Source organism: Lutra lutra, chromosome 2, assembly GCF_902655055.1.
Source record: "Lutra lutra chromosome 2, mLutLut1.2, whole genome shotgun sequence".
NCBI classification, from domain to species: domain Eukaryota; kingdom Metazoa; phylum Chordata; class Mammalia; order Carnivora; family Mustelidae; genus Lutra; species Lutra lutra.
Window position 1 is genome coordinate 203,241,436 of NC_062279.1, and position 61,570 is coordinate 203,303,005.

At 37.9% G+C, this 61,570-nt stretch overlaps 2 protein-coding genes across 7 annotated transcripts; one reads left to right on the top strand and one right to left on the bottom strand.

Moving 5' to 3' along the window:
- Positions 1 to 19,276: 19,276 nt before the first annotated feature.
- Positions 19,277 to 38,924, bottom strand: RCHY1 (ring finger and CHY zinc finger domain containing 1). 2 transcript variants are annotated; one of them, XM_047719539.1, is made up of 9 exons: positions 38,688 to 38,924; positions 33,191 to 33,310; positions 32,843 to 32,958; positions 25,831 to 25,909; positions 23,798 to 23,842; positions 22,936 to 22,994; positions 22,820 to 22,846; positions 21,639 to 21,759; positions 19,277 to 19,955 (listed from the first exon to the last, which is right to left on the bottom strand). In XM_047719539.1, exons 1-9 carry the CDS (start codon positions 38,775 to 38,777, stop codon positions 19,827 to 19,829), a joined length of 786 nt encoding a protein of 261 aa, XP_047575495.1. In that variant the 5' UTR covers positions 38,778 to 38,924; the 3' UTR covers positions 19,277 to 19,826. The 2 variants fall into 2 exon arrangements, with proteins under 2 accessions (XP_047575495.1, XP_047575496.1); XM_047719540.1 differs by lacking the exon at positions 33,191 to 33,310.
- THAP6 (THAP domain containing 6) lies at positions 38,904 to 55,818 on the top strand. Of its 5 annotated transcripts, none has more exons than XM_047719541.1 (5): positions 38,904 to 39,013; positions 39,889 to 39,991; positions 41,182 to 41,389; positions 47,702 to 47,827; positions 54,535 to 55,818. In XM_047719541.1, exons 2-5 carry the CDS (start codon positions 39,912 to 39,914, stop codon positions 54,787 to 54,789), a joined length of 669 nt encoding a protein of 222 aa, XP_047575497.1. In that variant the 5' UTR covers positions 38,904 to 39,013; positions 39,889 to 39,911; the 3' UTR covers positions 54,790 to 55,818. The 5 variants fall into 5 exon arrangements, with proteins under 5 accessions (XP_047575497.1, XP_047575501.1, XP_047575498.1 ...); XM_047719542.1 differs by lacking the exon at positions 38,904 to 39,013 and adding an exon at positions 39,156 to 39,607; XM_047719545.1 differs by lacking the exon at positions 47,702 to 47,827.
- Positions 55,819 to 61,570: the final 5,752 nt, after the last annotated feature.

Genomic DNA, 61,570 nt, shown 5'->3' on the forward strand with positions numbered 1-61,570 from the left:
TGTTCTCCTCTAGGATTCTGATGGATTCCTGTCTGACGTTGAGGTCTTTTATCCATTTTGAGTTTATCTTTGTGTACGGTGTAAGAGAATGGTCGAGTTTCATTCTTCTACATATAGCTGCCCAGTTTTCCCAGCACCATTTATTGAAGAGACTGTCTTTTTTCCACTGTATATTTTTTCCTGTTTTGTCGAAGATTAACTGACCATAGAGTTGAGGGTCCATATCTGGGCTCTCTACTCTGTTCCACTGGTCTATGTGTCTGTTTTTATGCCAGTACCATGCTGTCTTGGTGATCACAGCTTTGTAGTAAAGCTTGAAATCAGGTAACGTGATGCCCCCAGTTTTATTTTTGTTTTTCAACATTTTCTTAGCGATTCGGGGTCTCTTCTGGTTCCATACAAATTTTTGGATTATTTGCTCCAGCTCTTTGAAGAATACCGGTGGAATTTTGATTGGAATGGCATTAAAAGTATAGATGGCTCTAGGCAGTATAGACATTTTAACAATGACAGTACAGACAAAAGATTGATATCCAGGATCTATAAAGAACTCCTCAAACTCAACACACACAAAACAGATAATCATATCAAAAAATGGGCAGAAGATATGAACAGACACTTCTCCAATGAAGACATACAAATGGCTATCAGACACATGAAAAAATGTTCATCATCACTAGCCATCAGGGAGATTCAAATTAAAACCACATTGAGATATCACTTTACACCAGTTAGAATGGCCAAAATTAGCAAGACAGGAAACAACATGTGTTGGAGGGGATGTGGAGAAAGGGGAACCCTCTTACACTGTTGGTGGGAATGCAAGTTGGTGCAGCCACTTTGGAAAACAGTGTGGAGATTCCTCAAGAAATTAAAAACAGAACTTCCCTATGACCCTGCCATTGCACTACTGGGTATTTATCCCAAAGATACAGATGTAGTGAAAAGAAGGGCCATCTGTACCCCAATGTTTATAGCAGCAATGGCCACGGTCGCCAAACTGTGGAAAGAACCAAGATGCCCTTCAACGGACGAATGGATAAGGAAGATGTGGTTCATATACACTATGGAGTATGATGCCTCCATCAGAAAAGATGAATCCCCAACTTTTGTAGCAACATGGACGGGACTGGAAGAGATTATGCTGAGTGAAATAAGTCAAGCAGAGAGAGTCAATTATCATATGGTTTCACTTATTTGTGGAACATAACAAATAGCATGGAGGACATGGGGAGTTAGGAGAAGGGAGTTGGGGGAAATTGGAAGGGGAGGTGAACGATGAGAGACTATGGACTCTGAAAAACAATCTGAAGGGTTTGAAGAGGTGGCGGGGTGGGAGGTTGGGGGAACCAGGTGGTGGGTATTAGAGAGGGCACGGATTGCATGGAGCACTGGGTGTGGTACAAAAACAATGAATACTGTTATGTTGAAAATAAATTTAAAAAATGATTATAAAAAACAAACAAACAAACAAAAAATAGGCAGAGTACTTGAATAGACATTTTCCAAAGAAGACATACAGACTGGCAATAGACACATGAAAAGAGGTTCAACATCAGGAAATGCGAATCAAAACCACAATGCGAAGCCACCTCACACTGGTCAGATTGACTATTATCAAAATGACCAAAAATAACAAGCGCTGGCAAAGATGTGGAGAAAAAGGAACTCTTGTGTACTGTTAGTGAGAATACAAACTGGTGTAGCCACTACTACACTAGAGGTGTAGTCCACTGGTATAGACTGTGGAAAACAGTATGGAGGTTTCTCAAAAAATTAAAAACAGAACTATCATATAATCCAGCAATTTTCCTTCTGGGTGTAAGAAAACAAAAACACCAATTTGAAGACATACATGCACCCCTATGTTTATTGCAGCATTATTCACAATAGCCAAGATACAGAAGCAACGTGTTTGTCAATAGATGAATGGATAAAGAAAATGTGACATAGATATAGATATAAATATAGATATATAGATATATATATATATAGATATATATATATGAAATACTGCTTAGCCACAAAAAAAGAATGAAATTTTGCCATTTGGGACAATATGGATGGACCTAGAGGCTATTATGGTAAGTGAAATAAGTCAGAAAGAGAAAGACAAATCCCATATGATTTCATTTATATGTGGAGTCTAAAAAAACAAAACACCGATTCAGATACAGGAAACCAACTGTTGGTTACTAGAACAGAGAGGACTTAGGGAAATGGGCAAAACAGATGAAAGGGCATTATGAAGTACAAACTTTCAGTTATAAAATAAGTAAGTCATGAGGATGGGGCATCTGGATGATTCAGTCGGTTAAGCATCTGCCTTCTGCTCAGGTCATGATCCCAGGGTCCTGGGATAGAGCCCCACATCAGGCTCCTTGCTTAGTGGGAAGCCTGCTTCTCCCTCTCCCTCTGCTTGCGTTCCCTCTCTCGCAGTGTTTCTATCAAATAAATAAATAAAATATTTAAAAAATAATAACAAAATAAATCATGAGAATATTAATTTATAGCATATGGAATATAGTCAATAATATTGTAATGACTGTGTGGTAACAAATGGTAACTATGAGGATCATCAAATATCATAATAATATAAAAATATCAAATCACTATGTACACCTGAAACTAATAGGATATTACATGTCAATTATACTTCAACAACAAAAAATTGAAGTGTGTAAGACACATGCCAGATTTCAGATACTTAATGTGAAAAGAATGTATAATATCCGATTAAAATATTTTATACTGATAAACATTAAATGATAATGATGATATTTTTGGCAGATTAAGTAAGATATTTCATTTCTTTTACTTCTTAAATTATCATTAGAAATTCATATATCAATTGCATTATATTTCTAAGATAGTCTAGCATTATTGATATTATGCAGATTCTGACTTAAACATGAAAGTTGTTATATAAATATATAATTGTTCATTTGGTCATTGCTTTAGGTGTGATAATACTATTGTGGTTATGGTTTTGGTTTTTTTTTTTAATAGTCCTTTTCTGGTAGAGCTAGATCTGAAATATGTAGGGACCTTATTATATTATGACTGAGATTTGCTTCAAAGCAATGTGAAGGGGGGAAGTGAGTAAGGGTATAGAAATATAAGGCTGACCGTGAGTTGATCATGTTGAAACTAGGCAGTGAATATGGAGTTCAGCGCATTAGTCTCACCACTTTTGCATATGTTTGACATTTTCCATGATACAAAAAGTTAGAAGAGGCCAACGTCAGGGTGGAGCTACAACCGTGAGCTTACTTTTAAGAAGAATAAGATAAGGTGGTGGGGGGCAGGGTTACTTGGTGATGGGCATTAAGGAGGGCATGTGCTGTGGGTATTACACACAACTGGGTATTACACACAACTGATGAATCACTGAACACTACATCTAAAAGTAATGATTACTATATGTTCGCTAATTGAATTTTAAACAAACAAATAAATAAATAAAAAGAAGAGCAAGATCGCACGTAGTGTGCCATGTCACAGAAACCCAACCAGTCATGCTTCATTAGAGATTCCCTCAGTGGCACGCTATGCCTGATCTTTTATACTCAAACTCCTTTCTGCTATTTAGCTCTTACTTTGAAAATGTGTCCTTGACTTAACTCTCTTATCCCAGATCCTCTTGATGATGGACCTTAATTTTGTAATTCAGTGACTATTGCTGGGTACTAATCACCCCAAAACTTGTTGGGTTAAAACAACAACAATCATTTTCTCATTATCTCTCATGGATTGAACAGATTGAGCTGGCAAGTTTTCAGTCTATCGCATGGCTACAGTTAGGAGGTGATGGAGCCTGGGGCCATCTGAAATGTTGGCTGTTGGTTGGGATGTCAGCTGAAGCTGTCAGCCAGCACACTGACATGCCACATGTGACCTGGCTTTCCTCAGAGCATGGTGGCAAGGTTCCAAGAGCCAGCAACCTCGTAGTATCCCAGGTAGGAAGTCTATATGCTTTATGACCAAGTTTAGGAAATGACTCCAACCATAGCCAACAGACACCCACATTCAAGGGGAGAAAAATACATCCTACCTCTTGCTGGTAGAAGTGTAAAATATTAGAATATGTGCATGAAAAATGGACATCTTGTTGCAGCCATTTAGAAAATTAAGTCAGCCATACTTCAGATTCCCTTTGGTGTATACATTTTTCCCACTTAGAACTATCATCCATCTGGCCTGCTCAGCTTGCAGATTCCCCATGGCAAATCATTCTAGCACCGGTGCTTCCTGCTCCCAGACTTCTGGTTCTACCCTTTACCCCTCACCATGCCTCCCTCATCTCCAGCCCATTTCAAAATGTATAAGGACAGTGCTCGCTTTGGCAGCACATACACAAAATGTATAAGGACATAACATTAGCATATAATACTGCTCACATGGAACACTGCTCACACATTCTAGAAAATACTTCACCTTTGCAAACCTGATCCAAGAAATACAAACAGGCAGATATGAAATACGGTGGTGATAGGCATGCTTAATTAAGTTTTAAAACTATTCAATGACATGTTTGTGTCATTATTATATAATGGACAATAAAAGTCCTCAATGTCAATAATCCTACAAAAGCTCTTACTTTTAAGTACCAGGTTGAAAAAAAAAAAATCATTCTGCACAGAAGATTCCTTTTACAAGAAACATTGTGGCACCCTCTGCTGTCGGGAAACAAAGTTTAAAGGTAACTGAGGTTCATTTTCCCTGAAGGATTCTCCAGCATCCTTTAACCAAAGGCTGTTAATCATCTTATCCAGATGTAAAAGCATAAATCAGAGGCAGTGGGGAATTATGGGGCTTAATTCAGGCAAGATAGTAAAGAATGAAAATCTAATCAGTGTGTGTAGTTTAATGGTAATAAGTAAGAGAACAGCTAGGTAGAGAATCTCATGAGTAGCAGATATCACAGACATCACAATATAGCTATCTTCGTCTAAACCTTTTACATAAATTAATCTTGACAAATTACCCATGAAAACACAGGTTAAATAAGTTGCCCAAGGTCATGCAGCAAGTGAATGGCGGAGCCAAGATACAAACCCCAGCAATCTGTCTCCAGAGCCTGTGACCTTAACCACTCTTCTCTACTGCCTAATAAACAAGGATGATTATTAATGGGGAGGAACTTCTTTAAATGTATCAAGAATTATTATTAGGTATTACTGCTCTTACCTAAAAGAAAACTGATTGCCAGGAAAATTACTTGCTTCATACTAAGCAGAGAAATTAGGAGGTAATACAAGTCTCCCATTCACAAGCCGTTCTAAAGTTTGCAAGGTTCTTTTCCCTTCTAAGTATACGAACAAATTTGTTCTTTTCTTAAAAGAGCAAATGTATTACCAAAGTTACTCATTCCTGAGAACATTCTCTCAGAAAGGCAAACTGTATAGAAAAGATTAAATGTAATCCCAAAGAAAAAGAAAATCTTGCAATTCTGGACAGAAATGATTTATAAATTCCCAGATGCCTCCACTGGGGAATCAGACAAAGTCGTGACACCCTATAGAACCATCCAGCTGAGTAAGGGGACAGGCTCCCGAGCCGGCTGAGATAATGAAGATAATCTTCCCCCATGCTGAACTTTGAACAAAATGTATTACCATGACCCCCAAGGTAATGTCCCTCATCACGACCTCACGAAAGACTGTCAGCTGCTTTCACAAAGAGAATGGATTCCTCCCACAACAAGCTCACGGCTTACACAACTGGACTGATTTATCCACCACCCAACCAACCAGTCAGCTGAGCAGATAGTCACTCAGATCCAATGCCTGGTTCACTTGCCAAGTGAAACCTGTATGGAGGCAGGAGAGAAAAGGCCTTTCTTCATAAAGGACAGAACAATGGGTTCCTATCCTCCTCCAGGAAAAAGTGAGTCCAACAAATCTGGACCAGGATGAAAAGTATGAATCCAGGGGGTTGGAGAGCTCTGGGCTGCAGGCTGAACAGAACAGGACCAAATTCCTAGTATGGTGCTGGAAGAACCTCACAGCCCAAGGCGCTCTAGACAGACCAAGAAGCAAGGCCATGAGTCCCTGGGCTGACTCCCAAGCCCCCTTCAGTCAGCACCCAGGTGATAATGGTAGAGCCTAGACTCTGTTCCAATCTTGGAGATGGGGACACTGGCACATTTGCTGGGAGCACATGCTGCAGACCACTGAGATGCTGCAGGCATGAAGACAAGGAGCCCAGTATCCACCGAGCACTCAATGTGCACCGGGCACTATCTAGTGCTTTATCTTACTTAAACCTCACAACACTAATCTTACACGATTGTTACTACTACCCTTATTTTAGACAGTAAAAAGTCTGGATAGTTAAGAACTGACCCAAGGTCACAAGACACTATGTGATGTCAGACTGAAAGAATTTGTACTTCTCCCTGCCTCCAAAATCCCAAGCAACTTCTATTATATCAAGCAGTTCATGCAACAAACAATTCATAACATTGAGTAACTCTGAATGGCCCTCTCCTGACATTTTAGACTAGACCAGAATCCCAAATGTTTGGATCTACAAATACCCCTGATTGCAATGCCCAGCTATGACACTGGGGAGTAGGGTTTGGAGGAGATACCTCTTCTATTTACTCCTCCAGGGTTTTCCTCCTTCCCCCATAGTCCTCATGTCTCCCTTCCCCCAACCCAGGTCATCTCTCTGGATCTTTAGGTCTTGGGTATTTGTCAAAAGGGACAACCCTATTTATTTTATCCTCAACATATTTTTGCTGAGCCTCGGGGGAAATAATGGTGCAGAAAATCAAGAGAAAATCTTCCTTTGCAGGCCTTCACAGAAAGCCCGGGCAAGGAAATTTAAGTTTTCTGGGCTTCGGTTTGAACAAGCAAAACCAGTGTGTGTTGGACTATATGGTCTTCTAGCTTCAAAGTCTGTAATTCCATTATTTTAAACAAATCTGTTAATCTTCACGAGGAAATGGCCCTAAAGAAATATATCAACTTACAAAGAAAAAGGTCAAAAGAAAGGGATAGATTAATTCTAACAAATACTGCACTTCGCCTAGGACAACATGATTTAGTTTTAAAAAAAAAAAAAAAAGTACACAGACTTAACACCAGCCAGCACTGCTTCCCTCTCAAAATGACAGAGTGGAAGGTGGGTCCTGCTGGTGCCACAGCTCACACCATCCCTGAAGGTCAGGCCAATTTTACAGACAGAGGTTATTCATCTCATCCTCTACAAATTACATTCAGCCCACAGGGGTTACCTAGATCCAGATTATCTTCTATCCAAAGATTGCCAGGAAGTAGGGTTGCCTCGGGGTCTTTGAAGGGGGATTTCTCTATATTCTTGCAATATTTAGAATTCAGTGCTCCTCTCCCTAGGACAGAGCCTCCCCTATAGAGGGACACCTGTAGCCTGTGACCTAATGGGTAAACTCAACTGAGAACAAGATAGAGCAAGCTCAATTCGACCTGGTTCCAAGCCATAATCCCCTTTCCAGGTTTAGCACCAATATCTGACTCCCATATTTACTTCTCAATTGATTTAAAACTTGATTCAGAACTCAAGGAATATAACCCTTTAAAACTTTAAGAGAAAGCACAGATCATATTAAGTTCAAAGTCAGACATTGTATGAGATGCTCTAAAGGAAATTAGAATTCAACAAGGGACATTAACATGTAAATAACCTAAGCAAGGCAGACTGGAAAGAAAGCCAACCAGAGATTTCAAGCAAATGTTGTTGTGATGCCAAGTGGGAGGTGGGGAGAAGGGAGTGAGGACAACAGCCCAGGGCATTCAGGGTTGGGTTTCTAAAATTCCTTTGATGAATGTTGTAACCAGGTCCTGGGAGAAGCCCCAGAACCATCCCTGTTCTTCAGAGTTCTCCAGGCCCCAGCAGGCAGGCTTAGTTCCTCAGGGTCCCTACACACTTGAGGATGAGTTGCCAATGACCACGCTCTACCTAAATCCACTCTAGTGGCAACGGCTGCAGTTCCAGGAGCCTCTAAACAGGCAAAAGAGCTGTTTACCATACTTAGCTCATTCTGAATTCTGACTCCAGAAAAACAGAACTCATGCACATGAGATGAGGAAAAGGACCAAGAGTAAAAATGGGACAGAAGTTGGAAGCAGGTTGGTGAATAAGAAGTTTGACTCCAATTTGAATATATGTTGTGTCTAGAGGGAAGAAACTGCAACCAGCCTGAAGCTTTGATCTTGATCAGAGGTTTACAAAAATAGACACTTGGCATGCCTAAGCAACATCCTCTGAGCAAGGGCAATCCTTAATGAACTGAGGAATGGCAGGTGCCCCACCAGGGACCCATGGTATCATATATCACAGACTAAGCCTCTGTTAATTGACATCCATACGAACCTAAGTTTAAATGCCTATTCTAAAATAGAAGGCATACAAGTCACAGGCTTACGCACCTCCCAAAGATCCTATTTTTGTGGATCCCTGTGTGGCAGAACCAAGCCAAGAAGCTATCCTGAAACGTCTGATTCTCAAGACTCCCTCCTTATCGAGCCACTTATTAACACTAAGGTTAGAATTCAGCCAAGGCACTCCCGCAGCACATTCTGTCAGTCACACATCCATCTCCCCCAGGCCAGGAACAGTTTGAGGTCATTTACTGTCTTGCTCATTTTTTTAATAACTAGGCTCTACGTACTGTGTCTGGCACATAACCAGCGCAAAATAACTTTTGTTAAATGAGATAAATGAACAAATGGACCTAACAACCAGATTCCAGCATGACTTGATTCTGTCTTCTAGTTTGAGAAAGGTATGATACCATCACACTTCAATCAATATGTCTGGGTGTTAAACACTTGGGATGTGGAGAAGTCTCAACCAATTTATATATATATACGTATACACACACTTCTATCAGATTCTTATGTATGATGAAAACTTAGGAACAAGATTTTAACCTCACCAGAACTTCAACAAATTCTTATGAGCAAGATATGAGAAGAAAACTCCATCACTGTCCTTTCAGAATGTAATACTCTCTCTCACCCTAACCAGTTCATTGCTTCCTGTTTTTTTTTTTTAAAGATTTTTTTTTTTTTTAAATTTGACAGAGATCACAGGTAGGCAGCGAGGCAGGCAGAGAGAGAGAGGAGGAAGCGGGCTCCCTGCCGAGCAGAAAGCCTGATGTGGGGCTTGATCCCAGGACCCTGGGATCATGACCTGAGCTGAAGGCAGAGGCTTTAACCCACTGAGCCACCCAGGCGCCCCTCATTGCTTCCTGTTTTGTCCCGCAGGAGTCAACTGCTAGAAAGCTTTCAGTAGCTTTATTTGTACCCTGACCCAGACCCAGCTTTCTCTACAAGAAGCTTTATAAACTGTTTCATAAACAATGTTGAAATGAGGGGAAAAGCAAAAATTGAACTATAATAAAGGAAATGCTAAGTACTTTAAAACTGGTAAGAGTGCTTATCATTTAGAAGAGAGATTACAAAAGAATTCTGGATATTAATTCGCATTCATGGAAAAGGTAAACTTTGAGCTGGACTATGAAGCAGCAGCAGGCCTTTGACAACTACATTTTTCTAAGAATGACTGTTCCGAGAAGGAACTGTATGCAAAAAGGAGCAAAAATTCAGAGGCCATGTGTTTTAAATATATATATATAAATGAATAATGAAAAATAAAACTGAAAAGATAAAACTGGAACAATATTGTAAAGATCTCAAAGTTAAGAATCTGGGCTTAACCAAATGAATAAAGAAATCTAAGCTTAGAAAAAAATCTGGCAAGATGGATAAATAAGGGGAAACAAAGTGAAATCAGATGTAAGATAACCAGGTACATGTAAGACTATTATGGGAAAGAAAAGGGATGTGTTAGAATAAACAAAAAAAGCAGACCTGCCCAAAGGTGGAATATAATCTAAAGGATTAACTGGACAAATACAAGGGAAAGAATCCACATGAAAATGACAGTAAGAAACAAGTCCACTGAAGGAGCAAGATGGCAGAGTCAAGGAATGTGCTCTCAGCTCGGGATTACCTTAAACCAGGATCCAAGGCATAGTTAGTCCACTGCTCTTTAGGCAGGGACCCCACAAGTGGCAGATCTGGGGAGACTCACCTTCCTCCTATAGGAGGAGGGGTGCAGGAGCACACAGCAGGAACCTACTGGGTTTGGAGCCTCCAAACAGGGCCGTGTGCCAGAGATAGAAACACTCGGTCACAGGACAGGTGAGCATGTAGAGCAGCTGGAGACCAGAGGGACAAGAGGGATTGAGTGCTTTTCTCTGAGGGCACACTGAGGAGTCGGGCCCTGAGCTCTCAGTTCCTACGGGGCCAGAGATTGGGAGGCCACCATTTTCATTCCCGTCCTCCAAAGCTGTACAGAAAGCGTTCAGAAAATAAAAGCTGCTCAAAATTGAGCAGATTACTTTGCCTGACCCCTCGCAAGGGCAGTGCAATTCCGCCTCAGGCAAAGACATTTGAGAATCACTGCAACAGGCCCCTCCCCGCAGAAGATCAGCAAAAACATCCAGCCAAGACCAAGTTCACCAATCAATAAGAACCGCAGAACTCCAGAGCAAGGGAAAAGCAACACATAGAATTCGTGGCTTTTTCCTCAAGATCCTTTAGTCTTTCAAAGTTAAAGTTTTTTCCAAAGACTTTATTTATCTGAGAGAGAGACCATGAGTAGGGGGAGAGGGAGAAGCACTCCTCACTGAGCCAGAAGCCTGATGCGGACTCAATCCCAGGACCCTGGGATCACGACCTGAGCCAAAGGCAGACACTCAACTGACTGAGCCACCCAGGAGCCCCTCAAAGTTAAATTTTTTAAATTTTATTCTTATTCTTTTTTTTTTTATTTTTCCTTTCCTATTTTAACATTTTTAAACTATTTTATCTAATCAATACCTTTTTTAAAATCTTTTTTAAATTTTCATTGTAATAGTCATATTTTATGCCTTCATTGTATTTAACCCTATTTGTATACAATAGGTTTTTTTTTTTCTTTAGAATTTTGGGATACAGTTTCTTCTAATCAAAATATACCCTATATCTAGCACATAGCTTTGTTCTAGACTCCAGCCTGATCACATTCTTTCTTTTCTTTTTTCAACCAACTTCTTATCAATACCTGTTTTAGAATCTTTAATTTTCATCTTTACAGTCATATTCCATCCCTTCATCGTGTTTACCCTTATTTTTGTATATATATGTTTTTCTTTCTTTAAAATTTTGGGAGATAGTTTCTTCTAACAGACCAAAATACACCAAAAATCAAGTGTGTGGCTCTGTTCTATTCGCCAGTTGAATATATATACATATTTTTTTTTCTTTTTTTGCCCCTTTCTTCTCTCCCTGGTTTCAGGTCTCTTCTGATTTGGTTAATGTATATTTTTCTGGGGTCATTGCTACCCTTTTAGTATTTTGTTCTCTCATTCATCTATTCTTACCTGGATAAAATGATAAGGTGGAAAAACTCACCACAAAAAAAAAGAACAAGAGGGAGTACAGACAGCTAAGGACCTAATCAATACGGACATTAGGGAACTAGAGTTCAGAATGACGATAATCAAGGTGCTAGCTGGGCTCAAAAAAGCATAGAGATATTAGAGAATCCCTTTCTGGAGAAATGAAAGAACTAAAATCTAAACAAGTTGAAATAAAAAAACCATTAATGAGGTACAATAAAAAATGGAGGCTCTTACTGCTAGGATAAATGAGGCAGAAGAGAGAAGTAGTGATACAGAAGACCAAATGATAGAGAATAAAGAAGCTGAGCAAAAGAGAGACAAACCACTACTTGACCGTGAGGGGAGAATTCGAGAGATAAGTGATACCATAAGACAAAACAATTATTAGAATAATTGGGATCTCAGAAGAAGAGGAAAGAGTGGGGCAGAGAGTATATTAAATTATAGCAGAGAATTTCCCTAACTTGGCAAAGGGAACAAGCATCAAAATCCAGGAGGCACAGAGAACCCCCTCAAAAATCAATAAAAACAGGTCCACACCCCATCATCTAAGAGTAAAACTTAATAGTCTCAGTGGCAAAGAGAAAATCCTGAAAGCAGCTTGGAACAAGAGGTCTGTAACATACAACAGTAAAAATATGAGATTGGCAACAGACCTATCCACAGAGACCTGGCAGGCCACAAAGGACTGGCATGATATATTCAGAGCAGTAAATGAGAAAAATAAGCAGCCAAGAATACTATATCCAGTTGGCTGTCATTGAAAATAGAAGGTCAGATAAAAAGCTTCAAGGACGGGGCACCTGGGTGGCTCAGTTGTTAGGCGTCTGCCTCAGCTTGGGTCATGATCCTGTGGTCCTGGGATCGAGCCCCACATTTGGCTCTCTGTTCAGCAGGAAGCCTGCTTCTCCCTCTCCCACTCCCCCTGCTTGTGTTCCCTCTCTAGCTCTCTCTCTCTCAAATAAATAAATAATCTTAAAAAAAAAAAAAAAAAAGCTTCAAGGACAAACAAAAATTAAAAGAATCTGCAAACACCAAACCAACCCTACAGGAAATTTTGAAAGGGGTCCTCTAAGCAAAGAGAGAGCCTCAAAGTAACAGACCAGAAAGGAACAGAAAAAATATGCAGCAACAGTCACTTTACAGGCAATATAATGGCACTAAATTCATCTCTCTCAATAGTTACCCTGAATGTAAATGCGCTAAATGCCCCAATCAAAAGACACAGGGTAGCAGAATGGATAAAAAACAAGACCCATAGATAGGCTGTCTACAAGAAACTCATTTTAGACCCAAAGACACCTCCAGATTTAAAGTGAGGGTGTGGAAAACAATTTACCATACTAATGGACATCAAAAGAAAGCTGGGGTGGCAATCCTTATATCAGATAAATTAGATTTTAAGCCAAAGACTATAAGAAGAGATGAGGAAGGACACTATATCATACTTAAAGTGTCTGTCCAACAAGAAGATCTAACAATTTTAATTATCTATGTCCCTAACATGGGAGCAGCCAATTATATAAGCCAAGTAATAACTAAATCAAAGAAACATATCAACAATAACACAATAATAGTAGGGGACTTTGACACCCCCCCTCACTGAAATGGACAGAGCATCTAAGCAAAAGACCAACAAGGAAATAAAGGCTTTAAATGACACACTGGACCAAAGGGACATCACAGATATATTCAGAATATTCCATCCCAAAGCAACAGAATGCACATTCTTCTCTAGTGCACCTGGAACATTCTCAAGAATAGATTACAACCAGGGTAACAAATCAGTTCTCAACTGATACCTAAAGACTGGGATCATTCCCTGCATATTTCTAGACCACAATGCTTTGAAACTAGAACTCAATAACAAGAGGAAAGTTGGAAAGAACTCAAATACATAGAGGCTAAAGAGAATCCTAGTAAAAAATGAATGGGTCAACCATTAAAAAAATTAATGGAAACAAATGAAAATGAAAACACAACAGCTCAAAATAATTGTGACACAGTGAAGGTGGTCCTGAGAGGAACATATATAGTAATACAAACCTTTCTCAAGAAACAAGAAAGGCCTCAAGTACACAACCTAACCCTACACCTAAAGGAGCTGGAGAAAGAACAGAAAGGAAGGCTAAACTCAGCAGGAGAAGAGAAATCATAAAGATCAGAGCAGGAAATCAATGAAACAGAAACCAAAAGAACAGTAAAACAAATCAACAACTAGGAGCTAGTTCTTTGAAAGAATTAATAGATTGATAAAACCCTGGCCAGACTTATCAAAAAGAAAAGAGAAAGGACCCAAATAAATAAAATCATGAATGAAAGAGGAGAAATCACAACCAACACAAAAGATATATAAACAATTATAAGAACATATTATGAACAACTGTATACCAGCAATTTGACAATCTGGAAAAAAATGGATGCATTCCTAGAGACATATAAACTACCAAAACTGAAGGAGGAAGAAATAGAAAACCTGAACAGACCCATAACCAGTAAGGAGATTGAAGCAGTAATTGAAAATCTCCCAACAAACAAGAGCCCAGGCCAGACAGCTTCCCAGGGGAATTACACCAAACTTTTAAAGAAGAATTAATACCGTTCTCCCAAAACTGTTCCAAAAATAGAAATGGAAGGAAAACTTCCAAACTCATTTTATGAGGCCAGCATTACCTTGATCCCAAAACCATACAAAGACCCCATGAAAAAGATGAATTATAGACCAATATCCCTGATGAACACAGATGCAAAAATTCTTACCAAAATACTAGCCAATAGGATCCAACAGTACATTAAAAGGATTATTCACCACAAGCAAGTGGGATTTATTCCTGGGCTGCAAAGTTGGTTCAACACCCGCATATCAATGTGATACAATACATTAATAAAAGAAAGAACAAGAATGATACAATACTCTCAACCGATATTGAAAAAAACATTTGACAAAGTACAGCATCCTTTTTGGATCAAAACTCTTCACAGTGTAGGGATAGAGGGTACATACCTCAATATCATCAAAGCCATCTATGAAAAAACCACAGTGAATATCATTCTCAATGGGGAAAAACAGAGCTTTTCCCCTAAGGTCAGGAACACGGTAGGGATGTCCACTATCACCACTGCTATTCAGCATAGTACTAGAAGTCCTAGCCTTGGCAATTAGACAACAAAAAGAAATAAAAGGCATCCAAATCAGAAAAGAAGTCAAATTCTCACTATTTGCAGATGATATTGATACTTTATGTGGAAAACCCAAAAGACCCCACTCAAAAATGCTAGGAATTCAGTAAAGCGTCGGGATATAAAATCAATGCACAGAAATCAGTTGCATTTCTATATACCAACAGCAAGACAGAAGAATGAGAAATTAAGGAGTCTATCCCATTTACAACTGCACCCAAAACCATAAGATACCTAGGAATAAACCTAACCAAAGAGGCAAAGAATCTATACTCAAAAAACTACAGAATACTCATGAAAGAAATTAAGAAAGAGACAAAGAAATGGAAAAACGTTCTATGTTCATGGATTGGAAGAACAAATATTGTGAAAATGTCTACGCTACCTAAAGCAATCTACATATTTAACGCAATCCCTATCAAAATACCATCAATTTTTTAAAAAGAAATGGAACAAATAATCCTAAAATGTATATGGAACCAGAAAAGACCTAGAATAGCCACAGCAATGTTGAAAAAGATAACCAAAGTTGGTGGCATCACAATTCCAGACTTCAGGCTCTATTACAAAGCTGTCATCAACAAGACAGTATGGTATTGGCACAAAATCAGACACATAGATCAATGGAACAGAATAGAGAGCCCAGAAATGGACCCTTAACTCTACGGTCAACAATTCTTCAACAAAGCAGGAAAGAATGTCCAATGGAAAAAAAGACAGTCTCTTCAACAAATGGTGTTGGGAAAATTGGACAGCCACATGCAGAAGAATGAAACTCCTCATATCACACACAAAAACAGACTCAAAATGGATGAAAGACCTCAAAGTGAGACAGGAATCCATCAAAATCCTTAAGGAGAACACAGGCAGCAACCTCTTTGACCTCAGCCGCAGCAACTTCTTCCTGGGAACATCGCCAAAGGCAATGGAAGCAAGGGCAAAAATGAACTACTGGGACTTCATCAAGATCAAAAGCTTTTGCACAGCAAAGGAAACAGTTAACAAAACCAAAGACAACTGACAGAATGGAAGAAGATATTTGCAAATGACATATCAGATAAAGGGTTAGTACCCAAAATCTATAAAGAACTTATCAAACTCAACACCCAAAGAATAATCCAATCAAGAAATGGGCAGAAGGCATGAAAAGACATTTCTGCAATGAAGACATTCAAATGGCCAATGGACACATGAAAAAGAGCTCAACATCACTCACATCAGGGAAATACAAATCAAAACCACAATGAGATACCATCCCACAACAGTCAGAATGGCTAAAATTAACCAGTCAGGAAACAACAAGGTCTTAGTGAGGATGCAGAGAAAGGGGAACCCTCCTATACTGTTGGTGGGAATGCAAACTGGTGCAGCCACACTGCAAAACAGTACGGAGGTTCCTCAGAAAGTTGAAAATACAGCTGTCTTCGACCCAGGAATCACACTACTGGGTATTTACCCTAAAGATAAAAATGTATTTATCTGATGAGGCACATGCACCTGAATGTTTATAGCAGCAATGTCAAACAAGAGCCAAACTGTGGAAAGAACCTCGATATCCATCAACAGATGAATGGATAAAGAAGATGTGGTAAATATATACAATGGAATACTATGCAGCCATCAAAAATTGAAATCTTGCCATTTGCAACAAGGTGGATGGAACTAAAAGGTATTATGCTAAGCGAAAGTCGGTCAGAGAAAGACAATTACCATATGATCTCTCTGATATGAGGAATTTGAGAGGCAGGGTGGGGAGCTGTGGGGGGTAGGAAGAGAAAAAAATGAAACAAGATGGGACCGAGGAGGGAGACAAACCATAAGAGACTCTTAATCTCACGAAACAAACTGAAGGTTGCTGGGGGGTGCGGGGGGGGGGGGGTTATGGACATTGGGGAGGGTATGTGCTATGGCAAGTGCTGTGAAATGTGTAAGCCTGATGATTCACAGACCTATACACTTGGGGCAAATAATACATTATATGTTAATAAAGAAAAAAGAAGTCCACTTAGTAAGAAATAAATTCAGTGAATATAAGGCAAATAGCAAAAAGTTTTAAGGGAATTTAAGCAGAGATGATTAAAGAAATGGAATAAAGAATGAACAACCAGGCACCTGGGTGGCTTAGCGGGTTAAGCCTCTGCCTTCAGCTCAGGTCGTGATCTCAGGGTCCTGGGATCAAGTCCCACATCGGGCTCTCTGCTTGGCAGAGAGCCTGCTTCCTCCTCTCTCTCTGCCTGCCTCTCTGCCTACTTGTGATCTCTCTCTCTCTGTCAAATAAATAAATAAATAAATAAAATCTTTTAAAAAAAGAATGAACAACCATTATTTTAAATTAATTAATTGATTTCAATTTAATTTATTCACTGTTGACCATCTATTAAGTGCCAGGCACTTAAAAAACAGGATCTTGGCTCCACAGCACTCACATTCATTTTTATTCATGACTAAAACTTGAAAGAAATTAAAAGAAAATTAAACATGTATACATTATAAAAAATGTTTTAGTGGAAAAAAGTTTGGTTTTAAAATCTATGATGCCATAAACATACTTCAAATATGCCCTCATTAGTACCATACCGAGCTCCCTGTACTAGTTAAGAAGACTCTAAAAGCTACAAGAGATAAAAACAACTTCATATACACTCTTGAAAGATAAAAGGAACCAAATGGGTTTCTGTACACCAAGAAATTCATAAACATATTGAATTATGGCTTTTAAAATAAGTACACACTAGATACAAATTCTGTGGCAGGGCAACCTGACTTATTTCAGAGACAAGTCTGCTATACCTTATTTCACGGACAATTCTACCATACTTCAAACCAGAGTAAGGGTTTAACATTTCTCTATGCTTTTTTAAAGTCTCTAAATAGAAAAAGAAAAAACAATGAAGTTAAACGTTAAAATGTTAACAGTATTTACCTCTGGAAGATGAGATTGTGAGTTTTTCACCTTTTTTAACGTATTTCCTACAATAGATATGTTTGAAATCAGAAAAAGCCAAAAAATATTAAGATTACCCATCTGAAAACTGCTTCAAGCGCATGACTGGATGTAAACAAGCAATTACATATAAATTCTCCATTATTTTAGACAAACTTGGATCCTGAGTTGAAGAGCTAAGTAATTAAATTTCAAATTAAAGTATCTAAAAATGGACAGTCTATCAAATCATGAGCTCCTCTATGTAGAGGACTTAGCTATTACACAGGTAGTTGAACAAAATGGTAGTCTGAGTGAAAGGCGGTGTGCTACAGTGTTCAGGGTCACAGACCTAATGTTGATTCCCAGCTCCCAACATTTAATAACTATCATTTACTCAAGCAGGTCATGTAACCTATGAACCTCAGTTTTCTCATCTATAAACTGAAGACAACACTTACCTACAGAATTATCATGATGCTCAATACTAATGCATAAGCCTGGCACACAGTAGATTCTCAAAACATGAAGCTTTGTTACCTTTATACACTCACTCCTACTCAAGATCCAGTGATTCTGTGATTAAAAGTAACAGGATTTAAAATAGTTTAACATGGTGAGATAATGGAAATAAGAAGTCGTACAACTAGAAAATTAGTCTTTCCTTAACTGTATACAGATTGGTACCACCTGGCAAGATAAGAACATTCCTTCCCCAAATCAAGATCAGCACTGCTGCTCTGCTTAGGCTAAGGAAACCAACACAGGGAGAGAACACAAGAAGAGAAGACAGAAGACAGGAAGGCAGAAGAGAATAAACATCTGGGCCCAAAACTGTAAATCAATACTATTGCCTTTATCCAGGTAAAGAGACTTCAAAAGAAGAAATAAATGTACCAGAAATGTTAGGATTTCTAGTTCTAAGACTAACTTTCTTCCTAGCAGGAAAATCAACTAGCTCAAAATTAGAAAAATGGTGTTCAGTAAATACCCATTGACTGGTATCTACACATTTTACTTCCTTACCTAAAGCTCTTTATAAAACAGGCTAAGTTGGATACTGGATTACTACTGTAAAAGCTGTAGCACCATCAAAGTATTTTTGTGTATTTTGTTCCTGAATTAAGAGGTGTATTTAACTCCATTACATGAACCTAAAAAAAGTATTATAAAATCAGAAATCTTACCAGGAATATTCCATGCCCCTTCCACTCACCCATGCCTACTCCCAAGCACTTTGGGGAAAAAGAATCCACCCACTTACACCAAAGACAACCACTTAGTGCATAAAAAAGGCAAGGAAAAGGCTAGTCATGAGGCATATGAGGAATGAGGCAAGACCATGAGGGTCTTGCCACGAGTCTCATATAGACTTTTATCTATATTGTTCACTGTTGTCTCCACAGCTATCTAGAACCTTACCCAGCACATAGTAGTTACTCACTAAATACTTGCTGACCGAATGAATTATTCCTTCAAGGAATAATTTGGGAAACCAAAACAAAATTATTTTCAGTGTTGATGGTTTTTCCTAAGGCTTGGAAAAGTTCTATTATTTTATTTCCCAACTACTCTAATGGAAGAATACCTCAAAAGAAAAAAAAAAGAGATTTCTCCATAGAAATATACACACATATATATGTATGCGTATTTGTATTTACAGAGAGAAATACATATGACTATATTGCCCACGTTGAGCCAAAAATAGATAACCTTGGAAAAAACTTTCCATAAAACACTGTTTCAATATAATTTTATTAGCATTTATTACATCAAAATTCACATTTACAGGATCCAAAGGACTGCCTTAGAAAATTCCAAAGTATATGTAATAAGATTTCAACAGTAAGACAGAACATCTTCTCATTATAGCACAGCCCTTAAAAAGTCAAGAATAATACTGAGAAATAAGTGCAGTTCTATGAAGAACTAGAAATGAACTCTTCGTGCATAGTGTCACTTAAAGCAAAGTTCCATGGAAGTATGATACACTTCTATGGATGTAAATTTCAGTGGCAAACATCATTGGCTTCCAAATAACTGACACTAAAGGAATCTCCAATCAAAAGACAAGCACAGTGGCTTTCATCCAATATAAAGCTATGATAATTCTATAAAGAGACCCTGAATCCTTAAGTACATGTAATATGATTTTATGCTGTGACACTAGTACAAACAAAACACATCAACTCTAATGCATAGATCCTGACACATTATGATAACAGAATACTAAAGATAGCCTTTTTCTAATCAGAAAATGCTGTTTTCCAATGCAGCATACACTAGTCATTGCTGATCTAGTGAAATTCTACATCCTCCTGCTTGAGCAGTATTGTAGGATTCACAAATATTACATTTCATGCCTAATATATGGAACTGGACTGTAGATCTCCCATTGCAATCATTGCAGAGAATCTGAAAAGTGAAGAAATGAATTCAAATTAAGCGTATTAAACCTTATAGACAGAAAATGGCACTGTCTGCTCAAAACAATTCCTCAAAAATCATACCAAAGAACTGAAACATATATAGCTAAGTCTAAACATTTCCCTAAATAGAAATGCCTCTTATTTGTTTTCTGAAAACTTTAAGAGGCTATTAAGGTAGCTCTGAATTCAGAAATGGAAGTGTAGGTTTGAGTCAAGAAGACTTATTTTGAAACTGTTCCCAAACAGTCTAAATTTGGGAACAGTTAAGTCTAAAAAATCTAACATAGGCATCATCTGACTGACACCTACACTTAGAATTCAAAATAACATACATGATTTATTTTTCCTTGACACTGTAAAATTATCTTTGTTAATAAAACAAATCTTTACAAAATTTTTAGTATTTTTGCGTATTCTTTAGGTTTAATATACTAAGTTCTTAATGCCTCAAGAATGAATTAAAGTCCAAAAAAATCGTTCCTAATTTAATAAAAAGAAGCTTTTGACATATCCCTAAAATGACAGTAAGATGTCACTTGGGAATTAATCTCTTCTACTACTGAGATCCCAAAAAATAAAAAAGGTGTTAACCTGAGAATAGATCACTGCATTACTATGTGAGAAAAGCATTAGCTTTAGAATAGTCATACCATAATAAATAGAAAACTTCCAAATTTGCTCAAAATTGTAACCTGGAAAATAATTAAGAATACAATCTGAATGTAGAAAGATTAGTGATGGCTTAGAACTAGGGGACTCGGGACTGGCTGCTAATGGGTATGGGATTTCTTCTGGGGGCAATAAAAAGATCCTAAAATTGATGATGATGATGCTTGCACAACTCCAAGAATATACTAAATAGTGCTAAATTGCGGGGCACCTGGGTGGCTCAGTGGGTTAAAGCCTCTGCCTTCGGCTCAGAACATGATCCCAGAGTCCTGGGATCGAGCCCCACATCAGGCTCCCTGCTCAGCAGGGAGCCTGCTTCCTCCTCTCTCTCTGCCTGCTTCTCTGCCTACTTGTGATCTCTGTCAAATAAATAAATAAAAGCTTTAAAAAAAAATAGTGCTAAATTGCACACTTTAAATGGATGAGTTATATGGCACGTATATCTCAATAAAGCTGTTATTTGAAAAAATGATCTACATGGAACATAGCACTCTGAAACCTGCATAAAACATCACGTAATTTATTAGTATTTTAAAAGTGATCCTTCACTGACTTTACTAGCAATTCAATTATCCACATGAATAAAAAGGGTAATGAACATTAAAACACAAAAGTAATCTTCAAAAATCAACAGATATGTATGCCTGAAATAAAATTTAAAATAATTACAAATAAAGCATCATTAAAATAAAACGTAAGACCAGTAATTCACCTCTACTCAGTTACATTACTGACTGGTTCTGACGAGTAAGATGTAAATAATTCAGAATAAAGTTTTTGTCTGCCATCTAGTGTCGGGAAGATTGGCATAAAGGTATTCTTAGTATTTTTTTGGTCTGGTCTTTTGAATTCAAAGTAACTAAAATCTATTATTTGGTCCTTTCATCACATTGGTGTCTATGCCAAAGCAGTATTTTTGAGACAGATTTGAGCAAAACGGCCAAAAAAACAAGAAGATCAACCAGGAATCTCAAAGGTTCTAAGCACTGATTCTACTCACATCCACAGTCATGTTCTGGTATTCTGACGGCATGGGAGTCTGTGCCACCTCATCATCCAGCTGTCTCCAGTACCGAGTCATATCTAACGCAGAGTGCATACATAATGGACATCTGTAGCCTCTAGAAGAGACAGAAAGGTTATTTTCCAAACATTAAACAAGGACTATATCAACTCGGCTATACAAGTAGACGCATGCTAACCAGTACACAAACCATCCAAACAGAGCATTATTCTGTATTTCAAGATCACCTGTTACAAACCTGGGAACTTTTCACTGTAGTTTTTTTTTTTTTCACTGTAGTTTTTAATTAAATCCTGTAACCTATGGTATTTTTTAGACCTTCTTTATCCTCAGTTCTATAAAGTGGGAAGGAATTAGTCCATATTCTCTGTAGAATATATTTAATACATGTTTTATATAAAGCTTTTTATTTAAGTAATCTCTACACTCAACACGGGGCTCGATCTCACAACCCAAGACCAAGAGTCATATGCTCTTCCAAATGAGTGAACCAGGCACTCCTATATTTAACACATTTTAAAAAACCTGTTCAGCTGCTTTTTTTGGCTAAATAACCTCAATTTCTTAATATATTCAGACTGTATCATATTCTTTCTAAAAATTCTGAAGAATTCACTTCCACCTGGCTCTTAAATTACAAGTTCTGCTTATGAATTTGCAGGACCAAAATACATTCAGTCTCTTCTCTCCTAACTGTTCTCACTTCATTTTAACATCCTTCCCCCACAATAAAGTCTCTGCTTTAGATAATCTTGTTACCAGCTTTCTTTGCAGATGATTATCCTGGGCCAATATAATGACTTAACAGAATTTTGAACGACATGCCTCAGCATTTTTACAGTTCTATGGATTGCCTTTGGCAGAGCCTGTGCCCCCTCAGAAAAGAGTAAGTAGCTCTTGCAAGTTGCAGGATGAGATAAGGCATAACACAAGCATGGGGACAAAGATGTACTCCTATATCCACAAGATGCTTTGTCCAATTTAACACTATTGATTTACCCTGTCCGTCTCAAGATATCTGCCACGCCAATAAGGTATAAGTAGCAGCAACATTTGCCCACTTCCACATCCCAGCACAAGTTAAAAAAAAAAAAAAAAAAAAAAAAAAATCAGACATCTTACAATTACAACTTCTAAAAATTCCATCAAACACTCACTCTTTCAACATTTCTTCATAACACGTTCTAAAAAAAAAAAATGACACTGTTTTAGTAAAGCAAAAAGCATCTCCACTATTTTCAAACATTTTCTGAGGGAAAAAAAATGATTTTACCTATGTAAAAGATGTCCACATGGCAAGACATGAGCAACAACACGGGATGTGTGAATGTCCTATAAAGGAAATAAATGTTAGTGCTTGCATGAAGACAGTATAAACATTCCACTACTTTAAATTCAAGAGGGACTATTTCCGAAAAAATAAAACCTTGCCATTTGCAATGATGTGGATGGAACTAGAGAGTATTATGCTAAGCGAAGTAAGTCAACCAGAAAAAGACACTATCGTATGATCTCACTGATATGTGAAATTTAAGAAACAAGGCAGAGGATCATAGGGGAAAAGATGAAAAAAATGAAATAAGATGAAACCAGAGAGGGATAAGAAATTCAATCATAGGAAACAAAATGAGGGTTGGTGGAGGGCAGAAGGGTGGAGAGACGGGTAACTGGGTGATAGACACTGGGGAGGGTATGTGATGTAATGAGCACCAGGTATTATATAAGACTGGGTATTATATAAGATGAATCACAGACCTGTACCCCAAAACAAATAATACACTATATGTTAATTAACTGAATTTAAATTTTAAAAAATTTAATCTTAAAAGATGGAATATCTTTTAAAGTTAATAACACCTCACAAATTTGCTACTCCCGAATTTACTATAATTTTTTTATGTAGCCTCCACGCCCCACATGGGGCTTAAACTCGTGACCCTGATATCAAGACTTGCATCTCCACAGACTGAGCCAGCCAGGGACCCCTTTATTACAAATTCAACATGACATTTGTTAAGAGAATGTTATTTCTCTCTCTTTAGATGTCCTTGGGTTTTCTGGAGAGTAAATTGAATGTAATTTTAAAAAAAAGAAAAGAGGGAATATTTCCAAAGCAAGTAGTATTTTAAGCTTACCTCCAAACATATTGGACAATTCTGCCTGGAAACATTTTCAATACACTGTTTAAAAGAGAAACTCAAATTACTAAAATCTTAACTAGATGGAAATAAGTGTACATGTTAATAAAAACTAATGATAAAGAAAACCATGATACTAACTTACTAAAGCTAATAATTAATATTAATGCGTGTCTCTTCTATGTCAGACAAGAACTGAACAGTTAACTCATACAGCTATTTCAGGCTTTGCATATTACCTAAAACAATGAAATTACTCAATACATCTTAATTGTTCAAATTATCTTCATTTTACAAATAAGGAAAATCAGTGAATCAAGATTTACCAAAAATACAGAGATAATGTTTGGAATCTACATGTATTTCCAAAGCTACTTAAGGGTACTGACAATGATAACAGTTCACATTATTGAAATTTACTACATGCCATATATTAAGTACACTACCTGTATTAGCTCAACCATGTCTCACAGTGTACCTGCTATAAATGCAGGCACAATTATTACCCTCACATACCAATTATTATGAGGTATGTGAGGTGTAGAGAAGGCTCAGTAACTTCCAAAGTCACATACTAATAAGAGGTGGAACTGCATTTGAGCTCCAAGAGGCTTGGCCAGTACCAGAACTCTTCACTTGGTAAGGCAGGATAAATAAAGGCGAGAAGGTTAAGGGGAAGCACCACGCCATGGAAGATGCCCAGGTTTTTTAAGTGAGCACTTGAGTATATGATAGGACCATTTACTAAAATACAGACAATACAAAAATAACTGACAAACAAATAAAGATACCATAAGAGAAAACATACATATAGTTTTGGAAGACCACACAGCTACCATCCCCCAACTCAAGTTTATAAAACCAAACTAAATCTTTCAATTCCAGCAAATTCAGTCTATTAATCAAATACATTAAAACAAGGGCTTAAAAACCTTACGAGTCATCTTTACTCAGCCCCATTCTTTTTCCCTTATACCTTGTCACCATATCTCAAATACTCATTATTCATTTCAATTTCTCTTAACACCTGACAATTTGAGGCCTGCATCTATTTAAAAATCCTCATTAATGTTAACTATATCGAATTAAAATAAAAACCTTAATTGAAAAAATCCTTAGTCTCTCTAATCTCTGATTTTTTAAAGATTTTTTCTAAATAATGAAAAATCATTTTCTGGTATCATGGTATAATTAATAGAACCAAAGTTAAAAATATTTCTAACTACAAAAGGAAATATAAAAATATTTTCTGAATTTTCTTGAAATGCTGTTACATTGTTATTGCTTCTTTACTATGCAATTTTAGTTATTCTTTTTTTTTAAGATTTCTTATTTATTTATTTGACAGAGAGCAAAAGAGCACAAGCAGGGGGAGTGGCAGAAGGAGAGGGAGAAGCCGTCTCCCCGCTGAGCAAGCAGCCCAATGCAGTGCTTGATCACAGGACCCTGGGATGATGACCTGAGCTGAAGGCGGATGCTTAACCAAATGAACCACCCAGGCGCCTCTCATTTTTAGTTATTCTTAACACCAGTACCAATGAGACGAATCCATAAACTTACTTAGAAGTTGTCAACATTATGCTAGTAACTGATAAAAGTATTCTTACACACTATAGGGAGCCTGGGTGGCTCACTTAAGCATCCAACTCCTGATTTTGCTTCAGGTCATGATCTCAGGGTTCTGGGATCAAGCCTGGAATTGAGCCCCATGTCGAGCCCTGTGCTTAGCACAGAGTCTACTTGAGATTCTTCTCCCTCTCTCTACCCCTCCCTCTGCTCGTGTGCTCTCTTAAAATAAATAAATATATCTTAAATACACACACACACAATACAGAAGAAAAAGAATTGTAGATCAGATATTCTGAGGCACAGGTCTTAGAACACCTACTTAATAGTGCTCAAAAATAAAAAGCAACATAGTTGTACTTGGTAATATCTGAAAATTAGCATGCTTCCAAACATATTAGGATTTAAGCTGGTTTTCAAACACAATATAATACTTTTTAAATTATGCAAACTTAAGTATATACCTTGTGCTTTCCTTGGAGATTCATAGCTAGGCATAAATTACATTTCAAACAGTGGAAAAAGTCTTCCTTTGGACCAATCCTAAAAATTATGTAAAAGCCAAAAAAATTAGGTTCATTTTTACTACAATGGTAATTTACTCATTTTCACATAAGTTTAATTTCACTATAAAGTTAGTTCAATTCACAATGAAGAACATGGGGTAAACCCCCACCTCCCCAACACCTGTAATTTAACTCCCCAACTCCCCAAATGTAAGCACTATAAACAGAATGGTATCTACCCAGGTTTTTTCTATAAAAGTGTATACACAACACACACACACACACACACACTTTGGGTTTTATTTTTTATATAAATGGATTCTTTCTATACATTCTGTTCTGCGACTTTTCCACTGAACATATCCTAAAGATTATTCTGTCTAGACCACTTCATTCCTCTTCGGAATTATACAGTATTACATGGTATGGATAGATCATAATTTGTGAAGGTATTCCCATATATAATTTACTACCTTGAATTAATATAATGACATAAAATAAATGTGCTTATACAGCGATGCCTGGGTGGCTCACTCAGTTAAGTCTGCCTTCAGCTCAGATCAAGATCCCAGCGTTCTGGGATTGAGTCCCACATCGGGCTCCCTGCCCAGTAGGGAGCCTGCTTCTCCCTCTCCCTCTGCCCCTGCTTGTGCTCTCTCTCTCTCTCTCTGACAAATAAAAATAAAATCAAGCAAGCAAGCAATATGCTTACACAGACATCACTTAGTCATCTGTTGAAAATTTTTATAAGATTTCTAAAACTGAAACTATGGGATCAGAGGGTATTACATCACTGGTTTTGATACTGACAAACTGACCTCCAAAAAGAATACTAAAGTGTGCTCCCACTAACAATGTGTGACAACACCTGTGCTCCCCACACCCTAGTGAACACTGCTTACCTAGATGATAGACAAATAAAAGACATCATTTTAATTTGCACTTCTTAGGTTATGAGACAGGAAATACATTTCCTTTTTTTTAAGATTTATTTATTTGACAGAAAGAGATACAGTGAGAGAGAGAAATCACAGGCAGGGGGAGTGGGAGAAGGAGAGGCAAGCTCCCTGCATTCATTATTTAAAGTGTGTAAAACCAGGGCCCCTGGTTGACTCAGTTAAGTGCCTTCAGCACAGCCATCATCCCAGGGTCCTGGGATCAAGCTCCACATGGAGCTCCCTGCTCAGAGGAGAATCTGCTTCTCCCTCTCACCACTCGTGTATGCGTGCATGCACTCTCTCTTTCTCAAATAAAATCTTAAAAAAAAAAAAAAGTGTAAAACCCAGAACATGAACCAACAAATATACCAAAAAATAACAAACATCAATTATGATACCGCCACTCATGGGTAACTACAGCTAATATTTTGTTAAGTATGATATCCTGACAGACATTTTGTACAAATCATTCTCCCAATCCCTAAATATTATTCAAGAACTTACTTTTAACATGGGCTTGCAAATTTTACAATCTTCCAACATACAGGTTGGTTCTCAATTTTCATTATTATATTTTTGTTATATATTTACCGGTACAAGACATATTCTACACATAATTCTTGGTACATAACTCTATTTCCTTGGGATAATCTAAAAATGGAATTATACAGTCAAAGGGCTGAAACATTTTTTAAGAGCAGAAATCAGAACACCAAAACCACATTTGCCATATCATACTCTCATGGTAAGGATCCTGGCACTTATTTAATAACAATAAGAAATTATATTTCCCCATTTAAAAAAAAAAAAAGAAAAGAAGCTCATTCTAGCACACTTCAGTAAGGATATATGCACCCATTGCCAAAAAAATTCAGTGTTGGATGTCTGCCTCTAATTAAGGAAAAAGTAAAACCCTGTTTTTAGGGCATGTCACTCTTTGAGAGAATAACCACCACAGTCAAAAGATTATCTAACTATCATGGAGCTATTTTAAAATATAAAATCAGGATTAATATTCTTACTAAACTCTGTAAGAAGCACTGATTTCCTTACAGTGATTATTGCATTAAGAAAATAATTTTCGGGATGCCTGGGTGGCTCAGTTGGTTAAGCAGCTGCCTTCGGCTCAGGTCATGATTCCAGCGTCCTGGAATCGAGTCCCACGTCGGGCTCCTTGCTCATCAGGGAGCCTGCTTCTCCCTCTGCCTCTGCCTGCCACTCTGTCTGCCTGTGCTTGCTCTCTCTCCCTCTCTCTCTGACAAATAAATAAAATCTTTAAAAAAAAAAAAAAAAAGAAAAGAATTTTCAAGCCCAGAGAACCAGAGTCAAGCTTAGCGGTGTTTTAAGTACCAAGCACCAGCAAGAGAAATCTGATCACCTTTACTTTGCAGATTTCTTAAATGGACTAAAAGCAATAACTAAGTTTCATAATATACTTAAGACAAAAAAGTTGTCGTTAATATCCAAAAGGGGACTCGTTGTAAAAGAATATCAAAGAAGGTTCAACTACAAAATAAAAAGACTGATATTTAAGCAAAAATTTAGTAATTCATACACTCAAATGACTTTTTAAATGTCATCATGAAAGGGTAAAGAGTTTCCAATGACACTGCTATTGCAGAAACATTTTTGAATTGTCTTTTGATATTTTATTGTTTAAAAAAATTAACATTTTCTAATTGCTATGTCATTTCTGACTAAACAGTGTTTGCCAATCTTATTTAATAGATTTTGCTCCCAATATCTTTTTCAGAGAGGGAGAGGGAATGGGGGAGTGGCAGAAGGAGAAAGAGAATTTTAAGCAGGCTCCACACCCAGCAGGGAGTCTGACACAGGGCTTGATCTCATAGCTCTGACAGCACGACCTGAGCTGAAATCGAGAGGTGGATGCTTAACCAACTGAGCCACCCAGGCACCCCTACCCCCCGGTATCTTTTAGCAAGCTTTAAAAAAATAATAATAAATGGGGACGCCTGGGTGGCTCAGTTGGTTAAGCAGCTGCCTTCGGCTCAGGTCATGATCCCAGCGTCCTGGGATCGAGTCCCACATCGGGCTCCTTGTTTGGCAGCGAGCCTGCTTCTCCCTCTGCCTCTGCCTGCCACTCTGTCTGCCTGTGCTCGCTCTCGCTTCTCTCTCTATGACAAATAAATAAATAAAATCTTTAAAAAAAAAAAAAAATACTTTCTCTTCCTCTCCCTCTGTTCCTTTAAAAAAATAATAATAATAATAATAATAAATGAATACCTCTGAAAATGCCCAAGGGGGGTGAGTTTTCAGTGTGCCCTAGGCACTCTGAAAGAACTGTACAAAGATGTTCCAAGGATTTCTGAACAATGACAACGGACACAATGCCACCTAAAATACCTACCTGAAGTGATCATAATCATCTGTCTGTAACACACACTAGATGAACGGCCTCACAAGAAAATGAATGAACAATGTTTGTTTGTTTTTAAGATTTATTTTTATTTTAGAGAGTGAGAAGTGACCGAGTACAGGGGAGAGGCAAAAGGGGGAGAGAAAGAATGTCCAGCAGACTCCTGCTGCGCATGGAGCCTGACGCAGGACGCAATCTCACGACCCCGAAATCATGACCTGAGCCAAAATCAAGAGTTGGATGTTCAACCGACTGAGCCAACCAGGTGCCCCTGAACAATGTACTTCTAAGGGGAAAAAAAAAAATGGATTCCTCACCTGGTCATTCACTAGGAGGGACTTCAATTCACAGTATTTTGTTACATGAAACTAGACCATCCCATTTTGCTAAAAGGTTGTAACAGCACTCTTCCATGTAAAAGCACTTCTTTTATGAAGTTTATACACCAAAATTTACGTGGTATGGCTCCTAAATGGAGAAATGTTGAAAGGGAAGTATGTGTATAAAGTATGTGGAAGGGAGGGGCCTGGGTGGCTCAGTCCTTTAAGCTCCTGTTTTCAGCTCAGGTCATGGTCCTGGGATCCTTCGATCAAGCCCCTCAGTGGGCTCTGGGCTCATCTAGGAATCAGCTTCTCCCTCTCACTCTGCCCGTCCCCCCATGTGTGCGCACGCGCGCGCGCGCGCTCTCTCTCTCTCTCTCTCTTGCTCACTCTCCCTCTCAAATAAAAAATCTTAAAAAAAAAAAAGTATCTTGAAGAAAACAGATGATGTAAAAAGTGAAAAAAATTACAAGATTGATCATCCTAAATAAGGTGTTTATAAATCTAAAAGTAAATAAAATTTTGTTATATTGAAACTAAAAAGATAGTCACCTTTTTTTTTTTTTTTTTAAATTCAGGAGCATTTTATTTAATGTGATGAGTATGCTATCTTTATGAGTTCATTCCAGTCTGGATAGTCACCTTTACACACAATTATGAGCTCTCAAAGGCTTCAAAAACACTGAATTTGACAATACATAAACAGAAGTAATGATAAGCCAGAACCTATTAGTAGTGTAATTGAGATCTGCAATCAATATCTTTTGATGGTATGAGTGCAGGACGTGAAAAAAATTTACAGGCCTGTAAATTAAAGTAATTACAAACTAGAGCCTACTAGAATTGTATCTAAAACCTAGAATCAGTTATTACAAGAAGGACGTGTGTCAGATTTATACATGACAAATGACCAGGAAATAGCTACATTCAAAGGATATTGCCAAATTTAGTACATATCCCTTCAGAACTAGAAAAATATGGAATCAAAATTTAGATTTGCAACATTTAAATTCTTACTAAAATTTCTAATGAAGCTGTTTTTCACTACCTTTATTGTCATTCATAATAAATATATAAATTATACAAACAATAAAAAATATTCTGTTATTTGTAAAAGGATTTAAAAATATACTTAGATGCTAAATGTTGATGACAAATTTTCCTCATAACCAGATTGAAATCGTAACACTAAAAATATTTTGCCGAAGATACACAACCTACACATTACTAAACACCTACTATATACATGGCACTCCCAGGTATACAAATTTAAAATCTGAAAATACCTTGATCTCATGAATCTCAATATTTACCAGGTATAGGAATTTAGAATTTGAAAACATCTTAATTTCATAAAGCTTAATATATATAGGGTACGAAGAGATGTCTACCTATTCTGCAGTCTCAACTACTTGAAAGTCAATAAATTAACCATAAAATGTGTTGATTCCTTTGTTTTAATAGTGGTAATTAAAAACTGTGCAGATCTGACATACAAAATAACTCAATATAACAGTAAAAATGAACTGGAGCTCATGAATTAAACAGGATGAACCCTAGAAACAAGGTTTTGTTTAAAAAAAAAAAAAAAGAAAGAAAAAAAAAAGCCACAGAAGAATAAATAGAATGTGAGTTTAAAAATAAGCAAACCTAAACATATATTGTAAACTTCCACTCCACAAAGATAAAAGTAGCCTGTATAGGACCAAAGCTCCCACTGACAACTACAGAGGCTAGATTCAAAGAAAACAAACAAGCCCTTTAATAGCAGTAAAGAACAACTAAGGGCTTAAAGGGTCAACATCCCAGAGAGAAGGGAAATACCCTGAGGCAAAGCCTGCTTCTTCCTTGGGGAACTTGGGAGTCCACACTAGTCTATTAGAAGCTAAGGAGCCAAGCAGCAAGCAGTAGGTAAAGGGGTAGGAAACCAAGTAAACCCTCTGGCAATCTCTCTGCTAGGGAGGCAAAAAACTGGAGACCACGTCCCACCCACCACCAGAGATGCCTTGGTAACCAACCCTGGCTTTAAGTCAAGTCCCGTGAGGAACCATGTGCTAGGAGCCTGAGTGTTAGGGAAAACAAAATAGAACAGGACTAATCATCTCAATCTTTAATTGGATAAATGGAATCTGTCTCTAATTAACTGCTTGCCAAAAGAAAATTCTCTTTGGAAAAAAAGCATACGGAACTTACACAATTTTGTCCAACAACCAACTAAAAAAAGTGTCAAGCATGCCAAAAGGCAGGACTAAAGAACCAAACACCAAAGGAAGAAAAACAGAAATCAGAACTGACCCACAGGTAATCAAGACAGTGGATTTCTCAGACAACTGCAATTCAATTACCAGTGAGTAATATGTTGAAGGGAAAAAAAGGTGAAGAATTTCATCTGAAAAATGGAAGGTACAGAGGATGGGGGAGAATTAAATGTAAATTCTATAATTTTAAGAAGAAAAATAAAGCCTAAAATGAAAAACTCAATAGATTCCATATTAGGTTCAACACAGTACAACAGAGACCTGGAATATAAATCAGTAGGAACTATGCAATTTAAGCATGAAAGGAAAGAAAAGGATAAATACCGGAAAAGAAATTTAAGAGACGTATGGGACATAGTGAAAAGGTCTAAACCTAGAGTCTCTGGAGAGGCAAGAGCAGGGGGCAGAAACATTATCTGAAGAGACACTGGCCAAGAATATTTCAAAACTGACAGAAGACATCAAGCCACAGATTCAAGAAACTCTACAAACTGCAAGCCGGATAAATATTATACAAACCTGGACACATCATGGAAAAACTGCTAAAAACCAATGACTTGAAAACATCGAGAGAGGGATAAAGGACAGATTATCCTCAAAGAAGCAGTAACAATCCTGTTAGGTGACTCTAAAACAGAAACCATGGCACCCGAGTATCTTTAACAGGCTGAAAGAAAGTAATTCTACAACCCTCCCCACCAAAATCTTACAAATGAAGGCAGAACAAAGACATTTTCAAAGAGACAAAAAACTGACAATATGTTACCACCATAGCCTCACTAAAAGTAATAATGAAAACAATTCTTGAAACTGAAGGAAAATAATAACTGGTGGGCTAATTAAATTATTACTACAAAAGAGGCATGAAAATTTTTTTTAGAATACCAGAAATGTTTTTAATGTTTACCATGTTGGTAGTAACATGGTTATATATATTTGTCACACTTACTGAACTGAAAACTTAAAATGAATGCATTTTATTAGATGCAAATTATACACCAATAAAACAGATTTTAAAAACTATTATTGCTCAGGTACATTAAAAATAATCAGAAAAGAACATTTTACATACAGTACCTACAAATTCCACAGTTTTCACAATGATACTGTTTCTTGTCTTTATCAAAGAGATGGCATATACTGCAATAATATTCCCCAAACAATGTGCTACATTCTTCGCAAGTCTGTTGGGCCTAAAACAGACACATGTAATTAAAAATTAAATTAAATTTTCCAAAACATTTTTTATTATTATTTGAATATCCACAAATTGTTACAATATACACAGGTTCTTACAAGGTCTTAAACATTTAAACCAACGATAATGCTTAGAGTTAAAGAAGTCTTATTTGCATACTCTTGATCAATTTTGTAAATCATCTTAACATTTTTTAAAAAGAAAACAGAAATATGATAAAATCTTACGTGCTGAATTTTTTCACAGTTTATGCACTGCACTTCCTTTACTTTAAAGCGATCTAGCTGATGATCTTCATTGCTATCATGACACAACCGACAAGTATAAAGTTTGTCACAGCAAGGTGTCTAATGCCCAGGGGGAAAAAGAGGTATAAGAAAAGATAAGTTTACAATGCAAAAAAAAATTTTCTTCCTCCTCCTGGAATAAAGTCAAAGAAAACAACCAATCAATCGGTTTGTAAACTGATCCTCAACATAACTTTTCACTATTTCTTAGCATATTTTAACTATTCCCCCTCAACATCTATGTCTATCTACCTCAAGTTTAACATAATCTGGTCCTTAAATACTAAAGAATTATGAAGAATGGACACCCACAGACAGAACCAATCACACAACACCTAAACTCATCCTCAGCCTAAATGGCAGGCAGGCAACTTCTTCTGAGACATTTTCAGATAAAGTCATTTACCTACTTCAACCTTTAAACATTAACTATAATAAAGATTATATTTTAATTCACTTGTGTTTATTAATAACACATCAACTATATCCTTGATATTTTAGAAGGCAGAATAAATTTAAGAGAGAGCCCTTGTTTTCAAGAGTGGCAGACTGCCAAAATCTTCTCTCTCCTTCTTCCTGGACACATGATTGCCCAGCTATACTACAGTTCCCAGACTTCTTTGATTTCAGCTGTGGCCAAATGACTAAGTTCTTACCAAAAGGAAATGAGCAGAAGAAATCAGTGCCACTCCTGGGCCTGAGTATTAAGAAACTGGGCACGCCTCCTCCTCCATGCTCCCTTTCCCTTTTCCATCAGATGAAACCTGGACATGACAGCAACCCAGCTGATGACTGTATGCCCTAAAACATGGCAAAATAATACAATGGGAAAAACCTGTCCCTGGAGTGATGATGTGGATCAGTATCATCGCCAAACTGGATAATTCACCTTGAAACTGTTAGGTTACCCTTAGTAGCTTAGCTTTATTCTAACTAGTACCTCAAGAAGTTTCTAATTTTAGTATATGTGCTGCCGAAGCGAGCACCCTCAAGAAGTTTCTAAGCCAGTAAGTTAACCCAGTACTTTCCAGTATATTGTGACCTTCCAAATTCATTCATTTCTGAAGATTTCTTATGATGATTTACCACAACGGAGTTCATTCCTTAAAGATTTTAACACTCAACTGGTACCCTTTCTCTCCCAACACTACTCTCATCCTAAATCTTAGTGATCTGCACAACCACCCTCAATTCCTTGACTTTCTCACTTCCAATGGCCTCGTCCTTCAACCCTACTCAGCCAAATATTCTCACAGTCATACCACAGAATAGGGGTTCCCAAATGTTTTGGTCTCAGGACCCTTTACACTCTTAAACATTGTTGAGGAGGTGCGCCTGGGTGGCTCAGTGGGTTAAGCCTCTGCCTTCAGCTCAGGTCATGATCTCAGGGTCCTGGGATAGAGCCCCAAGTCGGGCTCTCTGCTCAGTAGGGAGCCTGCTTCCTCCTCTCTCTCTGCCTGCCTCTCTGCCTACTTGTGATCTCTGTCTGCCAAATAAATTAAAAAAAAAAAAAAAATTGTTGAGGATCTCAAAGAGCTTCTGATTATGTGAATTATCTCTGACACCATAATATAAAATAAAACTGAAAAGGTTTTTAAAATATTACTTCTTTTAAAAATAGTAACAAACCAGGGCACCTGGGTGGCTCAGTGGGTTGAAGCCTCTGCCTTAGGCTCAGGTCGTGATCCCAGGGTCCTGGGATTGAGCCCGCATCGGGCTCTCTGCTCAGCGGGGAGCCTGCTTCCCCCTCTCTCTCTGCCTGCCTCTCTGCCTACTTGTGATCTCTGTCTGTCAAATAAATAAATATTAAAAAAAAAATACTAACAAACCCATTACATGTTAATGTAAATGACATATTTTAATGAAAAATAGCTAGTTTCCCCCAAAATAGCTGGATTCTCATTTCTGCTTCAACTTCCGTATTCAATCGGTTTAGATGAAGTATATGAAGAAACTTTGGACTCCCACAAATATATAGTTGGAAAAGGGAGGAGTATTTTAATAGACTTTACAGAGAATTATGGATACTCTTCTCTGATACTACACCAAAACTTGACAAGTCTTATAAATGATCAGTTGTAACATGGGCTCTGGAATTGTATCGATGAACTTTTCTCCCTCTGTTGCATCAAAATCCTCTGATCTATCCTGCACTTTGAATCAACCTTTTACCCACCCATTAGTCATTCGGAAAATATCAGTGCACTGAGTTCTACAGCTCTTCCAAATGTTCACACATTTTCCATGCAATATAAAAAAAAAAATCACTATTTGTTAACATCACTACCAATCTCATCAGCAAAGTCTTTAGGTATTGGGATACTTTTAAGCTCACAGAAGCTCATACAAGTGTTTCAAAATTCTAATTTTTATGTGAAAGGTTGAATTTTACCACCGTCCATTGTTTTCCTTGTAATGACAGTTTCTTTTCAATGGTTCACTTTTCAAGAAAGTGCCCACCAAATACTCAAGTCTAAATAACAAGATTTCAAGTAAAAACTGTTACATGAGAAACTAGTTCAGTTCACAATCCAACTGCATAAGAACTTTCCTCACAACAACCATTTAATTTTAGTAGGCAGAAGTGCTTGATGAAAACATTCCATTTCATCAAACATGTAAAAAGACGTATTTGAGAGCTGAGATCTTTACAAAATTAGTAACTTTATTGCTTTAGTTTTATCAATGACAGCCTTAAGTGAAACTTCTTTTTTAAACTATAAGTATAGTACAGGTCAGATGCCAGTGGTTTTAATAACTGCTTTTGCACACACTGAAAAAGACAAAATCTTAGTATTAGAAAGTAGTTTTGACCCCAAGGATCCCCTGAAAGTGCCTCAGGAATCACCGGGGGTGGGGGGGGGTCCATTCACCACACTTTGAGAACCATGCTCTAAAACAAGTACTAAATCTTGTTTATATAGTAAGTTCAAGTATGAAATCCTCTAACCACTACCCCCTCTCTTTCCAACTCACTTCAATGCTTCCCTTGCACATATTCTAATTCTTTCCTTCTCTCTTCCTCTACATACTCTCCTAACCAAAACTCCAAGTCTGGTTAAATCCAATTCTCTCCTGTACAGGAATAGGCAGACATAGCTGAATAAGAATTTTCACACTAGTCTCATTTTTAAGTCATGATCACTAATTAAAAAGTGATTTTTGGGGTGCCTGGGTGGCTCAGTGGGTTAAAACCTCTGCCTTCGGCTCAGGTCATGATCCCAGGGTTCTGGGATCGAGCCCCGCATCAGGCTCTCTGCTCGGTGAGGAGTCTGCTTCCCCCTCTCTTTGTGCCTATCTCTCTGCCTACCTGTGATCTCTATCTATCAAATAAATAAATAAAAATCTTTTTTTAAAAAAAAAGTGGGTTTTTAGTATATTGCCCTAGTAGATTCCCTCATTTTTCTACAGTCTAGGACCTAAAATCTAAAATGATTATTTCACATCTTCTCTCTTTAAACCTTTTCCTCCACCCTTACACTCTGCTCATTATCTTATTAAACAGAAATAATCAAAGAAAACATTTTCTCACAAACTCTATCAACCTACTTGCAAATGTACCTAGTACTCCATCTTCCTTTCTGTTATATATTTTTCTCTAAAGCCAACTCCTCCACTTCTACACTGGATCCCATCTTTTCTTTGATTACTTAAGAGCAGTAAATGCTTCTACAGTTTTTTCTTTCCCTCCTGCATTATAAAATGTTCTCACTTCATGGGACACCTGAGTGGCTCAGTCAGTTAAGTGCCTGTCTTCGGCTCAGACAATGATCCCAGGGTCCTCCAATGGAGTGCTGCAGAAGGCTCCTTGCTCAGCGGGAAGCTTCTTCCTCTGCCAGCACCTCCTCCTGCTTGTGCACTCACACTCTCTCTTACAAATAAACAAAATCTTTAAAAAACAAAAAAAAAGTTCTCACTGGGTTATTTCCAATATGCGAACATGCTGTAATACCTCCAATTTTAAAGGGGAAAAAATCTCATGATCCCACATCTCTCAGCAACTAGACTTTTTTTTTTTGCTCTCTTTTACAGCAAAACTCCACAAATTGTCTATGAAGGCTACTTGCAGTTCCACTACTCTCAATCTCTCTCAAATCCACTCCCATCAGGCTTTGTCCCAATCTCTCCACTGAAACATCTCTTGTCAAGATCACCAGTGACCTCCTTGCCAAATTTAAAGGTCAATTTTCACTTCTTATCTTACTCAAACTGCAGCATTTGATTTAGTTGATTACTTCCTCCTTAAAACTCTCCATTTGGCTTCTGGTATTCAAGGAAGAAGGAGGGGGAAGGCAAATAAGTATTTGATACTCGGGGTCAAATATCTCAGCACTATGAAACACAGACACATTTATGTGGTTTCCTGGGGGAAAGGGCCAACGTGTCGAATTCAGCTCCTGTTATCGAGTTTCAAAGAGTAACAAAACATATCAGTGGAAAAGGAATCGTAAGGATAGCATTCAGTTTGCTTACACAACACTTGGGGAACCCCTAACCTTGAAAGAGCTTCACCCAGTGCAGTGGAGGAATGTTCACCAAGGCTGGCCTAAAAAGAAGGCTCTAAGTTGTCCTTACAGGCCTCATCCTTTTTTTTGTTTTTCTTTCTTTCTTTCTATTTAAATGAAACAGGAACTTCTGTCACCCCTACTTCACAAATGGAGCACTTGCTCAAAAGCACTGACCTATCAAGGGTCAGAGCTAGATGTGGGGATAGGGCTGTGGGACTCCAAAGCTCAAACCCTCTAAGTAAAATCTTTAAATTGCTTCTTGCAGCAACAACAAAATCAGGAAAACTTTAACTGAACGGGTGGCAAGTTACAATGCTCTAGATTGACCAGCAATTTTCCTCAAAGTAAACAGCAAAAATAACAATATATGCATTCTGGGCACTTTGCTACACATAATCTATCTAGTGGCAATTCCATGGCTGTCTTCCTAGTCCACAGAAACATTCTCCTGGCGGGCTTCGACATACTCATTGACTCTAAAATGCAGCTGGCGAGCTGTACAACTTACTCACTAAGGAGCTGAAATCCTATTCCGATTCTCCACTCACTTCTCCGTCTTCCATTATTTCATCACACACCTGAAAGTCACCCTGGCCGAAAGCCAGCCCAGGCCCGGGGCTGCCTCAGTCCACTTACTGTAGGAAAACACTACAGAAACGCACCGATGAAGTGAGCGATGTGCAAGCCCACGTTCTTCCCCGAGCAGAGAGCTTTGCTCACGAAGTGTAAAGCAGGGGAAAAGGTGGGGACCTGCGGTCGCCTTGCCAAAACATTCTCCACAGCGAGAACCCAACTCGAGGTGGAGAAGGTAGACGGACAAACAGCTTAGCCTCTAACTTAAGCCCAAGCCTAACCGCCTCGCCCACTCCGCTCCCTCCCCACCCGGTCCCGCGGAAGCTTGTAAGGGAAGAGCCCACTGAAGTCGTCACCTTCAGGAGACATCCTCTGTCATAGTGCTCGCAGCCCCGTCGCCCTTGCTTTGGGCCGCGGGCGCCATCTTCCCGCGCCGAGGCCGCCATCTCTGCCACCTCCCCTCAAACTCCGCGAACCCTTCCCGCAGGTCGAAAACCACGCCCAGAGAAGTAGCGTCACTAGCACACCACCCCCTACCGACCGCAGCGGCCAGCCGAGCCAATATGGCGGCCGAGCACGTGACGCGGGGCAGCCGGATTTCCGGTTCCCGGGACAACGGGGCGGAAGTAAAGGGAAGCGCAATCTTTGTCGTCGACGTTAGCCGCTGACTTCGCCGCTAACGGTAATAACTCTTAGGTTGCTTCTTCTCCCCCTCCCACCCTCCATCACCACTCGCCCAAACCTTGGGCGTGGTTCGGGGCGAGGTGGACCGTAGCTGCGCGGAGACGCCCGGTAGCCCCCTGAAAAAAGGGACGCTCTCCGGCCGCCTCCGCACCTGTGACAGGGCGGCCCCTCCCTTTCTCCCTGGGGAGGCCCGGAGCCTCGAGAAAGGGGCGGAGCTCCGCAGGCCCTTGGGCTCTGGGCGGGCACCTGCGCGGGCTGTCCCTGCTCGCCGGCCCTAGACCTGTAGCTGCTTTTACTCGTCCTTCATTCCTTCAAACTATGCGTTGACGTTTACTGTTTACCAGTTACCAGTTAAGCATGGGGCCAAAAAGTGAGAAAAAACACACGCCCCACCATGCCCTCCTGGAACTCACGGGCTGGTGAAGGAGAGAGACATTAATCAGAGAATCACTGTAGCAAGATTGCGACTTTGAGAAGCGCCGGGAAGAAGTGTTTGTTCGAGGAGAGCTAGAGCTAGATGGGCTGTGATTTCATCTGAGCGTCAAGGAAGGCTTCCCTGGGGAAGCTACACGAAGCCAAAAGATGAGGAGGAGTGAGTGAGTGTGCAAAGGCCTTGTGACCTGGTGCCTGCAAGAAGCCGCGAAAGGGGAATGTACAAGACCGCAGGATAGAGCCAGACCCCTCGGAGGGCGGAGTGCCATACGCTTTGCCTTATAAAGGGCCAAGCCCCTGCAAAATTTTTAAAGCTGCCAGAAAATATTTGGCTTTGGCTTTCTAGCGAGATTTCACAGTACCTAACACATGCTGGGAAAAGTAAATATGTTGCCCTTAGCTTTGAAGTTACTAACTCTTACCGTTTTAATTTTCTTTCAGTTCTGTTATGAGTTGCTAAAATCATGGTGAAATGTTGCTCGGCCATTGGATGTGCTTCGCGCTGTTTGCCCAATTCCAAGTTAAAAGGACTGACATTTCACGTGTAAGATTTTGCTGTAGTTAAGCCAAGTACTTTTGACGGTTATAAAAAGCCAATGACAGTTCCACTTAAATCTTCAGCTTTGATCTGTAGTTCCCAAATCTGTAAATCGCTTTTTTAGCGAAGTTTGAAGTGACAGGGATCTATTTACATTTTTATAATTTAGTTGAAAAGTTTAAGATACCTGCCAGGGTATCAGAGGCTAGTAAACAAAAATATCAAGCTCATTCTTGCTAATGTTATTACTTTTAACATTTTAACATACCTTCAAAGAAATTCAGTTTTGTTTACATGGAGTTTACAGTCTGTAGGAAGAAAGGGTCTTTGCCCAAATATGTCCTGTCCTTTCTGTTTAGAAGTAGATCTAAAATATAAATTACAAGCTCAGACCAAGGGTTCTTTAGCAGTACTACAGATAAATCAAGATGATCCAGATTTTCTATTTTAAGCCATTCTTCTGACAGCAAAGGAAAGGAATAATAAGGTTTAACAATTATTCATTTGCTAAAGGTTTATTTTGCTGCTTTTGTGTGAGGCACTGTGCTACGTACTAGAGAAAGATCTGTTAACTACTTTGCAAGGTATGAAGAAACAAAAAATGAGTATGTGTACCCTACGTTTTCTAAAAAAGATTTGAATCGGCTTGGAAAACTGAAAAGATACGGTTATTGATTTCCAGATCTCTCAAAATAGTTCTTATCTCTGGAATTCCAAACAGCAGCAGTTCGCCGCCTCGTTCACTAAGCATTGATAGACCTGTTGTGTATTAAATGCTATACTAAACAACTTTCTGATGCTAACAGAAGAATGAAAATACAAGGTACTCTATTCATCTGGGATAAATTCTGGATATCACTTCACATGGGAAAAGGCACAAGTGATATTATCATGTATAGATGAAGAAAAACCTCCAGTCGTGGGTCTTCCCATATAAAACTGAAATATTCATTGAAGCTTTTCTTCTTTATAATATGAAGAAAATTGAAATAGGGGCCATATGTCTGCAGCATGATTAATAGAAAAATCTATTAAAACTGAAAGTTCTGAAAGCATGATTCATAAGAGCTTCCTGAATATTCCATTTCTCAAGAATAATAACAAACTCTTCAATGAGCCAATTTAGTCACAGCCTTAATTCAAGTATCTATCAGTAGTGTTCCAATTTTAAAACACTTGCTGTATTTTTTTTCTAGATTCCCCACAGATGAAAACGTCAAAAGAAAATGGGTATTAGCAATGAAAAGGCTTGATGTAAATGCTGCAGGCATTTGGGAGCCTAAAAAAGGAGATGTGTTGTGTTCAAGGCACTTTAAGAAGACAGATTTTGACAGAAGTGCTCCAAATATTAAACTGAAACCTGGAGTCATACCTTCTATCTTTGATTCCCCGTCTCACTTACAGGTTTGTTTATGAGACACTGCTTACCATCATTACTCATTTTTTATGGTACTATTGAAGAACCTTTACCACTGAGGCTAAGATTTTTAATTGTTTGCTTGTTCCTCTGAAGTCCATTTTTTTAGTTTTTACTGCTTCAGCTTTTATAGCATATAGTAGGAATATTTTATCAGTAGCCACTCAGAAATATTTGTATGTTCCTAAGATCTGGTGAAGGAGACTGACTTAGGAGTTAACATAATTCAGGATTTGTATCTAAACAATGGAGGAAAATAAGAGGGTTGAACTGAAGTTCCAAGTTGCCAGTCCTCCTCACACTGGAGCAAACGTCAAGAGCAGAGCCACTAACAGGACCCAAGTACACTTTTAGAGCCACATACATCCAAGCTTAAAGCCTAGGTAGAGGGGCGCCTGGGTGGCTCAGTGGGTTAAAGCCTCTGCTTTCAGCTCAGGTCATGATCCCAGGGTCCTGGGATCGAGTCCCGCATCAGGCTCTCTGCGGGGAGCCTGCTTCCTCCTCTCTCTCTCTCTGCCTGCCTCTCTGCCTACTTGTGATCTCTGTCTGTCAAATAAAATAAATTAAAAATCTTAAAAAAAAAAAAAAGGCCTAGGTAGAACTAAAAAGAAGAAGAGCAAAAGAGATGAGAACAGGAGAATGAAAGGAGAGAAAAGGTAAGAAAAAGAAAATAAAAGGATTGTATAAGTAAAATCTAGTTGAATTTTGTGTTTTTTCTCAGTGGTATTAGTGTTATAGATTGACTGCCTTGCCTTCAGTATCTCTCTTAATATGTGGTAAAGTGGTTCTAGAAACCATAGAGTAACTGATTCCAGCGTAGAAAATTCAGGGAGAGCCTGTGGGTCCTGGAACAACAGTAATGAACTTCCATTGAAATTATCTCCTTTCCAACACATGGAAACAGGAAGTACAGATGGTCTTTGTCTTACAATTTTTCCACTTTATGATGATGCAAAAGCAGTATCCATTCAGTAGAAACCATACTTTGAATTTTTAATTTTCATCTTTTTCCGGGCTAATGATATGCAGTATACACTACCATACTCCTGTGATGCTGGGCAGGGGGAATGAGCTGCAGCCACGTGGCCACAAGGGTAAACAACCAATACGCTAACAACTGTTCTGTACCCATACAACCAGTCTGTTTTCCAGTTTCAGTACAGTCTTCAGTAATCACATGAGATATCAACACTTCATTATAAAATAGGCTTGGGACACCTAGGGGCTCAGTTGGTTAAGTGTCCAACTCTTCTGCTCGTGTCATGATCTCAGGGTCTTGAGATCGAGCCGTGTGTTAGACTCCATGCTGGGCGTGGAGCCTGCTTAAGAGTCTCCTCCTCCCTCTCTCCTTCCTCTCTGCTCTCACTCTTGCTCTCTCTCTCTAAAAAAACATAAAATAAAAAATAAAGAGTCTTTGTGTTAGATCACTTTGCTCAACTGAAGGCTACTGTAAGTGTTGTGAGCATATGTTTATGGTAAGTGAGGCTATTATATTCAGTAGGTTAGGTGTATCAAATGCCTTTTCAATTTACAATATTTTAAATTTCCATAACCCCATCATAAGGTAAGGAAGATCTGTAATGCACAAGTGTGCCTGCTCCTATATGGTGTTCACCACTATACCCGTCTTTACTGGGTCATCTTCCAGTACTTGCGTGATCAAGTAGAGACTGCCTCACTCTCTCCCATGTTGACATCTGTACAATATCATGTGTACAATTTGTTGGCAAGGTTTTTCTTGCTTTTCTAGCTTTAATGTTGAGAATCTTAAGAAATGCATAATCAAATAAACCATAATACTAACTTCCAAAAACTATATCCTTATAATGAAGTTTTTCATTATGGGAAATTAAATGATGCAAGCAAAAAGACAATAGAAATTAACAATCATCGGGGCACCCAACTGGCTTAGTTGGTAGAGCATGTGACTCTTAATCTCAGGGTCCTGAGTTCAAGGCCCATATTGGGTGTGGAACCTACTGTTTAAAAAAAAGATTAAAAAATTAACAATAGTCATATAATCCAGAGGTAATACTTTTAACACTTCAATGTGTATCTTTCCAGTCATTTGTTTATATATGTTTGTATATAAATTCATCTATATATATTCTTACAAAAATATAATTACACTATAGGTTTGAACCTGGAACAACAGAGTTTGAATGCATGGGTCCCCTTATACACAGATTTTTTTTTTTCAATAAATACAGTACTATAAATGTATTTTTTTCTTCCTTAGGATTTTAATAACATTTTCTCTAGTTTACTTTATGGTAAGAATACAGCATAGAAGACATATGCGAAATATGTGTTAGTCGAGTATTTGTGTTGTCAGTAAGGCTTCCAGTCTACAAACTAGTAGGTAGTTAAGTTTTGGGACAGTCAAAAGTTATACATGGATTTTCAACTATGCGGGGGAGTTGGTGCCCTTAACCCTGCATTGTTCGAGAATCAACTGTATATCCTTTTCTTAATTTGCTTCCATCTGTCTGTCTGTCTCTCTCTCTCTTTTTCATCCCAGCATTTATATAGTGTTTACTATGTGCCAAGCACTATTCTAAGCACCTTATATGTAAACTCATTTAGTCCTCTTAACAACCATGTGAAATAAATACTTTATTATTCTCATTGTACTACTTGAAGAAACATAGGTCCAGAGAGCTGAAATACTTTCCCCAGGGTTACACAGCTATTAAATGGCAGAGGCTGGATTAGAACCCAGTCATTTTGGCTCCAGAGTCCACTGTGAACTACTGCTTTCCATGATACTAAATATTTTTCCATAACAATGGCTTTCAAACTTTAGTCTACATAAGAATTATCCAAGGAGCTTGTTTAAAATGGGGAGCCGGGGCATCTGCATGGCTCAGTCTACTGAGCAACCTACTCCTGGTTTTGGCTCAGGTCATGATCTCTGGGTCATGAGATCAAGCTCTGCGTAGGGCTCCATGCTCAGCAAAGAGTCTACTTGAAGATTCTCTCCCTCTGCCACTCCCCCTGCTCACACTCTCTCCCTCTAAAATACATAAATCTTTAAAAAATAAAGTGGACAATCCTGTTCCCCAAAGAATTCGATTCACTAAGTTTGGGCTAGAGTCCAGAAAGCTGCACATTTTAACAAGCATCCCACTCAATTGTGTTGCACATCTACAGATGATAACTTTTAACAGAAACATATAGACCTCAGTTTTTTGTTTTGTTTTGTTTTGTTTTGTTTAAGATTTTATTTGTTTATTTGACAGAGATCACAAGTGGGCTGAGAGGCAGGCAGAGAGAAAGGGGGAAGCAGGCTCCCCAGGTGGGACTCGATCCCAGGACACTGGGAACATGACCTGAGCTGAAGTCAGAGGCTTTAACCCACTGAGTCACCCAGGCGCCCCTAGACATCAGTTTTTTAAACTAAACTTTATACTAAAATAGACATATGGAAAGTGCACACATCACAAGTGTACCTAGCAATAAGTTGTCATAAAGTGAATTAAATCCCTTTAAACCAAGATATAAAATATTAACCATCACCCCAGAAGCCTCCTTCATGCTCCTTTCCAGTCACTATACCTCCAAAGGTAAATAGTATCCTGACTTTTATCACTGTCTGTTATATAAATAGAGTCAATATGTCCTCTGACTTCTTTAGCTCAACATTTTGTATGTGTGATTCATCCATGTTTAGTATGTGATAGTAGTCCATTTATTTTTTTGCCATATAGTATTCTATTATCTAAATAAACTATAATTATGCCTTTCTACTGTTGATAAACATTTAGGTTGTTCTCACTTTAGGTCTGTTATGAATGATGCAGCTATGAGTGTTTTTGTCCATGCCCTTGGGTACATGTAGGTTCACATTTCTGCAAAGTGTACATACAATTTTCTTAGAAGTGCAACTGCTGCGTCCTAGGGATGTGTATGTTCAGCTCGAGCAGATACTGCCATCGTTTTCCAAAGTGGTTTTGCCAATTTGCAGTCTCACCATCTACATATAAATGTTCTCTGGTTCTGTATCCCTGTCAGTACCTGGTGGTATCAGTTTTACAAAACATATTTAGTGACCATGTAGCAATTGATTTATGTGTGAATAATAGTTTATGGAACCAATTACTATTGTATATAGGTTATCATCACTTACTATTCTAAACAGTGCTGTGATAAACATTATTCTAGCCAAATCTTTGTACATATCCTTATTGTCTCAAACTAAATTCCCAGAAATAAAATTTTGCATCAAAGATTACACACATTTTTAAACACTTTGCTTTTGATACAGATCCCCACAGGCCCACCAGAAAGCTTGTACCAATCTATTTCCTAATTACCTTTGCATGAAAGTATCCATCCACCCTAGTCCTCAGAGTAAGTTGTGTTTTTAACCTTTGCTAAAATTGATTGGCAAAAATGACATTTTGTTGTAATTTATTTTTGGATATTGGTCTCTGCATTTATTACACATTTCTATTTTTTATTTTGTGAGTTACTTATTGAGGACCTTTTCTATTTTCATCTTTTTCTAAATTACGTGTAAAAACACTACATATTGAAGATATAGATTATTTAACTGACCTCTGAGTTGCAGTTACTTTTTGTTGTTTTTAGTACAATTATCAGGTTGGTTTGGGTTTTTTGTTTTGTTTGAAATTCAGATGTCTCTTTTAAATAGTCAATTCTATATTTTCTATTGAATTATCAGCCTCTAGCCTTCCCCATCTTAAGATAATATAAATATTCCCTATTTTTTTCTACTGCCTAAGGATTTTCATTTTTACATAATTTTCAGTGCTAGAATTTCAACATGACTTATTTTATATAAAGGATATAACTTTTTCTTAATTAGTTCATTTTTACATGATTTAGAGCTTTTTTTTAGTTTTTTTTTAAGATTTTATTTATTTATTTGAGAGAGAAAGAGGGAGAACACAGAGTGAGAGGGAGAAGCAGACTCCCTGCCAAGCACAGAGCCCAATGTAGGGCTTGATCCCAGGATCCCGAGATCATGACATGAACCAAAGGCAGATGCTTAAGCAACTGAGCCACCCAGGCACCCCGATAGCCTTTCTTCGCTTTTTTTTTTTTTTTTTGAAGATTTTATTTGAGAAGAGAAAGAGAATGGGTGCGCATGCACACGCATGAGAGGTGGGGGGAGGGGCAGAGAGAGAGAGAAGCAGACTCCCTGCTGAGCACAGAGCCAGAGGCTCTCAACCTCACAACTCAGAGGTTGTGATCTCACAACCCTGAGATCATGACCTGAGCTAAAACCAAAAGCTGGGTGCTTAACCAACTGAGCCACGCAGGTGCCCCAGGTTTTCTCCACTTATTTAGACTGCCTTTTTTTCCCTAAAACCTTTTACCCACCTGATCTATTTCTAGATTTTTCAGTCTCATCTTTGAGAGAGTAGCACACTATATTAACTGTTATTAATGAGTAATATATCTTTAAGAAGTGATAGGACATATTCTTTCTCAACAGCACTCTTATTTTTTTAGGAAAATTTGTTTCTAGATGAACTTTAGGGTTATTTTCAGGAAGTTCCTTTAAACTAATCCCAGAGATTAAACTCATACTTTGTTGCTGTGTTATATGTAGACCAGTATTGCCTGTAAAAATATTTTATATATATTTTTAAAAGGCAGTATTGGTCTATGCACTACAGAATACCATATAATACATCCTAGTTCATATGCTAGAATACCAGCTCTAGTCTCCTAGTGGCCTATAAGAAGAATAGAATACATTGGGTCACCGGGATTGCACTGTCAATATGTTTTCTTAAAATTCATGCTCTCTGTTAAGGAGAAGCAAAACTTTTTTCAGCAATAGCTATGAAAAGAATGTTTCTCTTGAGACCTCTTAAAGGAGACATTGTCTGACTTAGTGGACAAGACTTCAGTAACATCCTTAAAACAAACATGAGAGCCATTTCGTATTAAAAATGCTGTCTTTTTTATAAGCTGAGTTCATATTATCAGAAAACAATTTAAAATAAAATTTGAGAGTGAACTTAAGCACTTAAGACCATATCTGCCTCTCCGTGACCTGCCTCTCTCTTGACCTGGGGCTGGGGATGGGGAGAGGGGTTATCTAGGTTATTTGGAGGATTGTATGAATGGCAAATTATTTTTTAATAAACAGTAGTTTGTATTTAAAAAAAAAAAACTAATCTCAAAGGAATTTAAAATTTACTGAGTTTTCCAAGCAGTTTCCATGAAAAGAAATATTGTATTCCACTACACAAAGTTAAGGAATAAAAATTTTAAAAAGGACAGAAGTATCTACAATGATTTTTATTAACTCTACTTAACAGGAGAAAAGAGAAAAACTTCATTGTAGAAAAAACTTCACCCTCAAAACCCTTCCAGTCACAAACCACAATCACCAGCTTGTTGGTGCTTCCTCATGTACTGAAGAATTCCAATCCCAGTTCATTTTTGTAAGTAAATTACTTACTGACCTAATGCTGATATTTTTAATATGTCTTCTCCATTAGGATTAGAGTAGAAATGTAGGTGTTTGAGATATAGATATAAATACAGATATGATGTCCAAAAATAATGCTTCCCAGGGCCATTATAATTTTTATATATGTAGTAATAATATAGAAGTAGTTAATCCTTTGGTTACACTTTAGTTGAAAGAATGCCTTCACAGAGCTTTATTTACCAAGAAAAACGCAATAATTAATTTCTCCCTTTAGGTACTGTACCTTCTAAATGGAAATATCTAATGACCTCTTTAGGTTTTCTTAGAACAGTCATACACATACAGAGTTTTCAGGCTTGCATTACTATTCATCTCATTGAGTATTCATGTTAGAGCCAGACCTAGAGCCCAGATCTGTAACTTTATAATAATTCTTGAAATCAGGCAGTGTTTGTCTTCCAACTTTGTTATTTTTTCAAAGTTGTTTTGAATATTCTGGATCTTTTGCATTTTCATGTGAATTGTAAAATCGTTTTGTAACGAGTTCTACAAGAATTTCTGCTGGAATTTTAACTGGGATTCCATTTGGAAAGAATTGACATCTTAATGAAACTATTTTAAATCCTTGAATCTGTGAACTCTTTGTATCTCTACAGTTATTTAGGTCTTTAACTTCTCTCTGCAATATTTTGTAGTTTTCTACATACCCATCTTTCACTTTATCAGATTTACCCCTAATGTTGTATGCAGTTGGATGCTATTATAGATGGTGTTTTGTTTTGTTTTTACTGATAGTCTATGATAGTTGATTTTTGTACGTGGATCTTCTATTTGGCAAACTTGCTAAACTCATATATTAATTATAAAAGCTTTTTTATAGAGGCTGTTAGATTTTCTACATAATCATCTTGTCTGTCATTGAAGTTTTAATTCTTCCTTTCCAAAACAGTGGTCTTTTCTTTTTCTTGCTTTATTGCACTGCTTTGAACTTCCAGAGCTATGCCGAATAGAAGTATTGAGAGCTGTTCTCCAGGCTTTGCCCCTGATTTTAGAAGGCAGGCATTCAGTCTTTTGCCACTAAATATAATGTTAACTGTAGGTTTTTTATAAATGCCTTTTATCAGGTTGAGGAAGTGCCTTTCTATTCCTAGTTTGGTGAGAATTTTTATCAGAAGTGAATATTAGTTTTGTCAAATGCTTTTTCTATATCTATTTAGATTATGTGGCTTTCTTTTATAGTTTTTTAATATGATTAGTTATATCAATTCATGTTTGAATATTAAACCAGCCTCAGATTAAACCTTACCTCATGGTGTGTTACCACTTTTATATATTGTTGGATTAGATTTATTAAAATTTTGTTCAGAATCTTTCCATGTATGTATAGTCGGGATATTGCCTGTAGTTTTCTTTCTTTGTAATGTCTTTGTCTGGTTTTAGAATCAGAATAATGCTGACCTCAGTGAGTAAGTTATAAAATATTGCCTGCTTTTTTGATTTTTCTAGATGATTTGGTATAGATTTGTTATTATTTCTTCCATAAGTATTTGATAGAATACCCTAGTAAAACTATCTGGGCCTGAAGTGGGAAAATTTTTTTGGTAGCTTGTGTCTTCCAAGGGCTTTGTCCATTTTATCTCAGTTGTCAAGTTTATTATTTTAAAATTGTTCATAATATTTGCTTATTATCCTTTTATCATATGTAGAATCTGTAGTGATATTATCTGTCCCATTTCTGATATTGGCAATTTCTCTTTTATTGCTGATCAGTCTGCCTAGAGATTTATCAGTTTTATTGTCCTGGGGCACCTGGGTGGCTCAGTCAGTTAAGCATCTGCCTTTGGTTCAGGTCATGATCCCAGGGTCCTGGGATCAAAGCCCACATCCATCAGGCTCCCTGCTTAGCGGGAAACCTGCCTCTCCCTCTCCCACTCCCACTGCTTGTATTCCCTCTCTCAATGTCTCTCTTTCTGTCAAATAAATAAAATCTTTAAAAATAAAATCTTTTTAATTGATCTTATCAAAGAACTAGGTTTCATTAATATTCTTGCTTTTTTGTTTTTGTTTTTTACTTCAATGATTTCCATTCATCTTTATTATTTTCTTTTTTCTACTTCCATAAAATTTGTTCATCTTTTTCTAGTTTCTTAAAATGAAAGTTAAGGTCATTGAGTTGAGGCTTGTTTCTTTGTAATATAGGCATTTAGTGATATTAATTTCTTCCTAAGTATTGCTTTAGAAACCCTCCAGAAATTAAATGTGTTCATTTTCATTTAGTTCAGAATACTTCTAAATTCCATTTTGATTTGTTCTTTGACCCATGAATTATTTAGAGGTGTGTGCCATATGGTTTCCAAAAATTGGGGAATTTTCCACATATCTTTCTATTAATTTCTAATTTAATTCTATTCTAGTTAGAGAATATATGTTGTATGGCTTGAAATACTTTTGAATTTATTGAGACTTATATTCTAGAATATGGTCTAATGTTCTGTGTGCATTTGCAAAGAATGTACATTCTGCTGATGTTGGCCAAAATGTTTTAGAAATGTCCATTAAGTCAAACTGTTTATAGTGTTATTCAAGAGTTTTCATCCCTACTAAACTTGTGTTTGTTCTGTTTTTGAGAGAGGAATGTAATCTTCTGGTAATGTTCTAATTCTCCTTGAAGTTCTCAGTTTTTACTTGTTATGTTTTATAGCACTGTTATTGGGTACTAAATATTTAGGATTATTATGTCTGGGTAATTTAACCCCTTTATTATTAGGAAATAACTTTCTTTATCCCTGATAATGTTCTTTTGCTCTGAAATCTATTTTCTCTGAAAGCAGTATACCCACTTTAGTTTTCTTTATCATCAGTGTTATATATTGGTATATAGATCGTTCCCAACTTATGATGGCTCGACGCATGATTTTTCAACTTTACAATGATGCAAAATCAATAGACATTCAATAGAAACCATATTTCAAGGTTTTTTTTTTTCAATTTAACTAGATTGTATTTTAAAATGTCAGACAAGAAATACTCATAAACAATGAAAAGACAACTACTTGCCTTTTACAAAGCATACATTGATTCATATTATATCTTTAATAAACTATAAACATTTTTTTAAAATATTTTATTTATTTATTTGACAGAGAGAGATCACAAGTAGGCAGAGAGGCAGTCAGAGAGAGAAAGAGGGGAAAGCAGGATCCCCACTGAGCAGAGAGCCCGATGTGGGGCTTGATCCCAGGACCCTGGGATCATGACCTGAGCCGAAGGCAGAGGCTTTAACCTACTGAGCCACCCAGGTGCCCCTAAACTATAAACATTTTGATGTTAGGAATCATTTCATATGCAATGGTGCTAAATAAATAATTAAATTCTTTTTAACTTAACTTGAATATTATTACCAGAAAAGGATTGTAAATAACTGTATTCTTTAGAAAATATATGTGAAAGATTATCTTATTTATTTCAAAATATAAATCTAAATTATGCAACAATTGAAACAAATTACACCATGATCCATTGTTGTAGTTAATGAAATGACATTCTCTAGTGAATATGGGTCTCATATTGACAGTACACTTACTATTTCAAGTTTTTAATTTTCATCTTTTTCTGGGCCAGCGATATGTGGTATATACTCTTATGATGTTGGGCAATGGCAGCAAGTCACAGCTTCCAATCAGCTACATGATCACAGGGGTGAACAATCAAGACACTTAGAACCATTCTGTGCCCATACAACCATTGTTTTTCACTTCCAATAACAGTATTCAGTAAGTTACATGAGATATTCAACACTTTATTATAAAATAGGCCTTGTGAAACCCATCATAAGTGGAGGTAGATCTGTATTTTTTTCTGCTCTTTTACTTTGAACCTATTTGGTGTGTTTGGACTGCATATTTTTTTAGGTGAGTTATATTTTTGGGTCTTGATTTTTTTTTTTTTACTCTAATCTGATAATTTCAGCCTTTTACTTGGGTTATTTAGACCATTTACACCTAATGTGTTTATTGATATTATTTGGTTTAATTAAATCTGTTGTCTTATTTGTCTCTTACTTGTTCCATTTGCTCTTTGTTCCCATTTTCTTCTTTTTCAACCTTTTTTTGGGTTAATTGAATTTTTTTGGTTTCATTTTATATTCTTTTTTTTTTTTTTACTCATTAGCTGTAACTTTTTGTTTTGTTTTAGTGGTTGCTTTTGAGTCTATAGCATTCATCTTTAAAATATCAAAGGCTATATCCAACTGATATTTCACTTAACACATATTATAAGAATCTTAAAATAGTCTACTTTCATTTCCCTTCTCCCAATTTTTGTGTTACTGCTATCATACATTTCACTTTTATATAGACTATAAACCCCACACTGCATTGTTCTAATTTTTGTTTTAACAATAAATTATCTTTTAAATAGATATAAAATAATAAGAAAAAAATCTTATACCTTACCCATGTAGCAGCCATTGCCAGGGCTTTTCATTCCTATATTTCCCTGTGGTTCCATTCTGTCTGAAGGACTTTAACATTTGGTGATGAATTCTTTCAGCTTTTATATTTCTGAAAAAAAAAATCATTATTTAGTCTCTGTTTTTGAAAGATCTTTTCATTAGGTATAAAATCCTAGGTTGATAGTTTTGGAGATTCTTTTGTTTGTTTTTAGTTCTTCAGAGATGTTGCTCCACTGTATCCTCACAAGCCTTGTTTTTAATGCAAAATCTGTCATCTTTATCCTCTATATATCTAATGTTTCTTTTTTTTTCTTTGCTTTTAAGGTTTTTTCTTTCCCAGTGGTTTGAATAATTTGATTATGATGTACCTTAATTTAGTTTTCTTCATATTTCTCATGCTTGGGATGAGAAATGTGCTTGAGCTTCTTTATCTGTGGGTTTATAGTTTTCATCAAACTTGGAGAAATTTTGGCCAAGATTTCTTCAGATATTTCATTCTACCTCAACCTTTCTTTTCATTCTTTCAGGGATTCTGACTGCATGTATATTAGGCTATATGAGTCACACTACCGCTTACTAATGTTGTCCTAATTTTTTTTTTTCTGGTTCTGTTTTTCAGTATTCCCTTTTCTCTCTGCAGTCTATTCTGGATAGTTCATATTGCTGAATCCTCACCTTCACTAATCTGCCCTTAATTCCCTCCAGTGTATTTTTCACCTCACACATTGTTGATTTTATCTCTAGATGTTCTATTTCATTCCTTTTTATATCTTTTGCGTCTCAAAAAAACTTTTTGAATATACAGAATACAATTTTAATAACTTTCTTAATTCCCTTATCTGCTAATTCCAACATCGTGGCAATTCTGGGTTAGTTTCCATTGACTGGTTTATTTCTTATTATGGCTCATGTTCTCCTATTTCTATGCATACCTGATAAATGTTGTGTGCTGCACATTGTGGATTTTACTTTGCTGGATGCTGGATATTTTTGTACCCTGTGTTCTTGAGCTTTGTTCTGGGATACCACAAAGTTATTTGTAAACAGTTTGATCTTCTCAGGTTTTGTTTGTTAGGCAGGACTAGAAGAGTGTTCCATCTAGGGCTATTTGTTCTCCACCACTGCGGCAAGACCCTTCTGTATACTCTACTCAGTGCCCCATGAATCCTGAATTTTTCTAATCTGGTAGGAGTGGGAATAGCGGCAATGCCCTCTGAACACAGGGTCCTTTCTGGTCATTTTTTCCTCATCCTTGAGTGGTTTTCTACCTGTGTGCCCTGAATACTAGAAGGGGAGCCTGTAAGGATCTTCAGAGTTCCCTCTCCTCACTAGTACTTTGTCCTGTGAATGGTAACCACTGTGGTCTTTCTGGATGCTTTGCAAATCTTCTCAGTCTACTGAGCTCCACGGCATTAACGCTCTCCCAAGGCAGTAAGCTTGGGCGGTCAGCCAGAGGGCTCACCTCTTAGTTTCCCATCCCTCCAGGATTGCTGCCTTCCTTGCCTGATGTCAGTTATCTTTGTAACATTTTTTATGCCTTTTAGCCATATGTGGGGTTTTTTAGATAGGAGTCAATCCGGTCTGTTATTTCATCTTGGCTAGAAGCAAAAGTCCTCTTTACTAATTTTAATATTAAATAAAAACTTTTCAAAGTTATTTTACAGTGCCTTTTTAAGATATGTTAGTGTTACTTTCCCTATTTTCAAATGAAAAAAAAGTATACCCAGCAAACATAAGCATAGCCATAACAAATATTGAGAGAGCCTAAATTCTCTCTCTTAAAACCCCAAACCAGAGTTCTCTCTAAATATATAACCCTCAGCCCGAGGACCTGCCCCAGTGCTCCTTTTCTGTCATTTCCTTTAACATGAATATCAATATAAAATAAGAGAGTTAAAAGTGTAAGAGTTGAAGACTTGTTGGTAGGTAAAACATAAACATAGCAGCACCACAGCTAGGGAACAAAAGCTGGATAGTCATTACAAGTGTCATGTTCATAGCAGATACTTACCCCCAATGAGCAGTGCTTCCCCTCCATAGATTCTCTACCCCCATGTTACACCTAGCCTTAGATCAAGAAGGGCGGCTCTGGGCACCCAAAATACCGCTTCTACCTGCATCTTCTTCCTGTGTTCTTTAAACCGCTAAGTATCACCAACTTAAAGATATCTAAGCACTGTAAATGGAAAACAGCTGAGACCTAGCTAAGCTTTTACGTAACTACTTGTCTCTCTGGTTTAATAACTTGGTGTTTATGTTTTTAGGAACATAGCTACAGTGTAATGGACAGTCCAAAGAAACTTAAGCATAAATTAGATCATGTGATCAGCGAGCTAGAGGATACCAAGAAAAGTCTGCGGAATGTTTTAGACCGAGAAAAACGTTTCCAAAAATCATTGAGGAAGACAATCAGGGAATTAAAAGATCAATGTCTCATCAGCCAAGAAACAGCAAATAGACTGGAAGCTTTCTGTTGGGAGTGTTGTCAGGAGAGCATAGAAAGAGACTATATTTCATGAAATAATTCCATGTTCTGTTCTACCTAAAATTAATATTGGTACAGCTTTTTAGAAAATAGTTCTCATTTACCATCATTAAATATTATCCATTATTTAGAGTGCTTCTTTGGCTCTCCCATAGCATAATGCATTTAGTTGTTATCCAAAGGGTTTTTTTTGAAGACGTACAGAAATGTGCGCTAGTTATCATGTTTTTGTATGATTTGTGACAATTATGTTTTTATAGACCTAAACTAGTGCCAGGTCACTATCGTAAGATGTTAAGAGATCCACAAGTTTCAACAGGACTTAGGAAATTATATCAAATTAGCCACATTAAGACATGGTTTTAGGAACTGGACTCTGCTTCAACAGCATCAGATTTTTGGCTTCAAAGGAGTACCTTGACTTATATATGCTTTATGGTAAGTACGTTGAATTACACTTTAAATGTATTTTACTATAAAGCAGAATTCATTTATAACACAAGGCTATCTTGGATCCGATCCAAGTTGCTTTTGTTATTAGTAATACCAGAAGTTGTTTTTGTTTTTTTTTTTTTTTTACATAGCATCCCATAGTCCTGACCCTGAGAATAGCAATGGTACAGATCTGTTGGCTTTTAAAGTTGTTCAGAGCCAGGTTGAGAAGACCTCTGACAAGGTCTCAGTTTTTCAGTATGGTACATCATTCCTCCCCTCTAAGTAGAACTTGATACAAATGTGCATAGGTTTAAAAAGCAAAAAAAAAAAAAAAAAAGGTCCTAAATCTGATTTTTAAAGTTTGGTCGTGGACAGTTGTTCTGAACATTTTGTTTCATTATAAAGGAGTGTCTTCAAACTCTAGATGCTAGTACTACCTGGATATTTTTAATGCTCCTTTGTATTTTACAGAAAGTAACATTGCTGACATTTCTAAAATACAAAATACAGATGAAATCATTAAAAAATAATGATTGTGGCTCTTCCAGTTGCAATAGGATTTGGAGAAAGGGTTAGAATATTTTCCTGTAATTAGGAGAGTCTACTGTCCAAAGACTTTTATTGAAAGCAGCTTTACTTTCTTTACTTTACTTTACTTTAGCAGTAGCTTCTTACTGACTATACAAAAGAAGAACCCTTAGCTATTTTTTGATCCAAGTATCAGAATTTAGCTTTCCTCCTAATTTCTTATTAAGAACAACTGAAATTAAGAGTCATAAATACTGTGGGTTAGATTAAAAATTACCAGCCCAAAGCCAAATTCTACTTTGAAACACATGTACATATTCAAACCTCGTTCAGATGTCTATGCTGTAGTAGTTAGAATTTGAGTATCATTTGTTTCATTGTGTTAACTAGAAATGAATTGCATTTTGTGCTGAAATGTTCATGGAAATTTTATTTGTGTTATATTAATATCAGTAAGGATATGGTCACTTGAATTTTCTCTGTAGTCAAGAATTTTCTGTGTGTTAATGCATGTTATATTTTTATGTAGGATTCCATCTAAATGGGAACCTTCCCACATTTCAGAGGTCAACATTATGCTAAGAAGAAACACCAAGGTCGTGTCTTTTTACTACCTAGAAAAAAATCTCATTAGCTCCCCATTATTTATTTTAGTTACTTAATTTTGAATTCATAATGGACATTTGAAGGGGAAGTTTGGATACGATCTTAGATTTTATAGAGATACTGTGATAGAAATGGAGACTATTTTTGAGTATGAAAATTAAAGTCAGTGGAGAGTGGAGAAAAGTAGGATCAATCCAAACACAGTATGTCCAAATTTGGCTCTCTACCGGCTGCTCAGAATGACTCCAGCCTGGGAGACCTCTCCAAGAGTCAAAGCCCAATTTGTGCCTCAATCACAGTCAGTCACCACGGTCACTTTTACCACTTGTGTTCACAGTGAACTTGGCCCTTTTCTTCTTTGTCATTGGGCTTAGTATTTTACTGAGAGATAGGTAACTGAGAACAAAATCTCAGTATCATTAAGGACCCAGAGCTACCCATTTTTGCTCTTTATTTTTATGGAGAGATGATTACCAATAGAAATCTGACATAAGTGGGGTTCTCCTCACCTGCCACCCCAAACAAATAGACACAGTAAATACCTCAGTACTCTGTTCCAGATATTCCAGCCAAGACCAGAGAAACTGTCCCATGCAGAGCCAACCAGTCACCCCCATCCAGAGGGGCCTCAAGCAGCCGAGGCCAGCCTAAGGTTCACTTTGCTTTAAAGCTTGGAGTAGCCTCTGGATCCTGGAACAAACCAATACACCAGTTCAACCTCAGCACCAAATCAGGTACAAAGGACTTGACATGGCATTTTTCTCCATATCAAGTTCAAATCGCTGGAAATAGACTTTGGTTGCTAAAGATAATCAAAATTATACCACAGTCTTTGAGAAAAGATGAAATGTATTAAAATATATATTTAGTTTTTAAAAAGGGTAAAATATTACAGAAATAATTGAGGAGTGAAGAATCCATTATTCATTTGAAAATTAAAATAAAATGCTTTCTCTGGTAATGTATCTGGTTTTTATACAGTTACTCAATAAAATGAGCAGAGAAAAATAAAGAGTATATGTACTGTGGTTTTGCTTTCATTTCTTCTGCATTTTTCCCTCCACCAATAACTCTGATATCATAGGGTCTGCTACATTAGATGATCCAAGTGGCAGACTGGCTTTTGCCAAAATTTGGATGTTTCCTGCTTGGGCGTCACTCAAAACTGGCAGCCTTTCATGTCACTCAGTGTAACAGCTGAGAGGAGGAGTATTAAGTGTGAAATGGGCTTCCTTCGTCCAAAAAAAAAAAAAAAGAAAAAAAAAGAAATGGGCTTCCTTCTTCATAGTGGGAGATGCAGGTTGTAATAATTTGTCTTTTACTTCAGAGGGGATGTGCTAGCATGCCCCTGCTCCCTGGACACTCCTCCCCCCAAATTTTACTGATACGGTAGGCTCTGAGGGGCATGGGTTTTATCTCACCCTCTAGAGCACATGTACAAATCACATCTTGCTCATGCCATTGGATTAACATAATCCATCAGTCTGGTGACCTAAGTGACTTTCTGTAGAATGTCTACCTGGTTTATGTCTCTTTCAATTATATTAATGGAAGCCAGAGAGTTACATGGCCTGTTGTTTCTTCCATGTGAGGGTGAACTGTTTGTGATCCTGTTTTAATAGGGATGGAAAAACATTGCCCACCAGATAGGTAGCCACATACCATGTACCCATAGCCATGTTAACCTGCTCCAGCAGAGATGTCACATCTGGCACAGCATCTGTAGTCAGGGTTCCTTCGTTGAATTTGCCTTAGTCTGCTATCATCCTGTAGACTCTGTCTAAATTTTGTGGAATAAATAGAGCTCTCATGAAGACTACCACTGCTGCATCTGGTATGTAGGGCTGTGAAGGTGGCACCTTAGCCAACCCCACAGAAAAATCTGAAACTGTGCTGGTGTGGAGAAGGAGTTGACACAGCAGACCTGAGACCGCTGTCCTTATAAAGGCCTGCCTACGGGGTTGGCTTTTGGCTGGCATTCGGTGACTTTGACTTTGAGAGGATTCCCACTCTTCCAAACCTGAGACCATGACCTGATTCACATGACCTCATTCACAGTGTGACTAAATTGTTGGTAGAAACGCTATGGTTATACTGAACACCTGCTTTCCTTCAGGGAGTCTGGAATTTGGGAATGTGTCAAGCAAGGCCCTGCCTGTATGACCAGCCACCAATAAAACCTTAGACACTGAATCTTTAAGAGCTTCCCTGGTGGACCACATGTCATACCTGTTGTCCAATTCAGTGCTTGCTGAGGGCCTGATTCTGTGCCCAAAGAAAGAAGTGCTCTATCCGTAGGAAGATCAAAGGTATAATTGGCTCCTGCATAGGAGTAATGGGAATGTGATACACAGTAGTCTGAGAGGAGCCAGGTTCCAGCTCCTGGAGGCAAGCCTGGGTGGGCATGAGCTGTCTGTACCCATTGCCTGCCTTCTGCATAAGCCTCACAGTCTTTCTTTCATATCACTGCCTCGTACTTCACCACAGTTCTAATAATTGCCACATCTCTCACCTTCCTCCCTGCTGTGCTGCTTCTGGTCATAGAATTGGGCCTGACCCAAAGCCAGAGTGGGCAGAGATAGAAAAAGATGAAAAGGTGTTAGATCAAGACCAGGAAATCCGGGTGCAGAAGAAATTACACTTTGTCATGGAAGAACCACGTGGGAACAAATAGCACTAGCACCAGCAGTTTAAGAGCCAGTGCTGAGAACTGAGCACATTCAGTAATTCTACACACTTTTCAAGTGCCGCGAACTGTGTGTCAGGGACTGTGCTGGGCACTGGAGGAACAACAAAAGACCCAGTTCCCGTTCTAAAAAAGGGTTACAGATAGTAACAAGTTCCAAACACGGTAATTCAGGGACAGCATGGAGTACATCCCAGGAGAAGAATGAGCTGTCTGATGCCTTTCCTACCCACTGTGCACTGCTTTGGGGGGCCACGCACATGCTCAGCTTCACATCACAACATCTTACAGCGTCAGTCTAGGGGTCTCATTCATTCTCAGTCATCTAATATTTGTCTTTGGCACATAGAGAAGTTTATGGACTAATTCAAAGCAACAACCCATCGTATGCATGGCTTTTAAAGCCCCTACCCTATTGTGAAGGATACAAAAATGATAAGATGAAGATATTTACAACCTACAGGGACACACAAGTATCCAACAAATGCCAATGTGAAGTGGCAAAGAGAAGTGGCCAATGTGGCAGGGCCGTGGCAATTAAACAAGGCGGCAGGACTGGGAGACTAATGGAACCTCAAAGTTCCAAAATGGAACATCAGTGTGTCAGTGTGGGCATTTTTCAAGTTGTGTCCCGGGACCTGGATTCCTTTATTTATTACTTTTTTTTCCTTAGATTTTATTTATTGTCAGAGACCAAGAGCACAAGCAGGGGGAGCAGCAGGCAGAGGGAGAAGCAGGCTCCCCGTTGAGCAGGGAGCCTGATGTGGGGCTCAATCCCAGGACCCCAGGATCATGATCTGAGCCAAAGGCAGATGCTTAACTGACTGAGACACCCAGGCATCCTGGACCTGGATTCCCTTCATACCTCCTCGGATATGAGAGTAGAAGACCAAACCATCTGGGAGAGAACCAAACAGACCTAGGTTCAAGCCTACCGCTTTATTACGTGTAGGACCAAGTTACTGAGCCTCTCTGAGCATTTACAAAGTAGGAATACACCCAGTTGTGAGAATTGTATTTAATTGTGCGTAAAACATAAAACATACAATGAACTCTCATATATTGTTTTTCTTTCTTTAAACCCCATGCCAAAAGCATGGAAAAAAGAGATTTGAACAAGAAGAAGGGCCGAAGAAAGAGGGGAAATGCATTTCATAGTGAACCGAGGGTGGTGCAGGCAACGGTGGCCTTCAGGAAGCTTCGCTCTTCCGGGTAGTTCCAAAGCAGGCACGGAACGCTATCCCTCTGACAGAGAACACTGTCATCACCATTCTCCTCTCCATCCTCCCACCTCAGCCCTGAAAAAGCCATTCAGTCCAGATTAGATACGTCTCATTTGTTCATTTGTTCATTCGTTTTCATAAAGCACCTTACGGCTGCTCGGCATGTGGTTCACAGACCAGTGTACCAAGTAAGGAGCTCACACCAGAATGGAACCCAGCCATGACACGAAGCACAGTTTAGTTCAGTTAACATTTCTTTTAAAGACTTTCATATATTTATTTGAGAGGAAGAGAGAGTACAGAGGGAGAAGCAGGCTCCCCACTGAACGGAGAGCCTGACGTGGGGCTCCATCCCAGGACCCTGAGACCATGACCTGAGCTGAAGGCAGAGGCTTAACCGAGGGAGCTGCCCAGACGCCCCTTCAGTTAACTTTTTTTCACCGCAGGACGTTTTTCCATGAATAGAACAGCATTATGGTTTACATTCTGGTACAAGTACGTTATCTCATTCTAGACAAGTAAAAAAGGGTTTGCATGTAGCTACTTTGAGCAGCACTGTCTCAGAGAAACAAGTCACCAAACAGTCTTTGAACTGATCTTAGCTCCTTTGTGGTAGTCAGCAGCAGAGGAGTCCCGACAGATTTGGGTCAGAGAATAAAAACTTCCCAAATCCCTGTGGTGGAGCTTGTGCAGTTGAAAGCTATCACATCTGACGCAGCACATCTGGCCTCGTGCTGTCTCCAACAGAAGCGTTTCATTAAGCAAAGCTAGTCAAGTGTCCAGGCGGTGCATGATACTAACCACAAAGACCGATGATGAGCACCTTGTGGAGACGGGCATTCAGCTACAGACTTGCCGGCAGAGTGTGCTCACCAGACAACTTAAAATGAATGGTCCCAGTGCTTACAAAAGAGGTTGATTTTATAATGGTCCAAAATGTTGCCAGGCTACACACAGTTGAAGGAAATTACTTCTGAAATCCTGAGGATTTCAACAAACGTTTTGGTTGCTGCTCTCACTATCCCGCACTTGTAGGTGGGTCTTAAGAGTAGAGAACATCTTACTGACATGTACATTTCATCTTTCTCTGTCCATCAACATGATCTGGCCATATTTAGTCAAAAAGATGGGCAACAGTTTTAACCGGCAATAAAATAAGGCTATCCAAAGACTCAAACTCACCAAGGCCCCACCAGGACTGGGAAACTTAGGGTGAAATGAAAATGCGTTCTACAATTTAAATCTAAAAATGGTTTCAGCCAGTCATTGTTCAATTGTGCCTTTTGGCAAAAAAGTTCCGCATGTGTCCAAAGAGGGCTATGGAAAGACTGCAAGAC

What these genes read in the sequence shown, in the direction of transcription:
- RCHY1 (XM_047719539.1), bottom strand. Translation starts at nt 38,777, where the DNA reads ATGGCGGCCTCGGCGCGGGAAGATGGCGCCCGCGGCCCAAAGCAAGGG. An exon ending in ACTGTGAAAAAATTCAGCAC is followed by an intron (nt 32,959 to 33,190) that starts GTAAGATTTTAT and finishes TGTCTGTTTTAG; the next exon opens with GCCCAACAGACTTGCGAAGA. An exon ending in ACCAGAACATGACTGTGGAT is followed by an intron (nt 19,956 to 21,638) that starts GTGAGTAGAATC and finishes TTCACTTTTCAG; the next exon opens with ATTCTCTGCAATGATTGCAA.
- THAP6 (XM_047719541.1), top strand. Translation starts at nt 39,912, where the DNA reads ATGGTGAAATGTTGCTCGGCCATTGGATGTGCTTCGCGCTGTTTGCCC. An exon ending in AAAGGACTGACATTTCACGT is followed by an intron (nt 39,992 to 41,181) that starts GTAAGATTTTGC and finishes TTTTTTTTCTAG; the next exon opens with ATTCCCCACAGATGAAAACG. An exon ending in TCCAATCCCAGTTCATTTTT is followed by an intron (nt 47,828 to 54,534) that starts GTAAGTAAATTA and finishes TTATGTTTTTAG; the next exon opens with GAACATAGCTACAGTGTAAT.